The sequence below is a fragment of the Phasianus colchicus genome, chromosome 1, assembly GCF_987193195.1.
Source record: "Phasianus colchicus chromosome 1, bPhaCol1.hap1.1, whole genome shotgun sequence".
Taxonomy (NCBI): Eukaryota; Metazoa; Chordata; class Aves; order Galliformes; family Phasianidae; genus Phasianus; species Phasianus colchicus.
The window spans coordinates 161714075-161786163 of NC_143436.1; the positions used below are offsets into that span (position 1 = coordinate 161714075).

At 38.5% G+C, this 72089-nt stretch overlaps 1 pseudogene; it reads left to right on the top strand.

The window, feature by feature from the left end:
- The first annotated feature begins 7114 nt into the window (after positions 1–7114).
- Positions 7115–42330, top strand: LOC149920207 (uncharacterized; annotated as a pseudogene).
- The last annotated feature ends 29759 nt before the right edge of the window (positions 42331–72089 follow it).

Here is a 72089-nt window from a genome sequence, read left to right on the forward strand (position 1 = left end):
TAGCTTGTTCTTTTTTGTTGTTGTTGTCCTTTTTCTTTTCTTTTCTTTTCTTTTCTTTTCTTTTCTTTTCTTTTCTTTTCTTTTCTTTTCTTTTCTTTTCTTTTCTTTTCTTTTCTTTTCTTTTCTTTTCTTTTCTTTCCTTTCCTTTCCTTTCCTTTCCTTTCCTTTCTTTTCTTTTCTTTTCTTTTCTTTTCTTTTCTTTTCTTTTCTTTTCTTTTCTTTTCTTTTCTTTTCTTTTCTTTTCTTTTCTTTTCTTTTCTTTTCTTTTCTTTTCTTTTCTTTTCTTTTCTTTTCTTTCTTTCTTTCTTTCTTTTTTTTTTTATTTTTTTTAAAGTAAAAACACAAAAATGTTGTTCTACACTGTGACTCATAAGTTAACCTTCACACATCTTTAAATTCTGGGCTTAATACAGAATTATATCATGCAACTTGAGACTCTAGTACAGGCACAACCTTATATTCCCAAATGAATTTATCCCTTTAATAGTGAACAAACTACTGCCTTATATATATATATATATATTTTTTTTTTTTTCAAAAAATGTGTTACCTATAAGCAATGTATGTAACCACTGCTCCATATCATGACTCTGCAGATTTCTTTATGAAAGAAGCAGCCAAGCATATTTTATTAATCTTGAATTCTGCTTTGAGATTGAGAGGCTAGAAAACTGCAAAGGAGACAGATGAATCTTCAATAGAAGAATCTTCAGAATGAGTAAAAATAGCCATCTCATCAGAGTCAGCTGTGGAAGAGTACATTTGTAAAAAAATAAACCTTTCAAATATATATTTCAATTGCAATATACAGAATCAATTGTGTTCTTTTTTCTTTGTAACAATCTGTCTTGTTTCTGTAATGTCTTTGAAAATATATTTTGCTGGGGTGTTAATTCATTGTTCTCTTACTCTAATAGAAAAAGGCTCATAAAATCTATGTTTTATTGCTTTTACTTTCAATAGAAAGGAATGCACTTCCAGATAAATTTAACACTTTTTATTCTTTATTTTATACAATTTATTTGAAAAATCAGTATTTCATGTCTTAGACAAATTTTGCATGCTTACCATGCTTCTTGCTGTGATGCCTACTAAGGGAAATGTATGCCAATTATGCAATGTGTTTGGTGCCTTCTGAAAAGGATGTATTGCAAGAAAGGGCACATAGACCTACCTGAAGGAAAAAGATAAACACTTTTTTTTTTTTCTCTTTTTGACTGTAACAACGAAGAGCAAGTAATTTAAAAGTAGATGCATTTTGTTATAATTATGCACAAAAGCAGCTATTATTCTTTAAAGAAGAGTGCTATTTACCACTTGTATCTAAAGTTAAAAGCAACAAGTGAAAGCATTCTCCTGTTTCATTCGGTTCAAAACCTGCTGGTAAACTCGTATCAGTACCAGAAAACTGTTATGATTAGCAGAGAATAATGTTTTAGCAGAGAATAATGTTTTGTATTTTATATTTTTATATATATATAAAGAAGTATTCATACCTCAGAAATATATATACATATATATATATGTACATATTATATATTTATATATATATATATAAAGAAGTGCTCATACCACAGAAATGTATATACACATATATATTATATATATATATATCTACATATCCCTACTTATCTTAGATCTTTATTGCAATGAAGCCTGGATAACTGCAATCTTATATTGGTAAAAATGAAAAAATAATTTGGTAACTTGTAAGACAGGAACTAAGACTCAGTTTCTACTTGCCTACAGGACAAGGAAATTAAGCATTACAAGATTTGCATTATTACCATTATAATTAAAAAAAGACACATACGCACACACACAGGATGTTACTTTCACATAAAAAATAATCCATTTATTTTTTGAAGCAGAAAGCATGCAGTTAGAAAATGTTTATTTTTTGTACTGTATTTAAATGATTAGTCTAAATTTAAATTCAAAACTTATTCAATTTATGAAATTTCATAAATCTCATAATAAAAAAATAAAACAATATATATGCACTGTGTAGCTAACCAGTTTATCTCTATATATATTTTTTAAATATTTGTAGTTTCTTAAATTAAAAAAAAAAAAAAATTGAAAGGAGAATTAGTTTATGATTTTTGAATCTCAGAGCTATGATTCAAATTATTGATGAAACTATTATACTTTTAGACATATTCAGGAGATCACTAATCTGCTTTCCTACTAGCCAGTGGATCTACAGAGAAAATTAGAATGGTGAGGAAAAACTGTACAGAAAATAGTGATAATTGACATTTTCATTACGATCATGATCATGCACAGAATATATTCAAATAGTAGTAATGATAAGCAGTATATTTTGACAATTTTCATAGGCCTTTTGTAAAATAGAACGCCACAACACAGTAAAAAAATGTGTATTTTTTCCATCTTAAGTAATAATACAAGGGCTGCTCTGAAAATAGTGCCTCCTATTTTAATATATTGGCCATTGACATCAGAGGCAGATATTAGTAGTAGAGCAGTAGAAGAGGAGCCTTCCAACCAACTTGTGTTATATTTTGTTGCTGTGTGACAGATGGTAACAGAGAGGTAGTCTGACAATATGGCACCTGACATGGAAATGCATATGAAGCAAAGGTGTCTAACTGAGCTCTTCCATGTAGAAAAAAATGACACTCATTGACATTCATCAACACTTGATGAGTGTTTATGGGGATTGAATGGTGGATGTTAGCACAGTGAAGTAGTGAGGGCTACATATCAGCAGTGGTGAAAGAAACAATGGTTCAATTCCACCGGTGCAGACTTTTACAAGCTCTATATATAGGCTCCTGTACATCACTGCCAAAAATGCACAGCTAATGGTGGTGACCATGTTGAAAAATAGAAGCTGAGAATTTGCTCTATTGAATAGAGTGATTGTGCTTTTTGTATCTGTTGTAGTTTCCATGGAAAGAAATAGGAGGCATTACTTTCAGAGCAGCCTACATAGATGTACATACAATCCAGTTCAGCAGTTCTCAACTATATTCTTCTCACCCATGCTTTATTCCCCTACAATTCTGATTCCAAGATTAATACACTTCAAGGTATAAGGGCAAACTTACTAGTAAAGATCAAGACAAGGTGCTGAAAGTGCCTTAGAATTCTCTATATCCTTTGTCACTAGTTCCTTGACTTATACGTCAAGACTAACACCAGTCTTCATAAAATTAATAAACTACAATATTTTAAAAATAACAAGTCCCATTTAGCAGCTTACTTACTTAGTGTGGGAATACTAATACCTGAGTGACCTACATCAACAATTTTTTGTTTGTGTGCTTCAGAGATTCTCTTACAGCGTTGCCTTTCTAACAGATGTAGGGATGATTACAGCCCATTAGAAGTAAGGCCTAGAAATGTCAGATTTCTTCCAATTGTTTGAAAAAGACTACATACATATTTTTCTTCTTGATCATGTTGCTTTTTGCAAATACCCACCAAGATCTCCTGTGTTAGTCTTTTTTTTTTTTTTTTTTTTTTTTTTTGTCAGTCCGTAAACTGTCAACTTGCTGGTTACCTACTACTTTCAAATGAATTCAATTTTTCTTCGGATCCCAAACCTCTTTGTTAACAGCTTATATCCATGCTACCCATGATAGCATTAGAGTAATGTAAATTGTTTCAATGTGTTTTTGTAATTCCAATAATCTATAATCTTCAGTTATAATAGGTAATCTTATACTCAGCATCTTGCTATGAGCAAAAGGGAATAAATCATACACAGAGCCAAAGATGCACTGTTAATTTAATTAAAATCTTAACTTCTAATGAAAATACAAGTGATTACTAGACCAGTTACATTAACACTGTGTAAATAAATACATTAAAAAGGCTTCATAATAATAGAATATTAATTGTAACCAAACAAAAACAAAAACAAAAACAAAAAACAACTATTAATATCAGTCCTTTCTCTCAGGCGTTATGCTGTGACAGCCTGTGGATTTCATACCATATGAAGCATTACCAAGTTTAAGACACAAAAGGAAAGGCAATAACATCATACTAAGAAATGAATAATGGATTTAAAAAATATATATATATATATATATATTATCTAAGTTAAAATGGTCAAATATCTGTAGAAGTTAAAAAAAAATAATAATAATAACAACAAACAAAGCTAACGTTATTAGAATTCTTCCAAACTGGAACTGGCATCTCAATTGAGATTCACTATTTACTTCTTTGTTATTGTATTTATTTACTTATTTATTCTTCTGGAAGCTGACCTAGACAATTTTTTTATTTCCTGAATTTAATTTATTCATTTATTTTAGGGATAACAAGGACGAAATAGTGTACAGGATATTTTTGTTAGTGGTTATTGTTTGTCTGAGACTGGTAAGGAATATCTCAAATCAACATGAGGCAATCAATGACATTTTGTGGACAGTTCTACATTTGAAAGCATTTCCTTGGAGTTGTTTCCTTTCAAATGGTAGGGTCAGAATCACAGAATGGTCAGGGTTGGAAGGGACCTCAAGGATCATGAATCTCCAACCCCCCTGCCACATGCAGGGCCACAAACCTTCCCATTTAATACTAGACCAGACTGCCCAGAGCCCCATCCAATCTAGCCTTGAACATCTCTAGGGACGGGGCATCCACAACCTCTCTGGGCAGCCTGTTCCAGCACCTTACCACTCTCACCGTAAAGAACTTGCCCCTGACATCCAACCTAATTCTTCCCTAATTCAGCTTAAAACCATTTCCTCTTGTCCTGCTGCTATCTACCCTTCCAAAGAGTTGATTCCCCTCCTGTTTATAGGCTCCCTTTAGGTACTGAAAGGCTGCAATGAGGTCACCCTGCAGCCTTCTTTTCTCCAGGCTAAACAAGCCCAGCTCTCTCAGCCAGTCTTCGTAGGGGAGGTGTTCCAGTCCCCTGATCTTCTTCGTGGCTCTCCTCTGGACCCTCTCTAACAGCTTTCTGTCTTTCTTATACTGGGGGCTCCAGACCTGGACACAGTTAGTCCAGATGGGGCCTCACAAGAGCAGAGTACAGGAGGACAATCACCTCCCTGCCCCTGCTGGCCACACCTTTTCTGATGGAGCACAGAATACCATTTGCTTTTTAAGCTGTAAGAGTACACTGCTGGCTCATGTTAGGCTTTTCATCTATCAAGACCATAGATCCTTCTCTGCAGGGCTGCTCTCAAGGACCACTCCTTCCAGTCTGTATAGATTCCTGGTATTCCTCTGGCCCAAGTGCAAAACCTCACGCTGGTGAGCAGCAGGTCCAGTAAAGCTTCACCTCTGGTCTGTCTGTCCAATACCTGAGCCAGAAAGTTATTATCAATGGATTCCAGGAGCCTTCTGGACTTCTTGCAGCTCACTGTGTGGTCTTTCCAACAGATATCCAGATGGTTGAAGTCCTCCACCAGGACTAGAGCCTGTGAGCATGATGCCTCCCACATTTGAAGCAAGAAAGCCTTGTCAACAGTCTCCCCTTGATCAGGTGGCCCGTGGTAAAAAAAAAAAAAACAAACCAAAATTCCTGTGTTTGCACCAACTTTTAAGACATTTATTTATGAGGTGGGTTTTTTGGATCCTCTCAGTATCCTGCCCTGCCACTGAAGGTATAGAAGAAAACACCACCTGCACTCCCACTCCATCAACTACCCACCCCAGTCCCCTGAAGTCTTTCTTGATAGTCCTGAGGCTTTTCTCAGCAACTTCGTCACTGCCAGCCTGAACTATCAATAAGGGGCAATAATCAGAAGGGTGAATCAGTCCAGGAAGTTTCCTAGAAAGGTCCCTGACCCATGCCCCAGGGAGGCAGCATACCTCCCTGTGGGTAGGGTCAGGCTAACATATAGGGCCATCTGTTCCTCTCAGCAGGGAGCCGCCTATGACAACCACCCTTCTGTCCTTCCGGGTAGAAGCAGTCTAGAGGCATGGAGTCCACCGCTTCACCCGAGGCAACCTCATGGGTGGACCTCCCTCCATACTCTCACTCACCTCTCCCTCAAGTTCCACTGTCTCAAACCTATTGCACAGAGACACTTGGAGAGCCGAGATGGTCAGGATGGGGGATGCCCACTTTGCTGAGCCGGTATCTGTTTCCACTCCTCCTCCTTTCTCAAGAAAGGAGATGAGGAGAGGACAGGGGGCTCACTGCAGTACCGTCTGCCTGCCAGTTCCCCTTTCCCACCTGTTTGCAAGGCAGCAGGGGGTGACATGCTCTGTGTGGTGCCTCAGCTGTGTTCTAAGATCTTGGGGCCGATAGGAACTGGCACCACCAATCAATTTCCCTCTCACACTCCTTTACGGTCCTCAGCCTCTCCACCTCCTCCTTCACATCAACCACAAGGCTGAATAAGTCATTTAGCTCGTCACATCTCTTACAGTTGCTGCCTCCGTTACCTGGCACTGCAAAGGCCAGGATCTTGCACTCACAACAACCAGTGACCTGCGTACGAGCATCTTGTGTTGGAGCCTCAATCTGAGTCTCCACATTCTGTTTGGCTGCAGTCTTCTTTCTGCGTGAGCATGGGACTTCTATCTGGGTCTTCACAATTTCTGTGGCGATGGCCTTCTGCGGGGATGCAGCCATTGTAAACCAGCAGGCACACTACCACTATTAGATAGCCTTAATGGGGTGTGGCTGATCAGCCCCACCCTGCTGCTGGTAGTGCTGGCTCTGCCCTCACCCCCACTGCCTGGTCGTTAACAGGAGCCCACTCACTTATCACTCACTTGACAGTGATAACAACCCTCCTTGCTGTGTAGTCCCTGTATGGGTGGCTTACTGTTTCTCCTCGATAGATCAGCCCGGGTGATTCTCACACCCTGACTCCTCTCCATCTCCATTGGGCAGCGATGCATTGCTACCCTCCCGGAGGCTTTTTCTAGGCGAGGGGAGTGAATGCAGAGCCGTTATGCTGGCAACGCCCTCGCCGCGTTGCCGCTCACAAGAACTGCCCGGCCGCTCTGTTGTCTCGGCAATCCCTGAATGAAGGAACTGACCGAAACCCCCCGTTACCTCGCGGCCAGTCGCTGCGGTTCTGGTTAGAATAGCTCCGAAGCAGCGAACCTCGGCGATCAAGGGCCTCTTCCGCATTTGCACTTGTTTAAATCTCCCGCTGTTGCCCTGGCAATGCCCGAGTCGCGTCTGCCGCTCTTGCGGCAACTGCCCAGCCAAGAGCTGCCCGGCTGCTCTGTTGTCTCGGGGATCCCTGAAGGGGTCTAGTTGGGTTTATTGGCTGAAGAGGTGGCCTGTGAGCAGATGATTCCAGCTTGATACAAGAAACTGAGAGATTATACTACTGTATCCTGTGAAAGCAAGATGCGAGGCTAGCATCTCCCTGCTTCCCCTAATCTGCTGATCTACATCTGCAAGGCCTACAAGATGCTGAGACACCTGAAGCCAGAAGTTGTTACTCAAAAAGAGCAGGCCCAGCCACTTTAGACTATAAGTAAGAATTTGTAATGCCATCATTAGCCGTCAACTGACCTCATATAACTCACCACTAATGAAGATCAGTATCTGACAGCTAGACATCACTGAATTGAAGCATGGTGATCTGCTTTGCTTTGCTGCATCTGTATATGTGCCTATTGCTCTTTCTCCATTTTCTCTTTTCTCTTTATCTTCTATTCTTTTACTCTTTGCAGTAGCCATTGCCTAATATTTTCTAACCTGTAATGCTTATTCCAATTTTACCTTCATGTGGAATATCAGCTATTGTTAAGAAAGCTCTCAATAAAATCATGTGTGTTATTCCTCTGAGGGGAGGTGTGACTCAGGAAAAAGATTTACTTTTCTCTGTATCTAGTAAGTGGGATGAGACTATGTTTTATTTTCTTTTCTTCTTGGATTTGAAAACATCCAAAGATGAAAAGAATTATAAGGAGATAGAAGGAGGAAAAGAAGGAAAGGGGAGGGGAGGGGAGGGGAGGGGAGGGGAGGGGAGGGGAGGGGAGGGGAGGGGAGGGGAGGGGAGGGGAGGGGAGGGGAGGGGAGGGGAGGGGAGGGGAGGGGAGGGGAGGGGAGGGGAGGGGAGGGGAGGGGAGAGGGGTGGAAGAAGCCCTAAAGGGAAGGAGAAAAGGAGTCCAGTAAACGGGTAGGAATAGATGGAGAGAATCAGAATCAGAATTTATTGATGAATTGGACAAGTGTTCTGCTACCTGTGGCAAGATTTGTTGTAAAGAATGTAGAAGGCAGCAATGTAGAATTATCTGTTTGTATATTTGACAAGATGAATTAATTGTCTTTTGTGTATTTTATTTGATTTAAAGGAAAAATCACTCCCTTTGGCTAGGGAAGATTTATATTATGAGGAAAGAAGAAAATCATTATGGATTCATTTGATGTCACACAGAAAAAAGCTTTCCAGGTTTTTTTTGTTTGTTTGTTTGTTTTTAATTGTTTTGTTGTTGTTGTTTTTCATTTAAAACACATAGAAAATCAGTGTCTGATTAACTTGGTATACGTTGTAGCATTTCACATTTTCTTACTTTCTTCTGGAAAGTGTCTAAGATCTGGATAGAAATCTTGAATTGCATATTATTAACTTCAGCAGAATTCTAAAATCAGGTCCTAACATCACTTATTCTAAAATGTTACATGCTGCGATTCTTAAAATAAATAAATAAATAAATAAATAAATAAGATTTTAATTTGTCTCTATTTATTTCCATATGACAGTGTGACACATTATTTATTGTATAGAAATAAAAAACTGAAAAGAATTAGTAAGGCAAGTACATAGAGGCCAAAAACTTATTTCCCTGGCAAGGGGGATCATTCAAGAGCATTTGGAATAGATTCTTCTTCCTGTTCACGTTTCCCTTTTATTGTTTAATTCTATTCCATTTTGAGATCTAAATGATAAATAGTTAGACTGAATTTTACTAAGAGCTCTATGACAGCAATGCAGAGAGCTTCAGTACTATGCAACAAATCAATCACAGAAGGCTCTTCAGTGTTTGGACTGTCATTGAAATAATTATTACTACAAAATTTAAAAAATTCACTATTGTTAAATCCACTGTTGAGAAATTGTACCAGAAGAAATTTCACAAGAAATTTTGAGTTCTGCATAGGAAAAAAAAAAAAAAAAAGATAGGAGTTGTGCTTTTCTACTTTCCTACTGCTTGTACTGAAGTGGTCTGGTTATTTTTATGCACTTGTAAATTGCATTATCAGGAATAGACAAATCCAGTCTTTTTCTAACTTACTCTAGGAATTCTTATTCTTGTATTTACTACTGCTGGAACTAAATTTCTATACACAGCCACCGTACCCTACTGTGAGGACTTAGTTCTTGTGAGGTACAAAACTATTTAGACTCCATCATATATCTGAACCTGATCAGGACCAAAACCATCAAAACTGTCTATTTCACACAAAAAAAAAAAAAAAAAAAAAAAAAAAAAAAAAGAAAAGAAAAGAAAAGAAAAGAAAAGAAAAGAAAAGAAAAGAAAAGAAAAGAAAAGAAAAGAAAAGAAAAGAAAAGAAAAGAAAAAAAAAGCTAGCTAGCTCAAGTAAAGGCTTTAAGATTTGCTTTGATTGATGAGTGAAAATGAAGGTAATTCAGGCCCAAGCCAAGCATTCAAGACTTTTGACCTAGAGGCTTCTTTGGCTAACTTGACCCGAGCAGGTTGTCAAAGGAAGAATCCTGTGTCAGCTGTATCATCATATACTTTTGTATACTTTCCATAAACTGAATGCTGACTATGGTTGAAGCCTTTGACTTATTCTTTGAGATTCTGGAGAGGTTTTTTTCTGCTCTATTGTGGCTTAATGCCTAGAAAGCTAGCTTAAAACATATGCATTATCAGTTACTGCAGATGGAGGAACATCACAGGGACAACCAACTGTTAACATTGTCAATACGATGAAAAAAACAGAGAAAATTAAAGAAGGATCTCATTACTGGATGACTACTCTTTATAAGACATCTCTGGTACACATTGGATTATTAAAGTGCTTGTCAGGGTTTCAATTGAGATAGCAGGTTTTTTTTGTATTGTTTTGTCTTTTTTTTTTTTCATAGAGGTTTTTTTGATGCCGTTTTTTTTTTTTTTCTTTTAAGAAAATAGTGATAACACACTAATGCTTTGAGTTATTGCAGAGGAGTGCTTACGCAGAGTGAAGGATTTTTCTTCTTCTTGTGTTGCTCTGTCAGTGAGTGTGCTGGGGGTACACAAGGAATTAGGAGGGTACACAGACAGGACAGCTGACCCAAAGTAGTCAAAGGACATTCCATACCATATGATGTCATGTTCACCAATAAGTGCTAGAGTGAAGAAATAAATGGTGTCTGGAGTGATGGCATTAGTCTTCCCAAACACATGCGATGTCTACTTTCCTGGGAGTGACTGAACATTTGTCTGCTGAATAATAATAGGAATTCCTTATTTTGCTTTGCTTGTGTGTATTTGCTTTTGTTTTATCTAGCAAGCTGACTTTATCTAAACCCATGAATTCTCTCACTTTTACCTTTCTGATTCTCTGTCTTGTCTAACATGGACAGAAGAAGCCAGCAGCTCTGTGGTGCAGAGCTGCCTGTAAGGGTGCTTCACAAAGATGAAAAAAATTAATGTTAATAAATATTTGTTATAAAATATTGAGGATAAATCTAAATCTTAAACCTTCTGTGGCTCAAAATTCTGATACAGCATGTCACTTCTATTAACTGATATATCTATACATTGCTTCTGAAAGGAAATAGTACATTCAGAAAGAAGATAAATTATTCTTTGAGAAACAGTACTTCCAAACTTCTAGGAAGTTTATTTGGAAAACATAGGATGATCTCTATCTTGACAATTGTTAACACTTCTAATTTTTAAGAAAGATATTCTTACCTCTTATTTCACAGTACTTTAGATAAGGATAGGTCAAGCACATTCAAAATTGTTTCTGTTAAAGCTGTGTGTCTGCAAAGAAGGAACAATTCAAGATTCAGTCTTTCAGTAAGAAAGAACTTGAACTACTTAGTCTCCTACAAGGAACTATCTGGTTTCATTCTTGGAACTAGAAGTATTTTATGTTTTATTCAGTGTCATGCAGAATGCATGGACTCAGACTGAAATATCTGCCCCTAAGCTGGGTAACTGAAAAAACAGCTTCTTTCCCTTTCTCTTTTATTTTTGTCCTCAGTGAAACTTCTTTCGTTTTGTTTGTCCCCATGGCAAAGCTAAAAGTACAGAGAAATAACAGCCTCAAATGTTTACTTTTATATCTTGCAATGTAATAGTTAAGACATGCTATGGTTAAAAATGAAAAAATTAAACTTTTAAAATAGCAACCTCATATCAGAGGTGAGTAAACTAAATACTACTTTAAAGAATCAGGAACTCGGTATTTAGGACAGCACTTTCAGCCATGAAGGCCAAGTAACTGAAGTTACCATCCTTTGTCTCAGGATGAGCCAACATAGAGAGTGACAGTTCTTGCTTTCTAGCTGCAGGCAAGCTTCTGTTCAGCATAGCACCTGCTGGAATCTCATTTTGAAGTGGTACATCTTGCTAGACATCAAACAAGAAGCCCATACACCTATCACAAATTACTATATTCCATTTCAGAGGCAAACATTTAAAATCTACATGCTTGCAAACTCAGGATATGTGTACTTATTTTTTAATAGGTCTAGTTCAAACTATGTACTTTATAATGACAAGCAGTCTATTTCTTATCTTTTTTTTCCTTTTGTTCTATGTCCAAACAGAAGAAAATCTTTCTTCAGCAGCATTCTCGGGATGGTACAGATAATTATACTGCAGTTATGCCAGGTAGACAGAGACTAACATCCCTAGTTATTATTGTAGGACCAGCTGGCATAAGCAGAGCATGACTCCATTCTGGAGGGAGAAAGGAAAAATACTTCTCCGGGGGAAGATCTCACATAAAAGATGCTGCACTCTATACGACATGCAAAGCTCATGATGTATATTTTTCTCTTGCTTTCTAGTTGGTATTATGGATAAAGTATTCTTAGCATACAGTTCTTTCCCTCCTTAGTAAATTTCTGGTAATAGTTTTGGTGTTGTGCTTTTTTTTTTTTTTTTGCTTTTTTTTTTTTTTCTTTCTTTTTTTTTTTTTTTTTTGGCTGTAAGCCAAATCAATTATCAATTTGCTTTAAATATGACTTTTTTATTATTTATTTATTTATTTCCCCCCCCCCCCCCGCAACACTATTATTTATCAGTAAGGCTATTTTCCATAGCTGCCTTTTGTTTCTGGTAGGTAGAAATATATTCAGTAGCATATTATCTATTGAGATGATGCTTGGGGTGCAGCAAAATGACTTGGGCACTTCCCTGAGCATCAAGTAGGCTGTCACCAGATTCAACAACAGCACAGTGCAGCCAGAAAACGACACTGGGCAGAGATACAGTTTGTCAGGAACAGAGACATGCTCAGCATCCCAGCTTCCATCTCAGCTGTCTTCAGACCTACACCCACCTGCTGGTGAGCACATGCTTTTCTTCCCAAGCCTTGATGTCATGGAGTTAACTAGATCAATCTATGCCTGTGACAGGGGACAGTAGGCCCCTGCCCCCCACCGCCCCTGGCCCCACAAAATGGGAAGGAAGGAAGGAAGGAAGGAAGGAAGGAAGGAAGGAAGGAAGGAAGGAAGGAAGGAAGGAAGGAAGGAAGGAAGGAAGGAAGGAAGGAAGGAAGGAAGGAAGGAAGGAAGGAAGGAAGGAAGGAAGGGAGGGAGGGAGGGAGGGAGGGAGGGAGGGAGGGAGGGAGGGAGGAAAAAAAACAGCAGCAACAATCTATGGAGGAAAACTTATTTTACTATAATATCGGAATGCAAAATAATACAATATAATACAATCTAATTGAAATTGAGACTAATAAATCAAATAAGATAGGAGAGAGAGAGTTCCTGAGACCAAGTCAAACCTGAAAAGCTTGGAACGGCTAGGAAAGCACCCTCCAGCACCCACTGCCAGGCAGTAAGAGAACACCCCACCTGGAAGGGGCAGATCCCATGACTTCTGTAATGTATAGGGATAGGTACCTGGAATTGGAGCATTAACACTTTAATTCCAGTACACTACATGATATTTTGATGTGGAATACTGAAAACCAAAAAAACATAAAACCATGACACTTGAAGATAGTTGAGATTGGCCTTCTTATGACTACAGCCCTGCAAAACCTGGCACAAGAGTTATTGCTCCTGTAGCTGAATGATTTCCTGCAGCACCTGTGCTGCTGCCTGTAGAAGAAATATCTTGACCATTCATTCTTAGGAAATGAGAGGGTGTCTAAGGACATGGTTTTGTTGTTGGCCTTCTGAACAGCTGGTCTTCTGAGCCTCTAACAGCGCTTCGTAGAGAAGCTGGCCACCCACGCTCAGGTGCCACACAAGTTTGAGGAGCTGTGAGATTGGCTTACAAGAAGCTTGACCCTGGGAGAGGTCTCTACTGATGCTGGGAGAGACTGTCTCACACAGAAATGCATGTCTGAGACTCACCATTGATGACAGATGATGATCTGCTACCAGAGGGAAACAGCAATCAAGATACAGAGAAAAAGGAGAGGAGAGGTAAGGCCCTATGCAGCAGCCTGTTGAAAAGAGAAGCATCATCATTCCTGGGATGATCTCCCCACTGCAGAAGCTGATGATGACAGTGGGCAGTGTTATAGCCAGTGTAATCAATGATTTTCTCCCTGCCTTCCTCTCTCATAGACTTGTGTGGCCAAGGTGGCCATTTTGCCCAAGTCCTGATATTTTCCCTGGCACCTGGGGCTTTGAAGGGCTCACTGAGGGCAGGGTGAATCTGCCCATTCCAGCCATTCTGTAGGTGTTGTTGCACAGATGTTAATAAATTTCTTGTGTGAACAAATGCCCTGTCCTTGAAAGTCTGCACAGAACTTTGTAGGAGAATGTGAGCATAGAGTGCTGAGCACAACAGTGCCACAAATCTAGGGAGCATTTCCAGAAATTCAGAACAACAGAGTGACTGAGATTGGAAAGGACTTCCGGAGGTTACCCAATCCTAGAAAAATAGCAAGGATAACTGAACTCTTTCCAGCCGATGCTAATCTAAATTTTACAATACTTAAAAGTGCCAGTGTTTATAGCCTGCTTATTTTTTCTGAAGATTTGAAACTAGAAATTTAACTGATCACAGCCAACACAGGTGCAGGACAGGAAAGTTCTGTTTAATAAACTTAATTTCCTTTTATGGCAATGTTACCCATCTAGATGACTATGGGGAGAGAGTAGATGCAGTCTTTCTGGATTTTGACAAAGTTTTCAATGATGTTTCCTAGGCTAACTTTCTAAACCAAATGCCAGCTAGATAAAAACATAATAGAATGGGTGAACAATTGACTGATGGGTCAGGTCAAAAGACTGCAGTAAATGGTGTTACATCAGGCTAGTGGGGTTTCTCAGGGCTCCATTTTAGGGTTAGTTCTCCTCAGTGTTTTTATAAATGTCTTGGATACAGACCTTGAATGCATACAAAGTAAGTTTATGGATAACACTAAACTGGGAAGAGATGTTGACTCCCACGAGGGCAGAAAGGCCTTGTAGAGAGAGATGGTGACAAATGGGAGAGCTGAGCAATTGCCAGCTAGCTTCAAGAAGAGTAAGTACTAGATTCTGCACCTGGGACAGAGCAACACTGGATCTACAAACAGACTGGGGGACAGAGGCTGGAGAGTAGTCCTGTAGAAAGGGATCTGGGGGTTCTGGTTGACAGCAAATTGATTGTGAGTTATCAGTTTGCACTGGCAGACAAAAGGGACAGCCACACCCTGGGGTGCATCAGGACTAACACTGCTAACCAGGCAAGGGAAGGAATTATCCCACTTTGCTCTGTGCTGATGTAGCCTAACCTCAAGCACTGTGTACAGTTTTGGGCATCACAATGTAAGAAGGACATAAAGGTACGGCAGAATATCCAGAGGAAGGCAATAAAGACAGTGAAGGGTCTGGAGGACAAGACGATGACCAGCAGCTGAGGTCTTTCAGCCCAGCAAAGAGGAGACTGAGGGGAAGCCTCAGAGCGGCCTACAGCTTCTTCACAAGGGGAGCAGAGGGGCAGCGCTGATCTCACTGGTAATAGCAGTGGCACCGAAGGGAATGGCACAGAGCTGCATCAGGAGAGGATCATCTTGAGCGGAATTAGGAAAAGATTCTTCATCAGAGGATAGTCAGACACTGGAATAGGCCAGGCCCAAAGCATGCTGGCATTCAGGAAGCTTTTGAACAAGAGTCTTAGATGTGTGGTTTGTTTTTTGAGTGGTGCTGAGTAGTCCCAGAAGTTGGACCCAGTGATCCTTTGTGTGCCTCTTCCAGCTAAGGATATGTTTCTATGCTTCTTTTATTATAATGTCATACTCAGCAATAGCAGCTGTTGGGGAAAAAAAATATGTAAAGGAGGATCTTCGGAGTGATGGCATTTGTCTTCCCAGATAACAAGATAAAGCCCTTAAAATGGCTATACATTTGCTCGCTGATGGGAGGTGATAAATGAATTCCTTACTTTGTTTTGCTTGCACACACAGCTTTTGCTTTATCCCTTCTGATTATTTTCTCCCTCGCAGTGAAGGTGTTAGTAAACAAGAAGAGAAATCATGGAACCATAGAATCACTGAGGTTGGAAAAGATCTCCAAGATTATCCCGTCCAACCATCCACCTATCACCAATATTTCCCCACTATACCAAAAGAGGGGTTGAGGGAACTGGGCTTGGGAGAAGACAAGGTTCTGGAGAGACCTCATTGTGGCCTTCCAGTACTTGAAGAGAGCATATAAACAGAAGGGGGAACAACTGTTTACATGGGTTGATAGTGATAGGACAAGAGGGGAATGGTTTTAAACTAGGATGGGAGATTTAGGTTAGATCTTAGGAGGAAGTTTTTCACACAGAGGGCAGTGACACATTGGAACAGGTTTCCCAGAGAGGTTGTGGATGCCCCATCCCTGGAGGCATTCAAGGCGAGGCTGGATGTGGCTCTGGGCAGCCGGGATTAGTGGTTGGCAACCCTGCACATAGCTGTGGGGTTGAAACTAGATGATCTTTGAGGTCCTTTTCATCCCAGGCCATTCTATGATTCTATGATTCCATGTTCCTTAGTACAGCATCTAAACATTTCTTGAATGCCTCCAGGAACAATGACTCAACAACTTCCCTGGGCAGCCCATTCCAGAGCCTGATCACTCTTTCAGAGAAGAAATTTTTCCTAACATCTAACCTGAATCTCTCCTATTACAAATTGAGGCCGTTCCCTCTTGTCCTATCGCTAGTTACACAGGACATGAGGCCAACAATCACATTGTCCCAACCTCCTTTCATGTAGCTGTAGAGAGCTATAAGATTTACCCTGAGCCTTCTCTTCTCCATACCGAATAGTCCCACTTCTCTCAGCCATTCTTAATAAGACTCGTGCTCCAGATTCCTCACCAGCTTTGTTGCCCTTCTCTGGACACGCTCCAGGACCTCAATGTCTTTTTTGTAGTGAGGGGCCCAAAACTTAACACAGTACTCAGATGGAGATCAGTGATGAGTGGTGTCCCACAGGGGTCAGTGCTGGGACCAATACTCTTTAATATCTTTATCAGTGACATTGACACTGGGGTCGAGTACACCCCAGCAAGTTTGCAGTTGACAGCAAGCTGTGAGGTGCAGTTGACACACCAGATGGATGGGATGCCATCCAGAGGGACCTAGACAGGCTTGAACAGTGGTCCCAGGTGAATGTCATGAGGCTCAACAAATCCACTGGAACAGGTTGCCCAGAGATGTAGTTGATGCCTTGTCTCTGGAGACTTCAAAGGCAAGACTGGATCAGGCACTGGGCAACCTGATCTAGCTGTGCATGTCCCTGTTCATTGCAGTGGAGTTAGACTAGATGATCTTTAAAGGTCACTTCCAACTCTAGGGAGTCTATGATTCTATGATTCAATGAGTCCATGATTCTACAATACTATGATTTTGCAGCATCAACAGAGCAGAGTACAGAGGGAGGAACATTTCCCTGCTTCTGCTGGCAACACTATTTCCGATTCAAGTCAGGATACCATTAGCCTTCTTGACTACCAAGGCACACTGATGACTCATGTTTAGCTGAGAGTCAACCAACATCCCACTCTGTCCTGAGTCTCCAGCATTGCCTAGGATTGTTGTGGACAAAATGCAGGACCCTGCACTTGGTCTTGATGAACTCCATCCCATTGGTCTAAGCCCAGTGATCCAGCCTGTCCAAACCCCTTTGAAGGTGATTCTATCCCAAGGCAGATTGACATGTCTTCTCAGCTTGATGTTACCTGCAAACTTACTGAGTGTTCACTCAATCCCCTAAATGAAGTCATCAGTAAAGATATGAAACAGGACAGGGGCCCAGTACTGAACTCTGGGCAACACTGCTCATGACAAGTCATCAGCTGAATTTGACTCCATTCTCCACCACTCTCTGGGCCCTGTAATCCAGACAGTGATTTACCCAGCAAATAGTGTACCTATCCAAGGCACGAGCTGCCAGCTTGTCTAGGGCAACTAGTGCTGCTTAGTTACCTGCCAGAATTAGCTTTAAGCAATATGAACTAGTAAAAATTTGCATATGTTTAATATTCCATGTTTTCAAGACAAAAGCTCTGGAATGTATAGAAAATGTGTCTATTCAGTGAAAAAAAATAATAAAAATATTAAAATAAAATAATAAAGCATATTCTACTTCTGTGGGTTGTTGCTTGAATATATTTCTTGAAAAAAAAATAACTGTAATTTCAGTTTATTTTGCAATATGACTGGAGAAAGTACTTTTTTCTTTTGTTTCCAGGAAATAAAATTCATTGTATATGAATACAATATACACAGCATATTGACATTTCTGGATTCTGGTCCACAGGGACTCCTGATCAACAGGCTCTATCAATATAATTTATTGAGGCTGTGCCACCAGAGAAAACAAAGAATTTATCTTGTTTAGGTATATATGACAGACAAAAGAGTCAATATTTGCCTAGTGAATAGAGACAAGAAAATATGCATTTTGATCTGCTAAAGCACTCAACCTAAAATCTCCAAGTGTTGCAGTTAGCAGAATTTTATTTCAGGACAGTTATTGTAATAGGAAGATCATGTTCAAAAGCAGAAACAAGTATCCTCATATCTTCAAACAGAATCACAGAACTGTGGGGATTGTAAGAGACCTCAAGAGATCATTGAGTCCAACCCTCTGCTACATCAAGTACCCTACAATTGATCATGCATAAAGGTGTCCAGACAGGTCTCGAATATCTCCATAGGAGGAGTCTCCACAACCTCCCTCAGCAACCTGTCTCTGTGTTCCATTACCCTTACCATAAAGCAGTTCTTCCACAGATTTGTATGGAACTTTGTACATTCAAGTTTTAGGCCATTACTTCTTGTTCTATTGCTATGCACCACCGATAAGAGCCTGACCTCATTTATTTGCCTCTCATTTCCCTTTAGATATTTATAAACATTTATCAGATTCCACCCCAGTATTCTTTTCTGCAGGCTGAACAGACTCAGGTTATTCAGTCTTTCCTCATATGTGAGATAATCCAGTTATCATCTTTGTGGCCCACTCCGCACACCTTCTAGGAGATCTCTGTCTTTTTTGAATTGAGGAGCCTTGAACTGGATACCGTAGTATAAATGTGGCCTCACCAGGGCAGAGCATAGTGGGGAGGATCACATCCCTTGACATGCTGGTCACAGTCTTTTTAATGCACCCCAGGATAAAATTGGCCTTCTTGGCCACAGGGGCACTCTGTTGGCTCATAGCCAACCTGTTGTCCACCAGGACACCCAGATCCTTCTTCACAGAGCTCTTCTCCATCATCCCCTAATCTGTACTGATATATGTGGTTGTTCCTCCCCAGGTGCAAGACTCTATACTTACCCTTATTAAACCTCATCAAGTTCCTCCCTGCCCAACTTTCCTGTCTGTCCAGGGCTTGTTGAATGGTAGCACAGCTTTCTGGCAAGTCAGCCAAACCTCCCAATTTTGCATCATGAGCAAATTTGTTGAGGGTTGACTCTGTCCCTTTATCCACGTCACTGATGTAGATGTTGAACAAGATTGGACTTAGCACCAATCCCTCCTGACTACTCCTGATACCCTCTTTTCTTCCTGCTGAAAATGAGCCAGCAGTGTGCTTGGAAAGCCAATGGAATCCTGGGCTCCATCAGAAGAGAGGTGGCCATCAGAGACAGGGAGGTGATTGTCCCTCTCTACTCTGCCCTTGTGAGGCCCCATCTGGAGTACTGCATCTAGGTCTGGTGCTCCTAATACATAAATATGTGGAGCCGTTGGAGGGTCCTGAGGAAGGCCATGAAAATAATCTGAGGGCTGGAGCCTACGATGACAGGCTGTGGGAGCTGGGCTTGTTCATTTGGAGAAGAGAAGGCTGCAAGGGGACCTCATGGCAGCCTTCCAGTATTTAAAAGGAGATTATAAACAGGAGGGGAATCAACTTTTTGCTCAGGTAGATAGTGATAGGACAAGGCGGAATGGTTTTAAGCTCAAGGAGGGAAGTTTCAAATTAGATGCCAGGGGGAAGTTCTTTACCAAGACATGGTTAGGTGCTGGAACAGGCTGCCAAAAGAGGCTGTGGATGCCCCATCCCTGACGGTATGCATGACCAGGTTGGATGGAGCCCTGGGCAACCTGGTCTTGTACTAGATCTGGAGGTTCATGGCCTTACCTGTGTCAGAGAGGTTGGAACTTGATGATCCTTGAGGTGCCTTCCAACCCAAGCCATTCTATGATTCTAAGATTCTTCCCATTTGTTGGAGAGGGTATCCAGAACAAATTGTTCTATTGCTGTTCTAGGGACAGAGAGAGGCTTACTGGTCTTCAGTTTCCCAGATCCTCCTTCTTGCCCTTTTTTAATGACTGGAGTGACATTGGCTATCCTCCAGTCTTCAAGCACCTCTCCTGTTTGCCAGGACCTTTCAAACATGACTTTCATTCACTTCCTCCTCCTGATCAAGTGGAAGTGGCCTGTACTACCCAACAACTTCATCTGTGTTATCCCGTCCCTTAATTCTTGCCCACAAGCTCTCCACTTATTCGTCACTCATCACTAGGTGGAGCTCAATACCTTCTAGTTGCTCTCTCACTTAAAGAGCAACTGCACCATTTCTCCTTGCTACTCTGTTTTCCCTAAAGAGGACGCTGCTATGCATGACAGCACTTCAGTCATGTGTACTATCCTATCATGTCACCACAGTCACAATGAGATTGTGATCCTGTGACCACACACAGATATTTAGTTTTTCCTGTTTATTTCCCATGCCATGTGCAATGGGTATACAGTCATGTTAGGGAAGCAGAGGGTATAGGTATCCCTAGACGGATGTAATAAGGTTTCAGCCAGGCTATGGTAATGTTATCTTCTCTGAGGAGTCCTGACAAGATCCTACTGGAATTTTGAGAGGATTTTTCCCCACGGTTTCCTAAAATGACAGCATTCCCTGGTGCTTCTCTGTCACAAGAAACTCCATCCCCTTCCCCAGTCAAATCTAGTTCAAAGTTCTGGTAATTAATCCAGGCAGCTGGATGGCCAGAACACTTGTGTCCCACCTGTTCAGTCACATTCAATTTGACACTCATATACCCTGTCTCTCAAAGGCCTACTAAGATCATAATACCTAAAACCTTGATCCTCACACCATTGCCTCAGCCAGTAATTTACCTGACCTATTCTCCTCCTTCTTTTTGGGTCCCAATCACTAGTCAGGAGGATGGAGGAAAACACTACTTGCTCTTCCAGTCCCCTAAACATCATTCCAAAGGATGCAACGTTCCATTTAATGTTTTGTATTTTCCATGTTGCAGCCTCCCGTGATCCTACTTGAATGACAACAAGTCGGTAGTAATTTTCTTGCTTTATAAGATGTGGTAGAGTCTTAATATCTCTGACATGTGAACTCCAGAAGACAGCAAACCTCTCTGGAGAGGTTATCTTGGTCGCTAATGGGGACCATGTTGCCTGCTAGCAAGAAGTCCCGAATTACTAAGACTCTTCACCCTTTTTTTGGTGGCACTAGTTTTAATGTGATTCCTTGGTTGGCCCTGCATCATATGCTTGCTGTGTCTTGGGCTCTGATTGGTATCCAGACACTCGATTGTTTCCTGCCCCAGAGCCTTGTATCTATTGCGCAGGGGGACTCTGGGAGCAGGGGGAAGATGTCTCCTTCTGCTCTGAGCAGAGATGAGGGTCCATCTTCTCTTATGTTGGGTTCTATCATATCCTTTAACCTCCAGATGGGAAGCTGGTTTACCTTCTTCCCCAGGCAGGGACTTGGGAGGGGACTGTTGGTCAGCGAGTGTTTGTTCAGACCTTCACCTATCTCTCTTCTTCTCAGTTCCCAGGTGCCCCTCAGCCTGGTGATTTATTCCTTCTGGTCAAGAATTTGGTTGAGCAGGACACATCTGCATCCATTACACTCACCCTCCTCCCTCAGGCATGAGTCAACCCAGAGACGTTGTGGGCCCCTTGTCTGAGTTTCTGTCTCTGCCTATCTGCCACACCAGCTGGTCACCATGTTGGTGTTACAGAGCTCTCCCCTCATGATCCTGGATGAGAAGAATAGTGCACCCTGTTTGAACACCCCACGTGAACTGCCCACCAAACTGACACCCACACCCTGCTGATGCACTCTGCCGTTTGCTCATCCTGTTCACTGCACTCCTGGGTCACTGTGCTCCTTGGTGGCCATCTCTGTATGTGCAGGATGTGGCCCACTTCTGGCCCCAACCTGCTGCGTTAGAGCACTGCCAACATGAGAAGTGCAATGGAACCCAACAAGCAGTTTTCTGACAGGGGCTCTCCCTTGCCCATAATTCCTTGCTTCAGTGCAGAATGTGTCTGCCCCAGAGATGAGTGCCCCCCCCCCCCGACAAAAACAAACAAACAAAAAGAATTGAAAGAGACAGAAGGTGCAGCTGAATTTTATGAAGAGTTGCTCATATATACAGAACATGATTTACATCTGAGAGAATTTATGCCCCAGAGACTGAGTCTTACACCACTTCATTTCTAGATCTTAGCAGAGCTAAGGTCAAGATTCTTGACTGTTGAGCCTGTTGATCTAATAAATTTTAATGCCCTTTTGGCCAGCAAACTCTGAACAGCTTATGTGTTTCAATGATCTTGTTTCTGTATGCCCCGGTTTTGGCTAGGATAATTTTATTCCTACTAGCTGGCAGTGTGATGTTTTGGATTTAAGATGAAAATAATGATGATAACACACTGATGTTTTAGTTATTGCTGAGCAGTACTTGCACTATGTCAAGGACTTTTCAACTTCTCACACTGCCTACTAAGAGGCTGGGAGTGTACAAGAAGCTGGGAGGGGACAGTACCAGAATGATGACTCAAACTGGCCAATGGGATATTCATACCATATGATGTCATGTTGAGCAATAAAACTGGTGGGAACTGGCTGGCAGACTGCTGTGTCTCAAGAACTGGCTGGGCATTGACTGGCTGTTGGCTAGCAATTGTGGTGTGTCACATATTTTCTATATCATTTTCTTTCTGATATTTCACACATTCCTTCCCCTCCTCCCCCCAACTTTTTTTTTTTTTTTTCTTTTTTTTTTTTCAATTCTTTCCCTCATTCCAACAGAAAGGAGTGAACAAATGTCTACATGGTGCTTAGATACCTGCTAGGCTAAATCACAACACTATATTACTTTTTTTTAAAATTATTATTATTCACAAAACTAATAACATTTTTTTTTCTTATTTTGAAATAGACAAACAAACAAAACAGAGCATGCAATAGGACATCAGCAGATAAGAGGACATAACACCAGAAGAATTAACTTAAGCATGGCTTTTAACATTGCTTCCTGTAACATCCTCATTGACAAATTGATGAGGTATGGAGCAAGTAAGTGGACAGCAGTGTAGACTTAGAATTGGCCAAACTGCCAGGGTCAAAGTGCACCCACAAAATTAATTTGAAGGCCAGTCATCGGCAGTGTGCCCCATGTGTCCCAAAACTGTTTAATAGCTTTATTAATGACCTAGATGACTGTACAGAGCACGCTCTCAATAAGTCTGCAGAGTACACAAAAGTTACTGACAAACCAAATGGTTGTTCTGCCATTCAGAGGGTCATAAACAGGCTGGAGAAATGGCAGATGGTAATGTGATGAAGTTCAAAATAACAGAAATGCAGTATTTTGCACCTGGTCATAAATTATACCTTGCATATTTCCTGCGTCACACTAAGTTATCTTGTGACATGTTATGTTTATCTGGAGCCACCTCTATGCCTCTGTGGCCAAAGAAGGCCAATAGCATCCTGAGTTGCTTCAGCAAAAGCATTGACAGCAGATCAGGGGACCTCATCTTCCCCTGTGCTCAGTAATGCTGAGATATCAGGAGTGCTGGGATCAGTACAATGCTCTTCAGCACAGGAGAGATATGTATATACTGAAGAGAGTAAATGAAGGACCACAAACAAACAGTAGGAGATGTTGAAAAAAATGGGGTTGTTTAGCCTGGGAGAGAGAGGACTTAGGGAAAATTGAACAGTAAGCATAAAAACATGATAGCTGAGAGTAAGAATAGAGAGTCAGATTCTTTTGAGTGGTACTTAATGCAAAGACAAAAGGCAATGAGAACAAACAGGAAATCTCATTATAATATAATATAATATATTTTATGATATATATATTACTGTTAAAGCAATTAAATAGCAGAACACTTAGTCCAGTGAGTTTATGAAGTCTTCACTCTTGAAGATATTCAAAACCCAACTTGGTGCAGCTGTAAGCCATTTGTTTTACTTGATCCTTCCTGCTTTGAGGAAGGATGTTGGAATTTGTGAATCTCCATAGGCACCTTCCAACTTCCTGACAATATATGTAACATAAGATAATCCATTAAACAATCTCACTAATTTCAGTAGTTACTGTACTATTTTATTTATAAGCAGGCAACTATTTATAAAAAAAGTTGATGACTTGATTTTTTTTTTTTTTCTCCTAGTAAATTTAATCTTGCAGATGGTTTTCTTTTCGGTACAAATTTTCCAACAGTGAACTCTAACTGAGAGTATCTGTTTCAATCAGTAGTTATCAAATCATATAAAATACTAATTCCTCATCAAGTTAAACTCTGTCACCTCCTGATCACATCCTAATAACTGAAGAAATCTAACAAGTGAACAAGAAAACTGAGAGTGATTACTGTTTTTCATTAGCAGGAAGGAAGGAAGGAAGGAAGGAAGGAAGGAAGGAAGGAAGGAAGGAAGGAAGGAAGGAAGGAAGGAAAGAAGGAAGGAAAGAAGGAAGGAAGGAAGGAAGGAAGGAAGGAAGGAAAAAAACAGTGTCTCTCTACCTTCAAAGCTATGCTTTTATCACATTTTTTAGAAGTGATGTGCTGTAAAGTAAAAGGTTAAATTTTTACAGTTATAAAGTATGGTAACACATTATACTATATATAAAACATTATATAAAATAAGTGTATTTTGATAGTCTGCTCTTGTACAGCAGAAGTTGTTAGTACATGTAATGGCTTGATATTTTCTGTTTTCTACGCATAATAGAAACTTGTTTAACGTGGCATGACAGCTGAGCTTTCCTGCAAGTGTATATTTTGAAGAATGAGACATGCTCTTGCTCTTCTCCCCCTCACTATAAATTTGTCCTAAATTCAACCTCTCTTCAGGAAAGAAGAACTAATGAATGTGATGGTATGCTTTCTGTTTCCCAAGCAGCTGTCTGGTTCTCTTAAAATATCCCAAAGGCATTTACCACTTCCAGATCTTGCATCCTTCCCTATTTTCCTGGCAGGACGTTCTTTAAAATGTAGCCCCTAAACACTACTTGGTAACATTGTTTTTTATTCAGTCTTTGGCACCTGAAGACTTTAATTATATCCCTATGAACCTCTGGTATATGTCCAGAAACTGAGAGAGGAAACAGAAGCAAGTTCACTTAAAAACACCTCTAATACAGAAGCGGCAGTATGAAAAGCTGTAACTGGTTTTCACTTAGTAATTCTCCATTAGTCAACCGTAGAGAGATGAATTCTGTTCACAGTTATAGCACTGTAGGTCCAATGAGAACTGATTTTATTCTAATAATATTTGAATCAGAGATAGGGTGTTTATATTCTTTCCAATTTGTACATATGATGATAAAATAGTAATTAGCTAAATGATGTAATAGTAAACTTAAAATATCTTACACTCAAAATATGTCTGATAATACACATATTCTGCTCATACTTCTAAGCTAATTTATGCACTCCTTTGTGCATATGTACAGAAACTGAAAAGACGTTGTGATATCTCAGTGTGTAAGTACAAATATGTTAGTTGTGCACGTGGCACCCTGTTCAGACTAAATTTATGTCGGCATTCCCCAAAATGGAAGACTTCAGGAAGATGGGAAAACATAGAACATTTTCCTGTTGCTATGTAGCTGTGCGCACTTTGAAGGAAACTAATGCTGCAGAGTAGCCATTTGTCAACCACATAACACTACAGATAACACCTAGTTACAGCTGCTGTATTGTACTTTCACTGGAGATGATCAGCGAAGCCACAGTGCCAACTTCTGGCTCTGTTTCAGCCAGTATAACCTACAAATGTTTACCAGGTGATTGGCAGGGTGTGTTGTCATAGAAAGAACATGATAGAGTGCCAGGCAGCCTTTCTACTAAGTGCATATTTTTAAAACCTAACTTGATTTCAATTTCTGTCCAGAGTCTTGGCTACTGCCATTTGACTGTAGATGGATATTTCTGAAAGTTCTTGCAACTTATTATAAATGTATTTACAGAACAAGTGGGAAGAATTTTTTAGATCTCACACAGCATCTAGGCTAGATTTACCAGAGATAAAGCGATGAGTAGATGATCTTGAAACAAGCAATCAATTGCTTGTTTCAATTGCTAGCCTGAACTTAGATCAGTGATGATAAGTTTAAAGTGACAAGTGTTTCTGAAGTACTTAAAAAGCAAGGTGGAATGGAAAGTTAGAATCCCCTCTTTGAATCTTGAACAAGGAAGTCCTTTGCTGGAGAGAAGAAATTAGGTCCACATAGCATGTAGGAATTTTGCAACAAGTAACTGATGAGACAGGAGAAAGGAAAGAAGAAAATATAAAATTATGTTCCAGACTGATCTCAGCAAAGATTGGTATCTGGACTCCCTTACAGCAACAAATAAATCTGGTCAAATATTGCTCACCCATAGATTTCCTCCTTCCTGGCACACATGAGGTATCTGATACATCCTGTACTTGTTGATAATAAACACAATTCAAGTGACAAAACATCACTTGGCCTTATTGCAGTAGGACAAGCTGTAAAAGCTATCTATTCACTTCATGTGAAGAACAGAAAATGAGGATATTAAAACCAAAAAGAAGAAAACAACCTTGTGAAGCATAAGAGCAAAATGTGGATATCTGAGTCACAATTTTTTAAGAAAACAGAAAGAGAGGAGACTTCTCTGGTAACAGCCATGATCTGTGGATCTTGCATGGTAATAAACTATTATAAAAATCAGTTTTCATATAATAATATATATTTATATTATATATAAATTTATATATATTTAATCTATTCCTTCTAGATTGGTAGAAAGAACTAGAGGTACAAAAATAAGAGTCAAGTCACCATACTGCAACTCCTTGTTTCTTGAATGTATTACTATGGAACTCTAGGATTTGTGAGAAAATCTGTTAAGCCCTAAAAGTAAATATTTTATATAGAATGTACGTTTTAAACATGCGCAGGAGCTGGTAAAATGTATTTATCTAGATTTGGAGTCAGACTGGAAGAATATTACAGCAGTTATCTCTAATACTAATTACATGAATATTACATACTGTATGTTTTCATGTAACTATGAATAGTTATCTAATAAAAAATCACAAATAAATTAGTATAAGCACCTGTACAGTGTAAATAACAGCATTTGTGAGAATAATCATTAAATCCATTCATAAATCTAGCTCCCACACCCCTCCTGGTTATTTTCTTGCAGTTTTATTTTTCTACCCTATATCCTGACAGCAGTCAGTGAATATCAGAACAGTGAACAAATTAGTCGAAAGTGAAACTCATCACTTCTAAATGAAATGCACTGCACCATGTAGTATGCTAGCTTTTTAGATTTCTTTCATGTCATTGAATATTGTGTGAATAATATGCAGAACAACATTAAATTCATATCACATCATATAAAGAGTAAACTACAGCCATTCAAATACAGACAATGAAAACAACTATATTATACGTTAGTACTACTATTAAATGTGATATTTTACAGTAGATTATTGTTGGAAATATCCAAATAATTTTTGTCAAGATGGTATCTCTGATAAAAGCAGATTTTATTTGTGATTGCCATGGCAGGCATCCCGCAAGCAGGAGCACCCCTAGGGCCACAATGACAGCTTTTGTACCTTGTTTCCCCCTTTGCCTATCCCCTTTCCCTGTTTCCCCATTGGCTGGGTACTACAGGTTCACAATCTTATCAAAGTTTACATTTGTTAATTGGTGTGTTGTCTGGTGTCAGTCAGTAGCCATCCTGTTGCTTCCAAGATGTCTCAGTGCACTTCCTGTCATCTTGATATGGTGATTTTCTTCAAAGTCTTCATTAAACAAAGCGCACCGGGGGGCGGGGGTGATGCCAGGCCTTCCTGATGTCTCTTCAGGCACTTCCTGGGCATGTCATGACTTGTTCTCTGGTTTGATCAATCTCATGCAGGATATTCTTGCAATGTGTATGATAAAATATACATATATACACCTATATACCGAGCGTGCATTCCTGGGGAAGGTTCATCTAGAGGATGTAAACTATCAGAGACCTCCCCAAGTAAAGTAGACTCTCAAAAAGAACCATGAAATATTAAAATAATAATAATAATAATGATGATGATGATAATAATAATAATAATAATAATAATCCAATTCTAATGCAGAAACAATATTTGATTCCCACATTATGTACCATAAAATCTTCATATTTCTGAAAAGGAAATCAAGCACTTTAAAGAACTTATAAAAATATTTTCTGAAATTCAGTTCCACATCTAATTGAGCTGAACAGCAGTTGGATTGTGAACAGAAGATTGTGAACCCACTGATGTTTTGGATATCTGGATGATAGAAATGCTTCTATCTTTATTATTATTCTCTATACTCATCATAATATATTAAGGAAAAAATATCTTAATCTTAGAATAATATTTGTTTTGTACATTGCTATCATCTAAAATAATTTCAGACAGATTGTAATTCATCTACAATTCCTTGCAATTATGTTGCAGGGCAGCCCTGGGCTCTCTTGTTGGAGAGGCAAAAGAGGTGCGGACTCCTTCACAGGTGCAGAACAAAAGGCGTTTATTGTACATGCTTACCACCTTTTATACCCGCGCAACACAACAGTTTTCCCTCGCAACCAAGACTGGTTACATGTAAGCGTTTGGCGCCTTGTGGGTATATCTGGGTCAAGATATTGTTGCACTTTTACCACTCATTAGTAATACGACCTTCTTTATCCCACACAATTATAGTTTCAAATCTGTGCTTTTCTTTTCAACCACATGTTCCTGTACCTTGATGAAAGTTCAGGTTAATAACTTGTGTTTATTCTCTATAGAATTCACACAAAGTCAAGTGTATATTTGGAACAAATGGGATGTCTAAGGACACTATAAACTAGAACCAGATAACTTCTGAAATAGTTCAGAAATTATAAGGAAACATCTGTATTTTCCTAAAAATGAAATTAAAATTAGGTGACAAATATTTCATTAAGAAGGTACTGATTTCCACTCTCATTTATCACTGTGTGGTCTCATTGAGTTAGAATCTTTACCTTGATAAATCAACTGCCATATTTTTAACTGGAAGTCCAGTAGTCAACTTGCCTCTGAAGTCAAATCAAAAGAATAAGTAGATTTAAAACAAACAAACAAAACAAAACAAAACAAAAATTTAGTAGGGATAAGGGAGCCCAGAAGGACACAATACAAAAACAATAACAACAACAAAAAAGTGAAAACAATGAATCATTATTGGGTTTTGTTTGTTTGTTTGTTTGTTTTGTGTGTGACAGATTTAATGGATACACCACATTCTGAGAATGGGAGGGGACTTGTCAATAAATTCATTTGATGATTCAGAGGAAGATAATTTAATAGCATTAGGGAGCCACAGGAGTGGGGCTGCTCCATGAAGAAGCATAAGTGTGAATTTAGCATACACCAAACTATCACCATGCAAAATGTTTGTAGAGGGCAACACTGGTGATACCAAAAGGGTCCATCATCAGGACCAAGACAAAAGTAATGAATCAGGTCTGCTATTCATTCTGGATGTCCAGCCCACAAGCAAGCACAGGCATAGGGGGAGGACTGGGTTAGTATTCAAAGCTCACTCAGAAAGTTGACTTGAGACAAGACTAGCTGGATGGTAAATCCTACAGTCCATTCTGGAGATAGGGATGAAGACAAGGTGACTTGCAACATAGGCTTGGATCCACCAAAATACAGAAATGTATTGGGTTTATCTGGCAAGATTTTACTCATGGGGCCTGCAGCAGTGGCTTCTTGCAAAAGAGTCCTGAAGCTGCCCCATGTTGGATAGAAGCAGTTCCAGTTAGATTAAAAAAGAGCAGCAACTAGCCAATACTGAGCTAATGAGTGAAACTGCTTGCATCTCTGCAATTACATATTTAAGAAAGAGTAAGAAACACTGTACAGGAGCTGAAAGAATGAGGGAACTCAAGAGAAACATCTCTGCAAACCCCAATGTCTACGAAGAAGGAAGGGGAGGAGGTGCTGCAGGTGCTGGAGCAGAGATGAATCTGCTGTTCATGGAGAAGACAACAGTGAAGAAGGTGATCACCTGCAGCCCATACAAGACCACACTGGAGCAATTAACATTGCAACATTCTATGGAGGAATCCATGTCACATCAAGTGAATGTGCCCTAAACAAGGCTGCAGGCTATGGAGAGCCCACAAAGGAAAAGATTCTTGTCAGGAACTGCAGCTTGTGGAGAGGAACTCCTGCTGGAGCAAGTTGTTTGTCAAGAATTATAATTCCTAACGAATTCATGGTGAAGCAGTCCATTCCCAATGCCCGTGGAAAGGACCCACTCTGCATCAGTTTATGAAGGAATGTATCTCATGGGAAGGATATTGGAGCAGGTGAAGTGTATGAGGAGAAAAGAGCATCAAAGGTAAAGAGTTATGACCTGACCAGAACCTCCACTGCATATCCTTTTGTGATGCTCAAGGGTGAGAGGAGGTAGAAGAACTGAGTTTGGAGTTGAGTTTAGATCTGGAGTGAAAGCTGTTTTTAGCTTCTGTTTAGTTCTCAGTATGTTGGCAATAGATTAAATTTATCTCTCTCAACTCAAGTGTGTTTTTCTTGTGACAGTAATTCATGAGCAGTTTTCCTGTCTGTATCTCAAACCACAAACTTGTTCATCATATTTTCTCCCCCTTTCCTGCTGAGGACAAGAAGTGAGGTATCTGCTTGGTAGACACCTGGCAATTGATCGAAGTGAACCTACCACAGTCCATCAGAACAGCAGAAAACAAAGACAGAGCACAGCACACCTAAGACATAGCATAGTACAGATCTGAGAACCCAAACTTAAAAGGCAGTCCCGGGCACACAGGTAAAAAAGTAAGGGGATGGGGACACAGTTGAAGTTTTTCAGGACAGATAAAGCCTATTAATGCTCTAAGGGTTCCAACAAGCAATAGGAGACATAGAGCAGTAACTTTTTTCCTAATGCTTAGAGCAAAAATTTACATAAAGAATTTCATTTACAACTTGTTTCTACTCTAGATATCTTAAAGCTCTATTTGCCCCTCCCTACCAAGGAATACTCTGTTCACCAAGATATGGCTAGCTTTGAAGGAGCTTTGGAGGATGTGAACATGTGAATTCTCTTTATTTTTCTGAGACTGTTTTATAGACTTTATTTTATTTTATTTTATTTTTTTCCAGCATATAGACATAATTATGAATGCATGACCTAGCTACTAGCATAGAATCATTCTTATACTTTCCCCCCTCTTGTCTTGTCAAATTGTAATTATCTATGCAAATTGACTTGAATGAATGTTTTCCAACATCTGATTATAGTTATTTTCATTGCAAAATTTTCTAAGTGCATTTTTAGCATGTGTTGTAAGAAAAGAAACAGAAGAGTGAATGCATGCTAAGTGCACTTTAAAAATTCAGATGAACATTCACAGAGATTGCTTTCCAACAGATTTTTTAGAGAAGCTGATTTCAAAACATTCTGAAGTCAATAGAACAATCTACTATTGAGTATCAGATCAGGCCCTGCATCCTTTGTTTATTCATAAAGCATTGTTTTCCTCACTGCAAAAGAAGTTACATTTTAAAGAAAGCTAGAAACACAGTAGATTGTGGTTCATAAACAAGATTTACATTAGCAAATGCTACCAGCAAGCAGAATCCACAAGTTAAATTTGGGAGAGACCAACAGTTTCTGCCATGAAACTATTTAACAAGACAAGAAATATTTTACTTTATCTTGCTACCCTTCTATTAAAATATGTAAATGAAGTGTCCTAAAAAAGCTTATGCTTAATTGCATAAATATGCACTCCTGCTTGGAAAAGTGTAGCACTCATTTTCTGCAGCTGATAATATAAAAAAAAATAGAGATATGTATGTACATATATATATAAATATATATATATGCTATGCTCTTACAGTCTCTGATAGAGAGATGTGTTTGAATTCTGAACTGGAATTATTAGCTGAAATCTTTTCTTCTTCCTTTTACTTTCCTAGCTTTCATTAACAAGCACACTTCAAGGAAAAAAAAACCATAATCTGGTGTTGTCCCTTAAATTCATCAAGGTGACACACTTCAGGTGCTTCTTTTTCTCAGTTTGATTCTTGAACCACAGATAAAATTGTAGAGGATTTAACCGAAATGCACATGTTGATTTTGCTTTGTACTCATATCCAATATATCCTGTAATGTCTGTAGAGGTCCCAAGAACAGAATACAGGTGTTCTTGTAAAATTTGTTCTTTTGTATCACATTCACAAATTCATATTATTAAACACTTTATCATTCTTTACATTACTTTCTTCTAAAATATAATGTGCTATTCAAGAGTTATTTTGTTGTTAGAGTTATTTTGTTGTTATCCCTGATCCTGAAGTTTTTTGTTTGTTTGTTTGTTTGTCTTTTTCCCCCCAGTCAAGCAAGCCAATCAAATTGTATCCTAGGTGATTCTCCCTCTTTACTCCACTTTTGTAAGACCCTACCTGGAGTGCCATAGGCTGCCAGTTCTGAAGCCCCCAAGAAAAGGAAGTCACGGACCTAGTAGAGCAGCTCCAGAGGAGGGGGACAAAAAATATCAGGGGTATGAAGCATCTCACCTATAAAGACAGCCTGAGATTATGAAGTAGTTCAACCTAGAGAAGTGAGGGCTCCACAGAGACCTGAAAAGCAGCTTTCCAGTACCAAAAGAAAGATGGGGAGATTCTTAATCAGGAAGTACAGCAATTGGATGAAACATAATGGTTTTAAATTGAAAGAGGATAGATTCTCATTAGACACTAGGAAGAAATTATTTCCGCAAAAAGTGGTAAAGCACTGGTGTAAGAGATTTTTATTTATTTATTTATTTATTTTGCACTATTGTCTCAAAGCTTGATAAGGACTGATGAACAAGTCCTGAACAAGGGTTGAGAAATCCTTTGTCTAAAGGACACAGATGGACAAGTCCAGGCAAGTCCTGGTCAAAGTTGGACAAATATTTTGTCTGAAGATTTGCAGGCCAGGGGCAAAGAGAGAGAGATAAGCCGCAGCCAGGAAGCAGCCTTTTGTGTGGGCTTATTTCAAGGGAGATTGCTATTTCAGTAGGCACTGACACAAGTGCCCAGGAATGCTACACTGACAGAAGGAGGAGGATAAAAAAGGGTCCAACAACATGAAGGTAGTTATCTGACATCAGATGTCTCACAATGTGATGCCTACCTGCTGACAGTCTCTCCTGGACCTGCTGCCTGAAACCTGCCTCTTCCTCCTGGACTTGCTGTCACTGTATCTGCTTGCTGCCTTGGGCTGGCCACTCTGCTGCTGCTGTCCCCCTGCACTTTTGCCTTGGATCATCAGAATGGCACACAGCGGGCCACTGCTAGATCTTGGTGGTGACTGTCCCCACTTTACATAATTCTTTCTTCTTTCCTACCTTTTCTATTGCCCACCTTCCCTTCCTTATCACCCTGATTCATAATAGTCACCGGCCTCCCTCTTCCCCATCCCCCTGATTAAGATTTGTAATAAACTGGTCGGACCACCATTTGAACTGTAGTTTCTTAATCTCATGTCAGGTATACATATATCAAAGAGTCTCCTCTCCCTCCTATAAATTGGAGCGAGACAATTGGAACAGGTAGATCAGAGGAGCTGTGAATGCCCCATACCTAGAGATATTCAAGTCCATGTTGGATGGGGCCTTGGGCAACCTGATCTGAAAATTATCCATGCCCATGTTAGAGGGGTTGGAATTTTGTTATCTGTAAGGTCCAATCAAACACAAATTGCTCCATGATTCTACGATTTTCTGGTTAGTCTTATGCCTACGTATCTTTCTTTGGGTTCAGGATACATGATACTGATTGAAATTTGCAATTTCAGTTGTAATGCTTACTGCGTAAGTCACTCTGAAAGTAATGCTTCCTATTTATTTTTATGGAAACTACAACAGCTACAAAGAGCACAATAATTCTATTTGATTGAGCAAATATTCAGCTACAAAATGATATTTTTCAGTATAGTCATCACCATTAGCTGAATCACATGGATGATTTGATAGAGATTCTCTTTATTTTACCATATCAGTGGCTGTCTGGAAAGTAGCTTCTCTTTCACATCACTATCACCGCTGCTGGTGTGCACCACCCACCTCCTTATTATGCTCACATCCACTGTTTTGTCTCCATAAGCAAATGTCAGTGATTGTCAATAAAGGCAATATTTTCCATATGGAGGAATTCAGTGACACCCTTTTCTTCATACCCATTTACATTATTTTTTCGGATTGTCCCTCTGCAGCCATGTGTCTCACAGCAACAAAATTTAACAGAATTCTGAGGGGAAGGTTCAACCTTTCGCAGAATCACAGAATTGTAGGGGCTTTTCTCAAGGCTGAACAGATCCAGTTCACTCAGCCTTTCCTCATGTGGGAGATGCTCCAGGTCCTTTATTATCTTTGTGGCCCTCCACTGGACTCTGTCAGGATAGCTCTGTCTTTTTTGTTCCAGGGAGCCCAGAACTGGATACAGTACTCCAGGTAAGGCCTGACCAGGGTAGAGTAGAGAGGGAGGATCACCTCCCTTAACCTGTTGGCCATGTTCCTTATAATGGACCTCAGGTTCCCACTGGCCTTCTTGACCACATTGCTGGCTCATTGCCAACCTGTCATCCACCAGGAACCCCAGGTCCTTCTCCACAGGGCTCTTCTCCAGCAGGTCATGTCTCAGCCTGTGCTGATACTTGCAGTTATTCCTTCCAGGTGCAAGACCTCATCTGGTTTATTGCTGTCCAGCTCTTCAGTTTGTCCAAGTCTTGCTGAATGTCAGCCACTCCTTCCAGCTCCATACCATCAGCATGCTTACTGAGGGTGGACACTCATCCTCTCTCAAGGTTGTCAGTGAACAAGATTGGACCCAGCACCAGCCCCTGGGGAAGTCACAGCCTTCACAGCTCTCCAAGCTTGGCCAGTCAGCCACTTCTCAACCCACCTCACTGTCTACTCATCTATCCCACACTTTCTCAGCTCCGTTATATGGATATTCTGGAAGAAAAAAAGTATCAAAAGCCTTGCTGAAGTCAAGGTAAATGACATCCTCTGCTCTCCCCCCCTTTCTACTCAACCTTTTATAATGGCACCACCAGCTATGTGGTAGTTGAGCAAAATTTTCCCTTGGTGAATCCATGCTGACTATTCTTGGTGACCTTCTCTTCCAATTGCTTGGTGATGGAATCAAGAACACACTGTTTCATCCATTCCCAGGATCAGAGGTGAACTCACTGGCCTGTAGTTTCCCAGTTTTTCCTGCAATACCACTAACATCTGCCTCCAACATCGTGTCCCACCATAATAAAATAGCATGCTTTACCTTTGGTGCAGCCCTTATATAGAACATAAGGAATTTCCTATCAGGTAGCTTGTACATGTAAAGAAGATGAATGAGAACATCAGGTGTTGACATATAATAGAGCTGACTAAAGAAGAGCTTCTGCAGTCTACCTGTGACAAGGAATTAGCCCAATATTTTCCATAAGAAATGTAATTTTATTTATTTATTTATTTTGTGGCACTTGTTTATGATTCCTACTTAATACAGCACATGATTAACTTTCTTAGGAGCAAAATCACCTGACAATACCTACATGACCTACAGCAAAAGCAAAAAGAACTTTTTCACAGTAATGTATTTGGTTCTATTACTATTATTATCATTTTTATTATTATTATTTATAATGTGTAATTTTATATTAAAATTCTTTATGCTGCTTTAACCAATTGAGATACAAATAGCACCATCTAGAGATATAAAAGCAAATTTTTAAAATGAAGAACAATCATTATCAAGCAACCAGTGTACAGATGACTTGCAATTTAGCATTCAAACTGTATTTTGAAATGATAGAATGTAAGAAAACCACATATTCCTAACTGAAAATATTTAAATGTTGGTTCCCTGCATGACTTTTCCATAAATATACTGATGGAGCTGCTTCTGACTATAATATGTGTTTTATGGCAAACTGTTAAGATAATGGTCAGATTACACAATAACATTCTTGAAAGCCCTCCGGGTTGAGTAGAAATATTAAATAACCCTTAAAATAATATGTAGAATAAACTCAGATGTTCACACTGGTAAGAATTTTTGTGTAGTGTTATTTCACTTGAGTACTAATTGCTACCAAGATCTATAAACATGCACTCAGGAACTGGCATTAGAAGTGTTCAAAGATTCCAGGAATATTTCAGTGCTTCCATTTTCTGGAGGAAAAACAAACAAAAACAAAAACAAAATAAACAAAAACAGAGTTGAAAACTAGCCAACGCACATGACAATCAAGTTTCACAGTCCACTGATTCTTTTCAGTGAAGGTATGAGTCACTTGCATCTTTATAATTTATCTGTAACTACAGTAATAGTAATTTTTATTCTGTAAGATTTTTTTTTTTTCTTTATCTCTTACTGGTCTGTGAGTGACAGAAAAGACAAAGATGACAGCATGAATATTTAAGATTTTATTAATACTTACACAGATGAACAGTCTTCTAATTTATTTTCCTCTTTTAACTGTAATATTCTTAAGCAATGAGCTACTCCAGCCAGGGCATTTCAGAACAACTGAAGGTAAAGATCTTAAAGAAAATGACACATCTCACCAAAAAAAGACTGAAAGTACACAAAACTATAAAATATTACCTTTTGGCTATTGTGATATTTAAAATCTTACTACTGTGCCAAAAAGTTTTTAACTGTGTTAAATTGGAAAGCAAACCTCGTATAAACACATTATCAAAGTAGAATAGTCTCCAAGTCCTTTCACATCAGTATACAAAAAATGAAATATATGTATAAAAAAGAAGAAACAAGTGAAATCACATCAACGTAAAATGAGCATACTGAACGTAATGTTAGACCCTAATTATTTAAAGAAAGAAAATCTATATTAGAGTTTTAATAATAATAAAGACAATTAAAATGTTTCTATATATTGTAAGGATAATGGTAAGACTTAATGACTACATTTCTCCAAGTCTACACCTTTGTCCTGTAAGCACCAACAATAACAGAGTGAGAAATGAATAGGAGAAATAAAAAGAGAGATTCAGGTATTTTTTGAAGGTGAGTTGGATGAATAATCTTCTAAAAGCATCAGTTAGTTCCTCTGTTGTATAACTCCTTTGCTCTGTCAGGAAATCTAGATAACATATTTATATTAAATACCTTTCTTTTAGATGACTGTGGTCAGTCAATTGTTCATGTTAACAGACTCATTGTTTTTCATGTTTGTTTTACCTTACTTTTCATAAAGTCACAAAAACATTAAGTTATAATTGATTAACCTCCACTATATTTAATGAAAATTATCTGGCATATACATTCAGGAAAAATACAGAATTCTGGGGGGAGGATCAGGGATTGGGAAGTATTCACTGGTTACTTGAAGCACGAAATGGAAAGTTTCCTGTGCACCTATCCTTAATATGCAAAAACTAACGAAGTAAAGTATACATTTTACTGAAATGACTTGATGGCACAAACAGCAAAAATATCATTAACTTTGATTGTAACACAAATTTTAAACAGATGGGAAAAAATCATTGTGGCATAGTGCTATTTCTTTTTAAAAATAAAAATTAAGCCACACTGAAATATGGATTATGCCTTGTTTTTTTCTTTCTTTTTTTTTTTTTTTTTTTTTTTTTTAGCTCCATAGTTTGAAATAAACATTAGTAAATCTAATTAAGAGGTGCAAAAAATGTTTTTTCTTCTGTTCTAAAAATCTACCGTATGATTTTCAACAATCAAATGCAACGAAGAATATAAATAAAAGTTGTTCTTTGACCTGCCTTTGGAGCACTGAAGTGTTGTGTACAGAACATATCAGTATGCAGCTACAGCATGCCTCATTAGTTTGCCATCTGCCATGGCGGATAGATGCTTAAATGTTGTTATTGCAAGGTTCATTGAGCAGTAAAATTATAATATTTTAAAAAAATGTATTTTAAGTAAAAATCCCTTGAAAGAAAAGAGCTGCCAAATGATGACTAAGGCTGTGATCCCATTAAAAATAAAAGACATCAAGCAAATAAAAGAAAATTAAAAATTAGTCATATTAGCCTTAGTTTCTAGCTTTTGAAAGAATGCTGTGTGTATATCAAGATGAATAAAGTAACCTTTTCAATAAGGCAAAATTTTCACAAGGCAATATTGGAATGGTACAACAGATAGTACACATAGTCCTAGCTATTTCTAGCACATCTTCACTGGCCACAAGGTAAACAATAGGAATAGTTAGAAAATGGGTTGTGGTTCATTAAAAAAAACTTTTCTGGCTTACTTCTGTTTATCATTAACTCCTATAATTTCTGTTTTGAAGAAAGGAAAACTAATAATTGTGGGGAGTCTTGTTAGTTTGGACTGTCACCTCAAAAGTGGGATGGTAGGCTTGGAAACCATTTTTTATTTTATTTTAGAAGATGTATCAATTGAGCCTTCAGTCTGTGCATATAATAACACTTTTTTTTTTTTTTTTGATTATGTATTTATTTATTTTATACTAAAAGACTATATCACATGTAGATCAAATTATCTCAGCCTAGCTCAGATTTATTACTAGCTCTGATTTGGATATCAGATAAATTTTAGAAATAGATTAAACAAGGAACCTCTAATGTTTTTGTGAAACCAAAATGGACAAACTTCCTAGAAAAATATCCAAGGAAGAGGAGAAACATCAATTTCTCCTGCAACCTTACATCTCTAGCTAAAAAAACAAACAACAACAACAACAAAAAAAAACATAATTCTTCATAATAAGTAAACTCAATAGTGAGGAATGAAACTAGATTGTTTCCCATCTCAAGGATCTTTTTTTTGTTGTTCATTTTCTCTTTTTACTTCCAGAGAAAAGGTAAAATATTTAACCAGATTAACAGAAACAGCATTTTGTATAGTTATATTCCTCTGTATTTTCTTGAAACAACAACAACAAAAAATGTTCTGTGCCCAAGGAATATCAATATATACTTAAAAAAAAAAAAAAAAAAAAAAAGTGGAAAATAATAATCTGCTTCACTAGGTGTTTTAAAGTATTCTGTATACTGGCTACTGTAAAAATTGTTTTAGCTAAAGTGAAAAGCTGTAAAGGCTTTCCCTGTTTTAGTACCAATTCATATACAAAGTCAGGAGGATATGAATGACTTCCTAGCAACAGTCTTTGTATTTATGAGAGAAAAATCTTCATATAAAAAAAAACTGGCTAATGCTTTCATAATAGGAAACAGGAGTAAGTACATCAGCAATGCCAGAGTTGAAAACAAGGTTCAAACAAAATGAAAAGCTTTTAAAAATATATATAAAAATCATCAAAATATATCATCAAAATATATATCATATATATGTATCATTGAAAATATATAATAATATATATAATAATGTATATAAAATGAATATAAATGAAAATAGTGCTATTTTCAGAGAAAACAAACAAACAAAAACAATAACGAAAAACAAGCAAGAAAATCACAGTCCCAATGAAACTGAAAAACACAATTTCCATATATCTGTTATTTTCAAAACGTGTAACAACTCATTTATTACATTAGTTGCATACCAGAATGGAAAATGATTAATATTACTTATGATTTGAAGAAAAAAAAATTGTGATTAATTTAATGTGTGTCACATTTGAATTTTCATGGAAAAATCTCTGTACAGGCAAACTTAACAATAGTAAATAAATAAATAGTTGCAAATCTTATCAGATTGTTTTTGTGTCTGTGTATGTTAGATAGACTTCTAATAGTTATGTTCCATAATGGACAATATTTACAATATTAGAATTTCTTGAATCAAAGCAGTGAACATATTTGTGACAATTTTTGTAGGTTCAGATCTCTGAAAACTGAAATGAGCTAGAATTACAAACCGTGTTCCAAGTTCACTCCTATTCTTTGAAAACAAAGTGTTACCATAATTTTTAAATAAATTTAGTAGCACTTATTGAACTTCAAAGTATGTAATGTACTTAGTTCCTGGGAAGAATTAGTGCTACTGTAAATAATTGACAGAGATGAAAAAATACTGATTTTCTATTTCAGTAAGACTAGTTCTTTTCTACCAGCGTTACACAATAGTATTTTCTTGTAGACATTCATCACTGAACAACAAATTTGGCTCAGTGTAACTAACAAATCTCATTAGTACTAAGAAAGAAAATTGAACATGAGTATGATGCAACATGTGAGTTGATCTACTCGTCTCACAGATACTCCATTTTGTGTGTATCATTTGAACATGGATAAAATGATAGGTTTTAAGTTGACTTATATGAAACCTAGTAATTGTGGTATTGCGTGACAAAACTGTTATTTATTAGCTAGGTGATTTACAAGACAATATAACACTAGCAACATAAATCTTATGAGTTACTGTGACAACACGTCATAATTTACATAAAAACTAGTGACTTGAGGTGCTTAAGCCCACCATAACAGCTCTCAGATAATAGTATGAAGTCTTTAAAAAGTATAATAAATAACAATGTGTCAAAATATACTTCATAATATTAATGTGCCAATTGCACCATCTTAGGAATTATGATTATATACAAAATATGTGCGAAACATAAAACTGCAAGGAAATGTACAGCATGGTAAAATACATTATCACTTTGATGAAAACGGAAATGTGCTAAATTATAATCCACTTCATAATTAAAAGTCACCATTACATCCATATAAAATGAAAGTCAATCCTAAGACTCTAAGAGTAGCATATTTTGTTTCAGTAATTACTTACTATACAATTGTCTTATTTCCCCTGAAGTAGGACACAGTTCCTGTAGATACTTTCAAATTTAACAAATACAAAGCAAATTATGATAGTTCTCTCAAAGAGATTACACTGTAACTTAAAATGAATGTTTAGCAAGAATGTTAGAGAGCTGAAAGACTAAGAGTAAAATACTACTCAAAGGGCTGAAGTAGACCAATTGTTGATTCACTCACATTAGGGTGAGAAATTCCCTCTAAGTTTGGAATAAAAGCAATCTGTGATAAAATATGGTACATTTCAAGTCTGTCTGTACCTTTATAATTACCATCCATTATTGACATACAAAGTAAAGGTAAAGTTCCCTTGTCATCATGCTGAAGTTCTGTTTCCAGCAGAACATTTCCATGGCTTACTAATGTTGCTCAAGAAGGACATTACTATAATGGATTAATGAAGTGTCTAACAAAACCAATGCATCTTTTAATTGACCAGAAAAAAAGCCTAAGAAATGCAGTCCTTCTTTAAAATATCACTGTACAATTTTTTTATGCCACATATACACTTAGCAAATTTACACCAGCACATCCTACAATGTACAGATTATTCGCTACAGTCCAGTCTTGCAGATGAGCAGCAATCATGTAACAGTCTTGATCAGTGTCAAAGGTACAAGATACAAATGCATTGTGCATGAATACTACAGAAATTTCCAAGCCCTATCAAGAACATCAGCTTTATAAAAAGTTGCCTCTTGCATGGAAACTGCTGAATCATAGCCTGAACCTCTGACTAATCACCTGAGGTGAGCAATGAGTCAGCCATGGGAGCACAGATGAATTGCCTTCACCTGTGCTGCTGGAAGGGGTAGAGCCTGGCTCCACCTTTCTTGGACCCATTTAAGAGCTGTCTACCAGTGAGGAAGGATCTCTTCTAGAGATCTGTTCCACTAGAGCTTTCTACACAAGCCCAGGATGCAGGTGAGTATACCTATCCTTTCTGTTTCCTACTTTAGTATACCAAGTATGTAGCCAAGCTCTTTGCTGTACCATAATATCTATGTATTCATTAATTGTATACTTGGCAAGTTAGGCAGGCCAAATATACTAATTTTACATTACATCCTTCCTATGGAATTTCTTTAAATGGGTCAAGTAGGAGAATGTTACCCCCCTAGATAAAATAATTCCAGGGCAAATACCAGGATTTGTGGTATCTCCCTATTATGAACTAGTAGTTATCATTGAAAAATGGGGTCCCTTATGTGTTGTGGGAAACATCTCCCCATATTGTATGGCAAATTACTTTCAGGGACTTAGCAAAGATACATTGATCACAAAAGAGAGACAACTGGCTGCTTCCACGGTGGCATGGCCACTATTAAATGCTTTAAATCATGTGGAAATGAGAAATAATACTTTAGATAATTAAAAACAACTTTTGAAAGACTGTATTGAAAAATTAGAGTAGGAACTTGGCATATTAACAGAGAAGAAGCCAATTCTGAATCTTCCAATAGGTAAAATTTGTAACATTTTAATAGACAATGACCAGACTCCTGAATCAACAGACTTTGTTGATCAGGAAAATCAAAAATCTAAATTAGATCTTGAATCTCTGGTTTAGACAGATCCACTAGAAGTCTGTCCTGTCATAAGTCAGAAAACAAAAGTACAGGACAGGCCAGCAGGTGTGCTGCCTGATCAGTGGTCCCATGCCCAGACTCATTTGCATGTAACAGCCCAGCCATACATGACAATGGAATTGATGGATTTAGTACAGTGATTTTGGCAGAAGCCTAGAGAAGGTGTGCTAGTCTGGTTATTTAAGACTGTGGATTCTGGGGCAGAAAGTGTTTTGGTGAATGTCCCAGAAATAGCCAAGTTGGCCAACATGATTATCCATCCTGCTCTCAGGCATAGGTTATATGTAGGTAATCAGTATCCTGATGAAAACCATTCTATAATAGAATGGTTAATGGCAGCCTGCCATATGGTATGGCTGAATAAATCTGATATACCTTTACATCCAGGGATGTGGTCCTCCATGGAAGACCTATAAAACTATATCTGTGAACTAAGCATAAGGGAAGCAATTTATGAAGATACATTTGATGGCCCTGATATGGTCAAATTCTCAGCAGGGATGACAGACTTAATTCTACAGCAAGCTCCCTCTCATCTGTATGGTACTTTGGTCTCTATATTAAATCCCCTGGTGGACTCAGAAGCAGGCTGCCCAGCTGGTGGCCAACATAGGAGAAACAGAATGCTTGCAGACCAGGAGCAATGTTCAGACATTAGAAGAAGCTGAGGTCCTGCTGGTGACTAAAACAAAGATGCCAGCTACTTGAGCTCCTCAATTGGAACCCATAAGGGTTTCCTGAAAACAAATGCTTAATGACTTAATTTGGGCTGGGGTCCAATTTGCTAAGATTGACTGCCAGCCCAACCATGTCCTTCTCCAGCTTTGGAGATAACTAAAGGACAATCAAAAATTTTAAGTCGGTCTTAAACTTTATACAAAACATCAATAAACTCATTAACAATATACTTCTGTATAGCTGTACAGTTACTGCCAATGGCTGTAGTTAATGGTGGTTCTTAAGTTGTAGACATCAAAATGATCAATCTAGGAAATACTTTGACAGAAGAGATAAAAGTGAAGCCAATTTCTCAGTTTTTTTCTTTGAATATGTTTGATTTTCTGCTATTATGTTCTTCCTAAAAAAAACAAGTAGTCTCCTCTCCAATACTACTTAATTTTTGTAAGGTTGTTCTAGTAATATTCTTCCTTTTTGCAGTCTCCTGTGCTTATCATGTCTTCTGTCTGTCAACTTTATTTTTGTCACTTGCATAATTCATAGATGTGGCTGAACATTTGTCTTCGTGTCTCAGAGGCTCATACAAAACTCCTGTGGATGGTGTCTGGCCATGCCATTTAATGTTTCAAAATACTGTTGATAGTTACTGTCGTGGAGTTAACTAGATCATTCTGTGCCTGTGATAGGGCAGCAGGCCTATGGGCCCCCTGGCTCCAAAATGAGAAAGAAAAAGGGAAGGGTAGGGAGATGAGAGGTGTGCTTAAAAACAGGACAGCAGTAGCGATCTAAGGGGGAAAACTTAATTTTACTAAATATGATATCGGAATGCAAGATAACACAATATAATACAGTATAATTGAAATTGAGTCCAATAAATCTAATTAAAAAAGAGCCTACTTTGAACTGAAGGTGTTCAGCTGGGGAACACACCCACACACTGCTAGGCAGTGAGCAAGAGAGAGAGCTCAAGTCAGAGAGCAAGATCCTGTGACTTAATCCTTTGACTTATCTTCCCCTCTGAATGTGAAGTCCCCTGGTATATGTAGTTCTTCTCTTCTGGGATCCAGATATCTGGAAAGTTGTCAGTCCACAGAACTGGAGTATGAAGTCTTTAATTACCCATGCTTCACATGATGTTACAATGTGGAATACTGTTAACAAAATTCCAAAAGCATGACAGGTTTTCAAATATTTACATTTAGGTTCAAGGCCAACTGAAGCTCATTATATCCTTTTTAATTCATTTGTACTTTGAAGTTGTTTCAGCCTCTGAAATCCTTTGGTGATTTTTTTTTTTTTTACTTTTAGACTTTCTTCTTATTTACTTTCTTCATTTGTAAACCATACATTTGCATATACTTTTTTGCTATACTGGCTTTCTCTGTATTAACTAGTTAGCTCTGTTTCACCTGTTCACATCTGTCTGTGTCCACCATTAAAAATTGGTCATACATTACATAAAACAGATTGAAAAGCACATCTCAGACAACTCAATTTCTTTTCCTCTGCTTACTCTATAACTCAGTTTGCTTAATTTTACCATCTGACTTTCTTGGAAGTACAGAATTTCTGTTGTTCAGATCAACATTTACAAACCAAAAAAAACCTAGTGAATTCTAATGTTTCCAGTCTTCAAAAACAGTGTTAAAAAATAACAAATATGCAAGTCAAAATTATCAAAATTTACTTTTTGTCATGGAAACTCATTTTTAATCTCAAGTGACATGCTTTTTTTTACTGTTTAATATAAGAATCTCAGGGTTGTTTTTGTTGTTCCTTTTGGTCATTCATCAAATATATTTATTTGATAATGTCAAACAAACATCTAGTAAAAAAAAGAAAAGAAAAAGAATAGTATTGTAAAATAGTGGAACTAAGCATTCAAGACAGAAGTAATTCCTGGAATCTACAAGAAGAGTAATATGGCTTAGTAATGTCATAGCATTTTTAACAGATTCTAATAATTAAAAGGACAAGCTGTGACAGAAACCTCTACTTCTGGATTTGAGCTCTCTATTATGGTATGTGCAGCTGTTATTTTTGGCTTTCTAATAAAAAAGATTAAAAAAAGAATATCATGGAAGCATGCTACATTTACATGGGAGACACAGTCATGGTTTTATGTTTTTTGGTTTTCAGTATTCCGCATCAAAACATCATGTAGTGTACTGGAATTAAGTGTTAATGCTCCAATTCCAGGTACCTATCCCAACACATTACAGAAGTCATGGGATCTGACTCTTCCAGGTGGGGCGGTCTCTTACTGCCTGGCAGTGGGTGCTGGAGGGTGCCTTCCTAGCTGTTCCAAGCTTTTCCGGTTTGACTTGGTCTCAGGAACTCTCTCTCCTATCTTATTTGATTTATTAGTCTCAGTTTCAATTAGATTGTATTATATTGTGTTATCTTGCATTCCGATATCATAGTTAATAAAATAAGTTTTCCTCCATAGATTGTTGCCGCTGTTTTTTTCCTCCCTTCCTTCCCATTTTGTGGGGCCAGTGGGGGTGGGGGGGAAGAGACCTACTACCTCCCATGTCACGGGCCTAAATTGATCTAGTTAACTCTGTGACACACATGTTGCGCAGTCATTTCTAAATTCCAGGAAATGACAATGACATAAGCAACTTACTAATGACAGTGGCAGAACTTCAGGAAGTGCCATGACTTCTCCAAGGTTGTAGCAAGCCTAATAAGAATCATGAAAATAAAGATCTGATTACAAACTGAATAGCTCGCAGAGGGAATATGCACTATAAATAATATGGGGCATGGTGAGATTAAATATAATTTAAGAAATTGAAAGAGCAAAATTAAAAACTACTGAGGCGTATAAGGAAAATTTCATATAAGATATGAATCAGAAGGACAAAATAATATGCATTCCTCCCCCCCCCCCCCAATATTTAGTTTAAAGATAGCCAGTTTTATATCAGACCTTGAATAGCTTCTAAAGTGATAAACCCATCTGATCTTTGAATCTGTGTCCAACTAATGACATACATAGTTGGTCATTTCAAAATTTGTCTTGCTACTATTATAAATTTACCAATCAGTCATAAAGAAAGAACTTGATTCCAGAGTTTGCAGTAATGATCCTCCTTACTGTGTTTTTTCCTCGCCCTCCACCAAACCCCACAAAAAGATATAACAAAGTCAATTATAATAGGCCATCAGAGCTACAGAAGTGAAAAGATGGAGAACATCTTGCATCGACCTTCAAATCCTCTTATAGCTTTATCAGAGAATGATGAAGCAGGTAACAGGGTCTGAAAAGAGAACAGGCAAATTAAGATGAAATAGTCAACATACAGAAATTAAACTGAGCTAAACTATTCATCGTTGTAAGAAAGTGTTCCTCTGTATGTGTTAGCTATGATGTCAGTTCTTGGTCACTAGTGACAAAAGTATTCCAAGAATGTAGATTTGTTCCAGTGTAGCTCTCAGGAACTAAAGAATCAACTGTTTATTTTGTGCTTGCTGCAATTAAGTATGTTTTCACTCATTATGAAGTTATAATGGATTGTATAGAAGATGAAGAGATGAACAATTAATGAATATACAGATGTTATGGTATAGCAGAGAGCTTAGCTATGTAGTTGTTACACCAAAGCAGGAAACAGAAATGATAGGTACACTCACCCATATCAGACTTGTGTGGATAACTCTGGTGGAGTGGATCTCCTGAAAAGATCCTGGTAGTCAGCTCTTAAATGGGTCTAGGAAAGATGGAGAAGCCTGGCTCCACCTCTTCCAGAAGCACAAGTGAATTGCCTTCGCCTGTGCTTCCATGGCTGACTCATTGCTTACCTCAGGTGATCAATCAGAGGTTCAGGCCATGATTCAGCAGTTCCCATAAACTCCACCCCTTCACGGCTTGAACCAATGATCAGGTTGACTAAAGGGTAAGCTTTTCCTAATATAGAGATCTGATATAATGTGATGCTTATACAGTTTCCATGTGATGCATGTTGGTAAAATCTAAGATGAGTGATGATCAGCGAACACTGATATTCTTTTGTGGGCCAGTGCTTGATGATGCTACTGGAGGCATGCAGTTGTGAGGTGCAGGTCCATCCTATGTTCCATCAGTCCCATGTAGGCCATCACCAGGTGTTGCAAGTGATCTGACAGTAACACTGGAATGCTTTGATGGCATTTTGTTCCTTCTCGCGATCCTGAAAGCTCAAAGACTCACGAGGAGTAATACAGATGTTTCAGAGGTACCAAGAGAGGAAGATACAAGCTGTATTCTATCCTGGGCCAACATTTCAGCTTGTACTGAGGCATGTCCTAGCCGCCTGTATCACACTTTCTGGCCAGATGTCTGCGGCTGCATAACTATATCAGGCATCAATGGGAGTGTCCTGATCTGCCACAGGGATGTGATGGGGGTCCCTTCAGCAATGAAGATCGGAGTGTTGACCACAATATTAGTAGGCCATGTACCTATTACTGGAGGGACTACTGAGCCTCCCACCTCCTCCAATCTCCCCCAGGGTGCAAGTAGGCCGCACAACTTGGGTCCTATTTGCACCTTACAAGGCCATTTTATTCTGTGGGTGCCTCATTCTAAATTCTCAGGGGCAGGGAGCAGAAGATTATTTTCATGACCAATCTGGAGTCTTACCTGATGATCAGTGCCTATAATTTGGATTCTTTGCAAGGTGGCCCATGTTGTCTGCAACATTCTCAGGGCACTGGGTCTGTCATCTCAGGGTCTTTCATACAGGTCCCACAAGGTTTCATACAGTCTTTTCATCCACCCCTGCAGGGACTGGGAGTCTGTCTTCGGGGCAGCCTTAAGAATATTGTTATAACGTTCAATGAGGCCTGTCCCTGTTGGATTATATGGCAGATGGGATTGCCATTCGATGTTATTTTCTTCTGCCCAGTGCTGTATTGTTGCACCAGTAAAATGAGTGCCTTGGTTGCTCCCAATGACTTGGTGTCCCATAGGTAGACATCAGTTTAGTGAGTGCCTTGATGGTATATGCCTGTTTGCTTTTGGCACTGGATAGGCCTGCAGTAGCCCACCTGCCGAGTCGACGCAGGTCAAGGCATACCTCGCCCCCTCAGACCAAGGAAGGGGCCCAATGTAATCGACCTGCTGTCACTGGAGAGGATTATGTCCTCTGGAAGATGGGCTGTTGTTTCAGGCAATGATCTCAGTCTCATCTTAGAGCAAGCATCGCAATCCTGGCATGCCTGGACAATATCAGATAGTTGTATGGGCAGTCCCCATGCTTAGGAGCTGCCCACATTGTCTTTTGTCCCGCATGCCGTAGCTTCTGATGTAACCAATGGGTGATGTTCTCAGATGGTGAATTCTCAATCCATCGAACTTGGGCCTGCGTGTCAGCTTCATCATTTCCCAGTGACTGTAGGGGCTGATGACCAGAAACATGGTAGACACATACAGTCCTGTGTTTGACTGTATTCCATGTCTAACGACACGTCCTTGCCTCAGATCAGCCGGGCATGGATAGTCCATTCCTGGGCGGACCACTGTGCAATCCGAAGAGTGAGCCCCTGGTACACAGCCCAACTATCTGTACAGATATTCAGAATACCATCACTGGGTTCCTTAGTTATAACTATCCACATGGCTCGCAGTTCTGCCCATTGGCTGCTCTGACCATCCCCCTGATCAAACCAGATTGTCTCAGTGGAGGGATGGTATGCTATTCCTCTCCGCTTGCTTGGGGTGCCCTTGCCGGACCCATCTGTGTACTAGGCATTTTCAGGGATAGGATATTTTCTCTCCTGAATGGGACTCTTCTCTGGTGGGGCAACCAATATTTCTTTTGGTGCACCACTGGGCCTAGGATCTTCTGGAGTTCTTCTTTCAAGGGTGATGAAGACAGACAACTTTGGCTGAGATAGGCGACCCATTATGCCACTGTTTGTGCTTGGGCTACCCCTATCTTAGGAAGGTGGGTCAGATCTTTCACCCACCCCTGAATCAGCAGAGTGGTCTTCACTATAACTTCAGCTGTTTGAGTTATTGGCTCTACTGCCTGTAATACCGAATAGGCAGCCAATAACTGTTTTTCAGTCATACTGTATCTTTCTTCTGCTCCATGCCAGACTTGAGACCAGAAACCAATGGGGGTCCAAACAGAACTCTGGTGTTGCCACACGCCCCAACCAAAGCCATCTTGAGTAACGTCAACGTCCAACTCAGCTGGGAGGGTAGGATCAAACATACCCAATGCCTGGGCTTGCTTAACTGCCAGTTTTGCCTGTTGGAAAGCGTCCTGTTCTGTTTTCTCCCAATCCCATAGCTGCCCCTTTTTTTGTGAGTCTGTACAGTGGCCTTAACAGCTGCGCTAGGTGAGGTATAAAGGAACGCAGGAACGCCGATAACCCGATATACCTAGAAACTCTTGCAGCTGCTTCGATGTTGTAGGAGCTGGGAACGCCTGAACCTTATCTATGACAGCACTGGGTAGTACTTTGGTCTTTCCTGACCAAACCACCCCCAGGAATTTTACAGACAGGCCTGGACCTTGCACCTTTTGGGGATTTATAGCCCATCCCCTCTGTTATAAATAGGCGGTTAATGAATCTGCCACCTGCCCTACTGCCTCCAGTGAGTCAGGTGTCAGCAGGAGATCATCAATATAATGATATAGGTTAACATCATCAGGCTTTTTCCAATTAGCGAGGTCACGTGCCACTAGATTGTGACAATACGTTAGCGAATGCATGTACCCCTGTGGCAGGACCTGAAAGGTCCACTGCCTGCCTCCCCATGTAAATGCAAATTGATCTTGTAATTCCTCAGCAATTGGGATACTGAAGAATGCATTTGCTAAATCTAGGACACAATGATAGGTTTTTATCTCCCTACTTAATGTGTCCATTAGGGAGGCAATATTGGGTACAGCTGCATGAATAAGTGGCGTGGTGTTATTTAATTCCCTGTAATCCACTGTCATTCTCCACATGCCATCCGACTTTTGCACTGGCCATATGGGGGAATTATATGGGCTGCGTGCAGGTCTTATAATGCTCACTTTTTCTAATTCCTGCACCTTTCTCGATATTTCATCCTGCCCCCTCAGGAGTCTATACTGTCTCATGTTAGTAATCCGGTGCAGTTGTGGCAGGCAAATAGGCCCATGTTTCTGTCAACGGTTTATGAGAGGCAACAATCTGAGGAGAAACAAACTAATTTACTAAATATAGTATCGGAATGCAAGATAACACTATAATACAATATAATTAGAATTGCAGCTAATAAATCAAATATAATGAGAGTGTCCAAAAGGTGATAGGCCTCACCACAATGCTAAGGGGAGATGCACAGTCCAGTTGAGCAGCAGGAAGACAGGAGGAGAGTGGATGAAGAAGAGCGCATCAGGTGATCACAGTCAGCCAGTTATATCTGCTCCCTGTGACCGCAAAGTCCCCTGGGGAATGTAGTTCTTCTTTTCTTCCAGGCAGGTACTCAGAGCTTGAGCACCAACAGTTAAACTCCCACTGCCCCACGTGATGTTATGATGTGGAATACCGAAAACCAAAAATCACAAAACCATGACATTCCATCTCTTATTCTACATCACTACATCATGCTTAATATATACAAACAAAATATAATTACCAAACTTTAAACACATACACACACAAACCTATATATATACATGGAATTACTGACTGCACTCCCCCAACATCAAATTCCTTTGTGGTACACATTGAACATCCCTGTTTCTCTGCATCACCCACCAAGTGGACCCAGGTCCCTGGGCGAAAACAGTTCCACAAAGAGGTTTGCCCTTCCCAGAAGCTGGAAAGAACCAAACCGCTTTTTCCCAACGTGTTCTTTACGTGTACTACAGGGACTTTATCTCCCTTGACAGTGCGTAGGAAGCTAGCAGGACCACTACAATTGATGGATCCTCTAGTATTGACCAACCGGGTGGCTTCTGCCAAATGCTTCTCCCGGTGCTTAAATGTTCTGCCACCTATTGCTTTCAACATGGTTTTTAACAACCCATTGTAGCGTTCAATTTTACTAGAAGCTGGTAGATGATAGGGGATACGGTAAATCCAGTCAATGCCATGATCTTTGGCCAAGCATTTACAAGAGAATTTTTGAAATGAGTCCCATTATCTGACTCAATTCTTTTTGGGGTGCCATGTTGCCACAGGACTTGTTTCTTGAGACCTAATATGGTGTTTTGGGTGGTAACATGGGGTACTGCATATGTTTCAAGCCACTCAGTGGTTACCTCTACCATAGTAAGCACGTAACGCTTACCATTGCGAGATTGTGACAAGGTGATATAATCAACCTGCCATGCTTCCCCATATTTATACTTTTGCCATCGCCCTTCCTCCAGAAGAGGTTTGTGGAGCAATCACCTTTTTGGAGTTCACCGTGGTGGTTGATTTGTCTGGTAATTCTTTTACCCAGGCTTGAAGTGCAGGAGTAGGTTGTTTATGCCACTTCTTCATATCTTCTCCATTGTCACGTAGGTCATGCCACAAGGCAAAACGTGACGTAGTCTTACTGCTGTCACTTGCTCGAGCAGGAGGATGTCTTCTTTTGATAGCTGAGACATTGGATGACACCAGCTGGCAGGAAACCAAGTTGATCAGCCCCTCCAGTAGGCTGTTTTGGGAATTCTGGTCCCCATTGGATGCGTCTGTTACCACCATGGATCCATCAGCATTAGGCACGGTTGACAGTTTGTCTATTATATCTTCTTGTTTGCTTTCCATTCCGTTCAGCTTTTCAGCTACTTTTGCAATGGCTGAAACACAAGCTTGTAGAGCACTGAAATGTAACTCAAAGTCTTGAAGTTTATTAATCAGTTCATGTATAAGGGGTCTTCTTTTCCCGCTGCCATACATTGCTGCAAATGTACTGGCGTACCTTTCTGGTGCAGTCTTTGTGAATGTACGCTACATGTTTGGTGTACACCTGACTCTATCAGGATCATGCTCTTGGTCTGGCTCATCAGTTATGAAAGTGGAGCTACGTAACATTTCTACCACTGTATTCTCTCAAATAACGGATGCCTTTTTCTCTATCAGTCCATTTCTTTTCTTCAGACATCAGATCGTCTTTGAAAAGATATCTTTATTTTACAGCTGACAACATCTGCTTCCAGAGGGTGAAGGGCTTATTCTGGCATGTACCAATACCTCTATCAATGGCTGAGTCCCTAGAAATGCCACCCTGTTGGCAAGCTTCTCTACTGTCTAGCCACACACTGTTGGTTCCATTGTCCTAACATCAAAGTAAGCAGGTAACAATAGGCTCATTTGGGTAGTGTGAAAAGTCTTTTCTCTTTCTTGAATTTCTTTCATTTTCAGAGATCGATTAACAATGGTAACAATATATTGATCACCTCTTACTCTTTCGGGACTTCTTGTTGCCCTCATAGGTGTTCGTGACTGTGATCTTACTGAGGGCCTCTCCCCTGGACTCATGGGTGGTTCCCCTAGATCTTGGAAGCACTCCACTGGACCTCCTTCCTCCTCTTCTCTTACAGGGACTGCTTCCTTTACTTTACCCTCCTCATCTTCCTTCTGTTCTGAGTCGAGATTTGTTTTGTTTTCCGTCCTCTTACAGGAGCAACTGACATCAAATGTGTTGCCTCCTATGATTGATCACACTGGTCAGTTCCAATGCTCTTACTCTCCAGCTGAGCTCCGAGTCTGTCTCATTTGATTATGAGAGTATTTAGTTCAGATTGGAGGGTGTCTCACTCAGTTTTTAGGGTGTCTCATTCAGACTGGAGAGTGTCTCTTTCTGATTCAAAGGAGTCTCATTCGGATTCAAAAGTGTCTTGTCGAGATTGGAGATTCCTTCTCAGCTTGGAGATCTTTCATTTCAGCTTGGAGACTTTCTGTCGTAGCTCAGAGACACCCTTGCTAGGTTTTGAGATTCTCTCTCCTAACTAGGAGACTCTCAACACAGACATTCTCTGTTCTGGCATGGAGACTCTCTCTTTGGATTTGGAGACTCTGTTTCTCGACTGGGAGACTCTCTTTCTGGACCTGGAGATTATCCCTCTTGGATTGGACTCTCTCCCGGAAAATCTCCCTTTCGTCTTGGAGACTCTCTTGGAAACTGTCAGCCTGGAGATTCTGTTTCTCAGCAGGAAGACACTCTCTCTGGAGCTGGAGATTCTCTCTATCAGCTCTAAGACGCTCTCTCAATTTCAGAAACTCCCTCTCTGGGATAATATTGAATAAGGCCCGAAAAGCATTAGCCAGGCCCTAAATCATTTGTGCCTCCTCAGATCTGCCTTAGCCGCAACATTCCTGTCTCAAATATCTGTTTAAGCTCTCAGGGTCTTTCAGGTGCTCAGGAGTCAAGTTCCATGACACCAAAGATGTCCATCTCTCTAAAGTCTCTCCCAAGCCTCTCCACACTCCCTGCCACTCAGTATTCTCTGGTTCTGGGGAAGGCTTCCTCAAAATATTATAAATCCAGATACTGAGTGAAATACATAGAATAATGAAGAGGACATTCAGGGAGATTAAGAGTGATCAGATGAGCATTCAAAAAATGCATAAAGGATTCAAAGGAGAGACTGGGAGCCTGCTTAAAAATCACAAGTTCTGCAAAATTAGCAGCTCCTTCTGCAAGCAGGTTTAAAAGAGAAAGTGTAATCTTTTTTTTTTTTTTTTTTTTTTTTCTCTTAACAGAAGGAAGATAGCAGTGCTCAAAGTTTACAAATATCCCAGAATATTGGCAGTCTGCCTGGACTTTCAAGGTCAAGTTTTCAGTGAGCACCTGTGAAAGAGATAAACTTAACCAACGAAACTCTCTGAAAGTGGAGAGAGAGATTCGTTCTAAAAAGCAGCTTTTGCCTGCATTCTCCACCAAGAACGTCAACAGTTTACGGGCTGGTTTGACCCAGTTCTGTGACTAGCGGGGCAGAGGGATTGTGCGAAATCCATGCCTCCAGAAAAAGGGAACAGGGGACCCCAAAATAATTAAAAAAGAGTGGCAACAATCTGAGGAGAAACAAACTAATTTACTAAATATAGTATCGGAATGCAAGATAACACTATAATACAATATAATTAAAATTGAAGCTAATAAATCAAACATAATGATCTATTTGAATATTTAATTCAGGTCAATATCCAAATTTTAGCCTCTTCAAACCAAATATCATGCTTCAAATAAGTATAATACCATTTTTTTTTTTATTTTTTATTTTTTTTCCCCCCAGTTTGTTTTGAGTTGCTGCATTTTATTTGTTATGCATTTTGTTGAGTTTTTGTCTGCTTTGTTGTTCCTGTTTTGCTGACTTGGAATGTCTAGGAACTATTTCTAGTTCTGCCCAAAGATTTTAAATTCTAAAGCTCTATACTTTCATCTTATATTAATTCTACTTGACTGTATTGAATGGATCCTAGGCATCCTTTTTTATAATATAGCCACAGTTTTTCTACCTCTCTTGGAACTACTAATAGCAGATGAATCCACACCAAAGTCATTGTGTGCTTTAAATTCAGTTCACTACTTTTTTTTCAACGTTTGTTAAAACCTTTGGATTAGTTATTGGTCACTTGTAGAAAATGATGTATAGATATTCAGTATTTTGTTGTATAAGACTTTTTAATGGGGTTAAAATTTGTTTATATGACATTTGGTTCACTTAAGAGAAAGTTTTACGAATGAAACAAACAGAAAATGAGATAATTATCTGATCTAGAGTCAGAAATTCCACAACATGCAGAGAAAAGTTTTTGTTGCAACTACATTATATTGCAAGGGTAAGCAAAGTCAGGGTAAGAAGTTATAAAAAATAAATGTGGATAAGCAAACATCAGTAGTAATATTTTCTTTGTAATAGATAAGGAAACAAAAACAATTATTTAGTTACTTCAGAGAAAAAAGGAAGATAAAGAGAAAGGGAAGGGCTCTAATTATCAGAAGGGAAATACACTGGAGGGAAAAACAGTAAAATTTCTAAGTATTTGCTCTGCTTCACTTCACTCAAAAGGACTCTTGTGTGAAATGATTAATTATGCTGGGAGTAGGTGAAGAACATAAGAGAACAGACATCAACACTGTTAAGAAGCAAATGAGAAAATAGCTGGACCAAATTAATGTTTTGAATCAGCAGGGCCAGATTAAATACATCAGAGGAAATTAGGTGCTAAAGGAATTAGTGAACTTTCACAGACAATGGCAAATAATTTTACAGAACTCTAAGGAGATTCTAGACTGTAGATTAGTAACTTGACATGAGTTATAGGAAAAAATATCAGCTAATCAGAGATGAACATAGAAAAAAATGTATTACTATAACTGTTAGAAAGATGTTTGAGGTACAGAAAAAAATAATTGTTATAGTTCACATGTATAGCTTATATATGAGAATGAAAGATGTTATAAATATGATTTCATGTCTAATAAACATATTAACTAGTGTAATTCATCATATCTTTGAAAAATACAGCCAATGGAAAACAAACGATATTAAATTTAAAGAATTATTCATGTGCTGGAATGGGCTGCCCAGGGAGGTGGTGGAGTCACCGACCCTGGAAGTGTTAATGGATCATTCAGACATTGTGTTGAGGGTCATGGTTTAGAGAGAATTATTGGTGATATGTAGTTGGTTGGACTGGATGATCTTATCGGTCTTTTCCAACCTTGGTGATTCTGTGATTAAAAAATAAATAAATAAGTAAAAATCTGAACTTATCATCTAAAGCGCTGGGCAGTAAAGTCCTGAAAAGATCTTCATCTTTAGCGACATCGAAATCTCTTAATAGGATTTCTTGCACTGTATAAGAGTTGAGCAATATCACAAACTGGCCAACTACACCTCTTGTACAATTTCCAATGGAGTATAAGTTTTTAGAGTATGTATATAAATATATGTATATATATATATGAATATGGAGGTTCTCCCTATCTCCCTATCATATTATATATATATATATAATATATATGATATAATAATTCAGTATGATAACCATTTCCAGTTAAAACCCAACAATCTAATAGCTATTATTTGAAGCAGGTTTAATTACTAGAACAGGAATATACCAGGAACTATGCAGAGGTACATAGGTACACTGCAGTGTATTCTAATACATTACTGTGACAGATGTCACACATATAGAATCCCAATATGTCTGCATGGTATACTGCCTTTATGGTTGTGATGGTTGTGTGCACATTTGAGTGTGTGCATATTTCTCATGATTGCTTGTGATGAAAAAATCATGATTTATTAATAGTTTTGGTATTGAGCTGCCTGAGCTAGCTGAACATTAATCAGTATAATTTTAAATTAGAAAGAATTATATTTAAAAATACTTTTCCCCCTCATTTGCAATTCTGTCATGCAAATAAAGTGTTGTCAGTTAGTTATGATACAGGAAATGATAGATTAACTGTACTATTTGTACAATCTTTTTTTTTTTTTCTTTTTTCCCAAGTAACTATTTTTTACTCTTTACAGATAGAATTTTAGAATTAATTGAGAACCCTCAATATTTCTCACTTTTTTCATGTAATGGACTACAAAAACGAACAAACAAACAAACAAACAAAAACAGCCACCAAAACTGTCACATATAAGAAGAAAGGCATTTTAGTGTCATTGAACTAGTGCAGATCAGTTCTCGACTAAGTTACTATCAACTAATGTTGGCATCTATTTGCTCAAGAGGAATAAAGGCATCTCCCCTTTCAAAAAAGACAGGAAAATACTGGAGAGCTACAAATATGCTTAAGGGCCTGAAGCTCCTCTCCTGTTAGAAAAGACTAAGAAACCTGGGACTTCTTAATCTGGAGAAGGGAAGACTGAGAGGGAATCTTATCAACGCTTATAAGTATCTAAAGTGTAAAGTGAATGAGGCTAGGTTTATTTCACCAGTACCCAGTGAAAAGACAAGGAACAATAATCACAAATTTGAACACTGGAAGTTCCATCTGAATATGAGAGAGAATTTCTTTACTTTGAGAGTGACAGAGCCCTGGAACAGGCTGCCCTGCAAGGCAGTGGAGTCTCCTTCTCTGAAGCTATTCAAAACCCTGGATGCTTTCCCATGCAATCTACTGTAGGGAACCTGCTTTGGAAGGGCTATTGAACTAGAAGATCTCTAGAGGCTCCTTCTAACCCCTACAATTCTGTGATTCTGTGACTATATTCCCACTGCTTTGCATATAAACACAATCTAAATTGCTTTTCCCCACTTTTGTTTCTAATTCAGTCTTCCAGAAAATACTCATTTTATCTTTATCAGCTTTTACACAATCTCTGAGTTGACCACTGGTTGTGATATTTATCACAGAGCAATGGTGTAGAAAACTCTAATACAAAAAAAGAGTTACATGGACTTATGGCTGAAAGTGCAGATGATGATAAGAAGCAGCTTCCATCTGCTTCTCCACAGTAGTAGACTTTCTGAGGTAATATAAATGTCCAAATTAATATTAAATAATTGAGAAGCTGAATAGCTAGAAAGAAGAACATTAGTGACATTTCAGCCTATAATATCATGCACTGTGACAGCAAAGCAGTATTTTCCTTTGGCCAGCAAGGTCCAAGCTCTCCAGTGCTAATCCAGAATGTCAATACTAACAGGAACAATTTTTGTTTTGGCACTGCTTATGCTTATGCTCTTAGAGCCAAGCACAAGGCAGCCTCTAAGAAGAGCAATATATGGAATAGAATTTTTAAATTTTGCAAGGATTTTTTTTTTAATCTTTTTTTTTTTTCCTTTCACTCCACTTATTTATTTATTTATTTATTTATTTATTTATTTATTTATTTATTTATTTATTTATTTATTTATTTATAATCAGGTTGTATATTTTAGCGCACACATAGGACATTTTCTTGGAAGGCATATATAAATCCTGCAGGGGTCTATCAGAGAACAAAAGGAAACATGACAGACCAGGTATCAATGTTTGAATGTAGACATGGAAGTTGGAACACGACCTCTCAAAAAGTGTTGTACTAGGCATTTAGGTCAGGTAGGAGAGAGCAGATGGATCTTGACAAAAGAGCAGACAGATTTTTGGTTGATATGAGAGGAGAGCTGCCAAAGTACCAGCTGTGGTTGAGAAGGGAGAGTAACCAAATTATTGTCAGTGGCTTTTGTTGGCAGATGTCCAGTTCTGATGTCTTTTATTTACAAAGGTTTGATTTATTGAGAATTCATATAGGTAGGCTTTTATTTTATTTTATTATTTATTTATTTATTTATTTATTTTTAAGTGCAGTATTCTATGTCTGGTACAAAAAGAAAGCAGTTGACTCTTTCAGATGTTGGAAGGAAATAGAGATTGGACAGTGAATTGGACTATGTGAATCTTTGCTTCCCAGAGGAGATCAAATAATCAAGCTGCAGTGTAATTAAGATACATCCTTCATATCTTGCTTTTCATTCTGAATTTGCAATGTGTGCATGCTTTCTAGTAGATCATAAGACAAAATACTAGCAGGCATTTTAAATAACAAGCCATACACAGAATGTCATTATTGTCTGGAAACTAGATAAATTGCCTAATAATATAGTAGAACTATCATCAGTAAAACAGCATGTTATTTCAGTGTGATGATTCCTCACACAACATAGTTCAGGACAATCGACAACAGATGTCTTGGGCAGGTGGTATTTAAGGAGTAAACCTGAAAATCAAAACTGCTTAATATTATATTTCCTCCTTTCTGGAGCAAATTATAAAGCTTATTGAAGTAACAAATAACTGTGTTCAGAAAAGTAAATAGGAAATTCTTCTTAAATGGAGAATAGATCTACAAAATGACTTAAAAGCATTTTAGTGCAGCCTTTATGTCAAGATTTAAATACATTTTTCCTTGTTTTCAGCTTTTCTGTTATCAGAGAAGTGATAAGTAAAAGTTAATACAAAGACCAAACACTAGTATAAATATAAACATATATAAACATATATATGTATAAAACATATATTTATAACATATATAAAGTCATTCTAAAATTTCTAATTTCTTCTTTGTACATCTAAAACAAAAATAAGACAAATACATTGCTATAATTATTAACATACACCTCTATAAAACCACACAGAGCAGGATAGAAAGAGTACGGACTAGTGTTCAAGTTCAGATAAGGAACTTGATAGATACATATCCCAGTGGATATGTATCTATATAGTATATATAATAGCAAAAGTTATGAGGCACCTAAGAATCATTTGTTTATGAGCAAGGAACGTTGAAAAGTGTACTCATAGGAAGAGCTAAAAAATGCCATTGCTCATAAAAGGAAAAAAAATATATATAAAGTTTGTGTCTCGGTCCAATTTATAGGAGGGAGAGGAGGTTCTTTGATATATGTATACCTGGTGTGAGATTAAGAAGAAACTGTTCAAATGTTGGTCTGACCAGTTTATTACAAATCTTAATCATGGAGATGGGGAAGGGGGAACAGTGACTATTACGAATTAGGGTGATGGGGAAGGGAAGACAGGTGATAAAAAAAGATAAGAAAGAAGCAAGAATTGTATTAAGTGGGGATAGTCACCACTAGGATCCAGCAGTGGTCCCGCTGCACACTGTTCTGATGATCTGAGGTAAAAGTGCAGGGAGAGAGCAGTAGCAGCCTAACTGGCCTTGCGCAGCAAGCAGATACCAGGAAGAAACGGCAGGTTAAGTCCAGGAGGAAGCAGTAAGTCTCAGGTAGCAGGCCCAGGAGAGAGTCCGTCAGCATGCAGGCATCAGCTTGTGAGTCTTCTGATGACAGATGCTTTTCTTGTTCTTCTTCAGCATGCAGGTCTCAGGTTATGAGGAATCTGTTGTCAAAAACCTATCCACATGGTTGTTGATCCCTCTTTTATTATCCTCCTTTTTTTTCCAGCCTACATGACATCCCTGGGTGCTTGGGTGTCATGTGAGTACCTCCTGAGATGGCCATCTCCCTCAAGATAAGTCCACACAAAAGACTGCTTCCCAGCCATTAAACTGTGGATTATCTCTCTCTCATTGCCCCTGGCATTGTTCATCTGTATCCCTCAGACAAAGGATTTTGCAATCCTTGCCCAAGGCCTTGCTTGAACTTGTGACCTGTGGAACACCACTCAGACTCACAGAGTCAGAATGAAGGTAGTTTTATTAGTTTAAGGTGCATACTGGCACATGAGGGCTAACACTGCCCCCCCAGTTGTGCAACTAGTAGCTTGTAAGCAGACATTTATACCACACAGAACGCACAAGCATGATTCAGCAAAGCAAGAAATGCTAACTCGTTCTAGACAATGAATCATCCTCTACTAACTAATTCTGCAAAAGTCTTCTTGCTCTCCACTCCTTCTTGGACATACACTGTGTATAGGTATGTCTTTTTGAATATGACTTCTCTTGTAGTTTCTTATCTGAAAGCTTCAGACCTGGAATTCAAGGAATCTTCCACCTCGCAGTGCGCCATCAATAAGCAAAAGCCTTGCCCCATTTATAGAAGACTCCTCCCAAGTCCTGCCTATTCCTAGTAAACCACTTCTCAATCTCCACCTCTGTAGTGAGTGTTCCTCCCCTTGGCTAATTCTGTGAAATTCAAGCAAGGGGCCCCCCATTGTACATGTACAGGAGGCCCCCCTCTACAAGCCCTCTGTACAGGGACCATCATAGGGTCTCTGCCTCCACCCACTTGTTCATCTGTGTCCTCAGCAAGCTTTGAGGCAGTGGTTTAAAAGAATAATCTCTTACAGTTTGTTTCAAATTTTTGCAGTTCCGAATAATTCTGAACATTCCAGAAAATACATACTTATGATTCATGGAAATATATACATATTTAAAGAAGAATTAAACATACTTATTCATATATTATCTTCAAACTTCACTTTCCTAAAAAATTGTGTGTGGGAGTGAGTGAGAAGTAGTGGTAGAGATTTGAACAGATTAGAATAATTGGGAAGAGGTTTATTGGCTAGCTTAGCAAAATCTCTGATCATCAGATTCTGTCATTAATTCTGTTCTGAGTCACATTAGCATCTATTGCACAGAAGAAAATATTAATACTGAATGTAAAGTTTCACTAAGAGGAATAATTACAGGAACTACAACATCTGGAACTCAGTAAGTACCAAGTTGTAGAACTAGATTCAATCAGTAGCTATTCTGAAAAACATAACATTGGCAGGAATATATGGAAATTGATAGGGGAATTTATCTAGCTGGATACCAGTAACTGAAATCCCTTTTCTCTTTGCTGATGAACAAATGAAGCAATTTGTGCAGCTCTTTCAAAAACAGGTTAAAAAAAAAAAAAAAAAAAAAGTTTTTAAAGACATCTTTAAGACATCTACAGTTGTATATTTAAATAAGTAAGAGAGCTTCTGTTTTGTTCAAATGTGATGAAAACTTTCACTGCATTCACTTTTTTATGTAGGTGGAAAATGAATAATTTTTTATAATTTCAATTTGGTTGACAATGCCAGAGAGCTGCAAGAACAAGATCATCCAGAAGCAACAGGGAGCCAGGAGCCTAGAATGACAGTGAGTCAGTCAAGGCAGTGACCTCAGCAACAGGGACACAAAGCACAACAACTGAACAAGAAAAGCAGAGCAGGCCAAGTGACAGTAATCTGGGCCTGCCAAAAGCTCAGTGATTGCCTGACAAGACCACGGCAATGAGGACCAAAGGTCAACTCTTTGAAAGGGTAGATAACAGCAGGACAAGGGGAAATGGTTTAAAGTTGAAGGAGGGAAATTTAGGTTGGATGTCAGGGGGAAGTTCTTTACCATGAGAGTGGTAAGGTGCTGGAACAGGCTGTCCAGGGAGATTGAGGATGCCCCATCCCTGGAGGTGTTTATGGCCAGGTTGAATGGGGCCTTGTGAAGCCTGGTCTAGTATTAAATGGGGAGGTTGGTGGCCCTGCATGTGGCAGGGGTGTTGGGGATCCATGATCCTTGAGGTCCCTTCCAACCCTGGCTGTTCTGTGATTCTGTATGTGAAAGAAAGCAATTATGTCAGCAAACCAGAATCACTGTTGCAGGCTCAAATGCAATTCCAGTGCCAAAAAGGAGGACGAAGACAAGAACCACCTGTTCCTGATCTCAAAGCTAATTCTCACATAGCAGTTTTCACAGAAATGTAATCTATAGTTAAACATTTGTGTCATACTACAGCTAGCACTAAGCACCAGCAGCTCAATCTGTGTGAGATAAGAGAGTGTGGAGTCTGTTACTACACTTAAGGCCCTGGCAGACATTTTGAATATAAGCTAAGATTAAATGGAATATTACTATCTGTCTAGAAACTGTCATCAGTATTTTAAATGTCATCCGTTAGAATACAAGCTCAAAGAAACCTAAGATCTATTAACTTCTGCCTAAGAGGTACTGGTTTGTACTGGGCTTACTATCATTATTTTTGATATTGGTAACAGTAGGAAAGGTCTGTAGAGGTGGCCTCTGTGAAAAGAGAGAAGCAGCTGCCCCATGTCAGTTAAAAGCCAGTTCCAGCCAGCTCCAAAAGCACCAGAATTATTTTCTTAAATTGCTCTCACGGTGGCACAGCCAGTATCGCTCACAGTTCAGCTCTGGACAGCAGTGGGTTCCTTTTGGACCAGACTGGAGCTGCCATAGGACAGCTTCTGGACTCATCATCAAGGCCATTCCTACAGTCTTCTCCCCTTCCTCCCTATTCCCCCAATCCAGTACAGTGATAGGAAAAAAACAAGCACTGAAATTTTTACTTTGCACTGAGAATAAATCTCAGAGGGTGCCTAGATATCTACTGGATGACTGTTTTGCAAATGACCCTCACTGGAAACTTTATTCAAACCATTCTGACTTATTTCCCCAAACTTCTTGGGAAGTCTTTTCTCCAAATCAGACTGAGCTGGGGATATAACAAAGGCTTCTTAAAAGCTGGATTGATCAATTGTTATTATGCATTCATATAAAACTATATAGAATCATAGAATCACAAGGTTGGAAACAACCATCAAGATCATCTAGTCCAACTGTCTTCACACTACCATTGCTACTACAAGCTACTAAACCATATCTTGCAGCTCCTCATCCAGACACCTCTTAAACACTGCCAGGGATGGCGACTCCACCACCTCCCTTAGCAGGCCATTCCAGTGCCCGACCACTCTCTGAGAGAAAAAGTTCTTCCTTAAGTCTAACCTAAACCACATCTGGTACAACTTGTGGACATTTCCTGTTTGTTGCCTGGGAGAAGAGGCCAAACCCCTCTTCACCACAACCTCCCTTCAGGAAGTTGTAGAGTGCAATGAGGTCACCCCTGAGCCTCCTCTCCTCCAGACTAAACAATCCCAGCTCCCTCAGCCGCTCCTCATAAGACCTGTGCTCCAGACCCCTCACCAGTTTTGTTGCCCTTCTCTGGACACGCTCCAGTGTCTTGTAGTGAGGGGCTCAAAACTGAACACAGTACTCGAGGTGCGGCCTCACCAATGCTGAGTACAGGGGGATGATCACCTCCCTGCTCCTGCTGGCCACGCTATTTCTAATGCAGGCCAGGATGGCACTGGGTCTTTTGGCCACCTGGGCACACTGTCGGCTCATGTTCAGACAAGCGTCAACCAACCCCCAGGTCCCTTTCCTCTTCACAATCATCCAGCCACTCGTCCCCAATATTCTTGTTGCATTTTTTTACTTTATTACTAACACTTAAGTAAAACAAATCCTGTCTTTTGCTGTTTTTACCCTAAAAATAGTGAATGTGAATCTTTACAGTAACACTTCTGGTTACAGATTCATGAATCGAGTTCTGCCTTGGGAATGTCAGGAGCTGAGCTACAAGAAGCAGTGTAAAATCTTGGATGCATGTAGAGCTGTGTTCTTGGGGAATTCTTTTCCATGTTACATGTTTTCTCAATTACTAATCAAGGAAGTATTATCTGCTGAGGGAGAAGGCAGGAAAGAGACAACTCCTACCTAGACAATCCCCAAGGCTTCTTCATATATTATTTACTACGGATAAAAACTTCAAACTCATCACTTAGAGTTTCATATTTAAATCAATCATTTTAAAATGCATAAACTATCAAATATTTTCCATTAGTAAAGTTATTTAAGAGCACAATTGTGTGTATGCTAAAACGACTAAAGTATTTCTTACATTTTTGGAAAGGAAAAGAAAGACTGAAAAGAAAAGCTACTTGTGAAATTTTTATCTACTTACTCAACTACAATTTAATTCACACCATGCAAAAATCAAACCACATATCTGACAGCGTTGTTCAGACACTTCTCTAACTCTGGCAAATTCAGTGCCATGACCACTTCCCTAGAAAGCCTGTTCCAGTTCCAAACCACCCTCTGGTAAAGAATGTTTTCCTAACATCCAGCCTCAGCCTCGTCTGTCACAGCTTCATGCCATTCCCTCAGGTTCTATGAGAGGAAATCAGTGCCTACCCTTCTGCTCTTCCTCTTGATGAGGTGTAGGCCATGATGAGACCTCCTGAGTCTCCTCCAGGCTGCAGAAATCAAGGGACTTCAGATGTGAGGAACAGCTGTTAGATTAGATGCCAGGGGAAATTTTTTCACTGAGACAGTAGTGAGATGCTGGAACAGGTTGCTCAGAAAGGTTGTGGATACCCCATTGTATGAGTCCATGTGCAACCTGATTGAATGTTTGATCTAGTGACTGGCAAATGTACCTGCAGCAGAGGAGTTGGAACTTGATGATCTTTGAGGTTCCCTCTAACATAAGCCATTCTATGATTCTACAAAGAGAGGAACAGATAGATTAAAACTGTTCTCACGTCTGAGATACTTATTCTGTAATGTCACATAGCTGTTTAAAACTTTTAAAAGTTAATTAAATTCAGATATTTAATTTAAATTGAATGTTTATTGTACACTAAATACATAACCTTTTTTAATAAGAATTAATAAAGTTAAAAAGTAGTACCAAGCTAATATGCTTGCCTTATAATTAACCCAACCATGCCAGCATTAAATGAGCTTTTGTGCTGTAATTGATAAATTAAACTTGCAAAGAGCTTTAGGATTTAACGGGTGTTTAACAAAATAATTTTGTTGGGTTGATTGGATATCAATTAATTGCCAAAAATTAGCATGTTAATTGGCATTTATTTTAGTATAGTCATAGCTATCTAGTCAATTGCTAATTAAAATACTTAAATAATTTCTTCCTATTTATAAGATTGAGATTGTGTTTTTATTACCTGTTTCATTTTGGGATAATGATATGGCAAGTAAATTTATGTACCTTGTTTATTGAATCTCGGTAGTATCAATTCATTCTCTATTAGCAGTGAAATACTCTTAATAAGAGTACATTTATGATGTGAATTTGACATCACGTGTTCTGGTATGTACAATATCTGCATTTGCACTACTTTGCAAGATCAGTGTCCTTTCTTTTCTCTTTTACTGCACCTCTTTGTCATGCTTTTCTATTCCTTCCGTTTCTTGTTTATTTTCTTTTCTAGAAATCAAGTCAATATGTATGCAACAATAGGATGTCAGTTTGTACATATGCCATTTGGATCCAGGGCACCGGCTCCATACTGGGGGGCTGGACTGTCAGGGATCAAGGGCTAGCCATCACTGAAGATTCCCACTGTAGACTCTTGAGAGAGGCTCCTGAGCAGCACACAGTGAAGACAGAGGCAGAATGGCTACTCCAGGCCCTGGGAGCTGATGCTGGGTGCAGCTCACTCAGGCTTGGACACAGCTCCAGACCCACTGCCTCACAAACCTGCTAGCACTCAGTCCTCACTCTGTGAGGCAGGGCCTAGGCCTGACAGCTGTCCGGGCCTAGGGCTCACCTCAGGGATCTGCCCAAAGCCCCAGATTATGGCTGTCCTTGTTCCTCTAGTTGTTCTGCTCCAGATTGCAGCTCCTGGCTTTGGAGGGAGGAGCTGGCCCTGACTATGTTCTAATGTGTCATTTAAATTCCCTCACAAAAACTGCCACAAAATAGTACAGAACAAGGAGAGTGCTGTAATTTTAACCTAACTGGGGAAGTATGTCTTGGTCTGCAAATGGATATTAAACCTCTTCTTCTTCACTGATACTACTCTCAACCCATACCGTGACATTAAAATCAAACTTGAACAAAAATTTATCAAACAAGTTGAGCTATAGATAACAAACAATGTCTCTCATTACAAATCTTCCTTAGTCTGCCCTTCAAATTTTCTTACCTGAAATACCTGCAGATTACTCCTCACATTACTTTAGACAAGAATTTCCTGTTACTCATCCAGCTTTCCTTTCAATATATCCACCCTTCAAGGCATGATTTTTTATTTATTTTTTTTCCCTCAGTTTATTAAAAGCCTGTATATCATAGGTGTTCAACTTTTTGGCTTCGCTGGGCTACACTGAGTGAAGAGGAATCGTCTTGGGCTGCATGTTATAAAATGTATAAAATAGTGTAGTTAATGTATATAAGTAACAGAACTTATTTTATTTTTTATATATTTTTAATTAAAACACGAAAAAAAGAGAACAACAAAAACATAAACCTAGGGGAATATTTGATGTCGTTGTTGTGAAGCTAATGTATTGTGTATAGTTTGATGGAAATAGCTGCAATTCTTAGTGAGTTTTCAAGGTGTTTCTCAGAAATGTTTGGTGAAATTTTACACTTCCTGTACTTGATCCTTGAAAATAATTGTTTAGAAACATATGTATTGCCAAAAAGCGATGACATAAATAAAACATTACTGTGGAGTGATGGATATGTTTCTCTGGTAAGATAAAGCTTATAAACGTCTAATAAGGAGACATAATCAAGTTTTTCTTTGAGTTGAATGTTTTATTAAAATTCTACACATTCCACTAGAAAATCTGACGTAATGTGTTTATGTAAACTGAGAATAAAGTTGCAAATATACAAAAGAAAAAGTTGTTTTTTTTTTTTTTTTTTTTTTGTAATTGTGAAATTTATTTTCAAATTCCATTATCAAAATGGAAAGCAAGGCTACATATTTTTTGCTGTTCACAGAACTGAATTTAGCTAACATATAAAAATGCATAAACTGATTTGCCACAACTTAATCTTGTCATAATTTCAGTTTCATTTTGAACATTATTACAGTTTGAAATATAGCACAAATAAGTTGATTTTCACATTAAGCACCCATGTTTAACTCATTTAAATGAGCAGTAAAACTCACAAAAAATATTAAATCTGTGAACCATTTTTTTAATCTTCATGTTCTGGCACATTTTTTCCTTTTAATTCCATACGATAAATCATAAAATCTTTTTAGCACTTTTCCCCAACTCAGCCACCTTACTTCAGAAAAGTAAATGATGTCCCCGTAATCAGAATCCATACTTTTAAGAACTCCTGAAATGAGCAATGATTCAATACATTGAATTTTATGAAATTCTCTATTTTGATGACGATTTGCAAGATATTATCAATTTTAAATTTTTTCGAGCATAAATTGTCTTGATCTACAATGCAGAGATATTTCATCGAATGCAAGTTTCCAGCTGCAATTGTATCATATTCTCTTAATTTTATAAGTTTCCTTTTTTTACCAGCCATCACCAAGGTGCCATTAGTAGCTGTACTAGATAGGTTGACAAAGGTTAAATAAAACTGCTTTCATTTCATTTTTACTTTTTTATAAAAATCAAGATATTTACTTGTGTTTTTTAATGGCACCAAATAAGCTATTTCTTCAGTGACATTATATTCTTTATCAATTCTTCTAATAAAAACAGCAAGTTGAGACATACCTGTACCATCAGTACTTTCAAATATCACCAAACCATAAAATTTGAAATTAGTAGCTTTACTCTCCAAATTACTTTTGAGAGATTTTCCTATTTCTCCAGTTTGCCTGGGTACAGTCTGGTGAGACAAACTAATTTTAGAAAAAAATGAGTTTTTTTATCAGGACAAATTATATTTGCCATGCATTCCAAACATTGCTTAATAAACCCATTATCAGTAAGTGGTTTTGATTCTTTTACAATCGGATTTGCTATCACATAAGTAGCTTTTTTAACAGAGTTTGTTTGTGTTGTAACTCCTAAAATTTTTTTAGAAGTTGTGGTGGCAGACTTTTTTCAGTACCACAGTTTTGTCTTTACGAAACATTCCTCGATATGCATTGGACTTGGCGGTATGTTTTTTGCTTATAATGCCTCCTTAAATTGTAATATTTAAAAAGTGACATAATTTTCTTACAAATTAAGGAAATAAGCATAATGCCATATTATTTGTCTAAAAAGAGAGTATTCATCTACCCATTTTTCATTGAACTGTTGTGTGCAATCTACAATTTTTCTTTCTTTGGAGGAAGGGTTCTGTTTTCTTTTGAAATGACATTAGGTATGTTGAATGTATATGTGTCAGGTGTGAGATGTGTGGTTGGCACTTCTTTGCTCCCTCCCTGTGTCCTGGATTCATTACAGACAGAGTTATAGCATCCTATTTAGTTGTCCTCAAGCAATGAGTAAGTGTCTGGGGCTGAACTGGGCTGCTCAGAGAAGAGCTATTGTCATGATGGTGAGGGGAGGGGCCAGCCACTAGATGGGCTGGACTGGGCTGCATGGCCCCACATCTTGCATTGGACATGCATGATTATAAACATAACAAAAGTTTCAGGGTTGTGACCTGTCTCACTCCAATTTATAGGAGGGAGATGATGTTCTTTTAATATCATACCGGGTGTGAGATTAAGAAACAACGGTTCAAATGTTGATCCAACCAGTTCATTATAAATCCTAATCAGGGAGACGGGGAAGGGAAGGAGGGCAATAGAAAAGATAGGAAAGAAGCAAGAATCGCGTAAAGCAGGGATAGTCACCACCAGGATCCAGCAGCGGTCCCGTTTCTTGACGTTTTGAAGGTCTGAGGCTAAAGTAGCAAGGGGGGGAGAGAAGCAGCGTGGCTGGTCTTGGGCAGCAAGCAGGAAGAAGTTGCAGAGCCAATCCGGGAGGAAGCAGCAGGACTCAGGTAGCAGGCCCAGGAGAGTCTGTCAGCATGCAGGCATTCCGTAGTGAGGAACCTGCTGGCAGACACCTTTGTTCTTCAGCGTGCTGGTAGAGCGCAGAGCAAGTCCAGGAAGGAGAGACGCAGGTCGTGAGGCTTCTCATGTCTTCATGAGGAATCTGTTGCCAGAAAACCTAAATCGCATGGTTTTCGATTCCTCTTTTATCCTCCTTTTTCTCCTGCCTATGTGATGTCCTTAGATGCTTGGGTAAGAGTCATGTGCAGCACCTCCTGAGATGGCCATCTTCCTCGAGATAGGTCTACAAAAAAGACCACTTCATGGCTATTAAGCTGCAGCTTCTCTCTCTCTCATTGCCCCTGGCCTTGTCTATCTGTGTCCCTCAGACAAAGGATTTCACAACCCTTGCCCAGGACTTGCTTGGATTTGTTCATCTGTGTTTCCAGCAAGCTTTGAAACAATAATGTAAAAGAATAATCTTTTACATGACCCTAAATGTCAGTGATCATTTCCTTTGTAATTCCAGATAAGAGGCACTGATGTTTCTTCTCTATGTGCTTGGGCAGAAATTCACATCAGTCCTGAAGAATTTCTGTCAAGCTTCTGCCTAGGCATGCTGACTTGAAATGTCTTTCTGTTCAGGGTGCTTTGTGTTTGGAAAACCATTTCAGGAGCTGTCTCTCTCCATGCTCATAGGGATATGTAACACACTTGATAATTGTATGCATGCATATTAATGCATTATTATTTTGGAAAATGTTTTATGCTTCTCTGTCAGCTACTTAACTATTGTTTTCTTCTTTTTGTACATATTGCGTTTACATAATGCTTTTACAACTGTAATAATATAACATACTCATACTGAACACTGCCTGCTGAATTTAATATGTCTTCCCATTCTTGTAATGCTTTGGAGTAGGAAGATAAGTGTAATGAATGCCAAAATATAAGTAAGTGACTTGGCTTCCCAAATATATATATTTATAGATAAAATATGATCTGAATGAAATAATAAACTATAAATCTAAATAATTATAAATATATTCTGAATAAATAATATTTTATATTTACTTCAGTAAGTATTTGTTTGGGTTTTTTTAATGTCACTCTGTAATCTAAAAAGAAAAAATATACAAAATCTGAGGTTCTTCAACCATGTCAAGAAGTAGAACGGTATTTACATAAACCATAGGAGATGAAATAGGAGCTGAATAGGAAAGAGCAAGTGATGCAGTACCTTAATTTTCAAAATGATTTAGTTCTATGTTCTGAATTGTACAGGATGTCAAATTAGAATATAGTTTGTACCATTTACTGGTCTTTTTATGAGTTTTATAATTTGCTTGCTTGTGCCTTATGTAGTTTTGCAGTACAGTGCCATATACTAGAAACTGTAGTGGCAAGAGTTATCCTCCTGTTGTAGAGGAAAATGCTGTTTTCTTTTCTTGTGTTCTATACACTAATCCAAAATAAATTAAATTAAAATAAAATAAAATAAAATAAAATAAAATAAAATAAAGTTTCTACTGCCATACAACCAACTTCCGGTTCTGATGTAGTTTGCCAACATAATAAAATAGGAGGCATTATTTTTAGAGCAGACCTTGTATATAGTATATTATCTTAATTGATCTTGCAGTGTAATTGTTCTTACTATCATGATCTGTCATTAGAGGCAGTATTTCTTTATTGGACTAACTTCCATGGCTGAAAAAATCACCATGCTTTTGAGTGTGCAAGCATTTCTCAAAGTCTGAAATACAGATAGTAAATTTAAAAGTAAAATACAAGGTGAAAACAATAGCTCATAGTTTATTTAGATATGTATCAGACAATCTGTGAAAGATAATTTAGGAGGAGAAGAGATGAGACAACAAAAAAGGAAAGCTAGACTAAAGAAAAATAAATTAGAGATAGGGTAATAATCTCCTTGGGCAGAGGAGAGCTTTTAACAGAGGTAGTCTCAAACATGCATAGATTAGAGAGAGAGGGAAAATGGGGGAAAAAAAAAAAAAAAAAAAAAAAAAAAAAAAAAAAAAAAAAAGAGGCAATCAGCTATAGAACAAAGTTATGTTAGATTTCTACATTTTGTACAGAGAATATCTGATTCTGTGGGATTTTTTTGAATTCCTTTCCTTTTCTTCCCTTTTCTTCCCTTCTCTATACTCCCTACCCACTTCTTGGAATATCATAAGGAGTATTTTATGATGTTAAGGCTTTTATGCTGTTTAATTTACATAGTCAGAAAGATATTCATGATTTTTAAAAGATCTGAAAACAGTTGTTAACATCTTAGCAAAGGAGATCAGTGTATAAATACACATACAAGGATTTTGAACAAAGAAGCTCTTTTTAAGATCTGGATTCATTAAAATGAAGAAAGAAGGAATTTAAAAGGAAGGAATCCTGTGATACTGAGTACCAAGGACAAACTGGTCATCTAATCCAGGGACTTGATATTCAGTAGGCTAATTATCTGAGCAATGATGGCATTGGCTGCTCAGTTCTCATATTTGTTTAAGTAAATAAACCTCTGCTTTGATAAATGAGCTATAATCCTGAGTTTTGGGGAACAAGCAGTTGTTTTGCATTCTGGGTTCTTTGTTTTTCTTGTCCTGTTTGTCTGTTTTTGTTGGTAGTACTTTTTTTTTCTTTTAAGATAAACAGGTAGTCATAGAAGTCCTAATCATAGATAACAAAGATAAAAAAATTGCAGAGGAAGAAAAATAAATGAAATGTTAGTTACTTAGGAAAATAAAATCTTTTTACACTAATACTATTTGTGGATCTCTTTGTGCTAACATTTTAATGGATAAAGGTCAACTTCACATTATGGTTAGGTGCAAAATTTATGTTTAATATTCATTATGTCATAGGCATAGTGTCATTATTTGAATAAGGCATACATGCATCCCTTCATGCATCTTACCAAGTGGAGAAACAAAAAGAAGGACAATTTTAAATTTCATGTATAAAGCAAATAATATTAATAGATTAAAATAATAATTGTCATCATCATCATTATCATCATCATCATGAAACTGTATTTCTTAAAGCATGCATGCAATGAATTTGGTTCCCTTCTTTTTAACTTTGTTATAATACAGGTTGGTTTCGATTCTTCTTGTTGAGTGAAGGTAAGAATAATGACTATAAGACTGAGCAAGAAGTAGATGTGTTTGCATTGGAGAGTATTGTGGTCTAATTTTCAACATACATATGCAAATGCATTTGCAAACACAGAACTGTAATTTGTCATGGTGTATTTTTCATGTGTATCAAAAATCTATATTCATGGCTAAGTACATCATTCAAAGAAAATTGTGG